Below are 72,089 nucleotides of genomic sequence, written 5' to 3'. Positions count from 1 at the left end.
CGGCTCAGTTGTTGAGACAGAATTGAATTGGTATTGAAGTTCTGAAGAAGAAATAGAATTGTAATTCAAATCAGGCTGCAGAGTTTAACATTAAATGAATTTTAAAAATTGTCTGGAATCAAATTGATTTAATCTTCTATCTATCTATTCATGTATGTCAGTAATGTATTGATTTCAACCAAAATAAATTCATGACAGTATGAGATGGTCCAGGCCCAGATGTCTTATTTTCATTGCTGGTTATTTTATTCCTTCCTTCACTCTGTTCTTGTCCCAAGGACTCCAGAGGAACAATGGAGGGCTGCAGACAGACCAGTTCTAACCTTGACAACCACTCACATTTAACCACAAGAGGCCCTCGTATGTGGGAGATTGGATTCAAACCACATAATACGTTTGGATAAAATACAAACTTTCCATTAAAAAGTCTCAAAAACGTTCTTCAGTCACATAAATAAATGAGAAGCTGTTGTCACAGATCCAAAGGAGAATGTTCTGTCACACTGCTTTGATGCCCAAGGACAAATATGACCGTCTTTCTGTCATCCCCGCTTGTCTTACATCCTGTTTAAACCACTGTGTGTCAATGGTATCCTTTCAACATATGCATCACCTAAAATCTATTTAACAACAGATACTCTGCTCTGAAGACACACAAACACAGACACACATACACAAGAGGGACGCAGGTCGATGGCATATTCACAACTAGCAACACATGCAAAACTTACTGTAACATACCTAAATGTTACTTTTACTTCAAAAGGAAGTGTGAGGTTGTATCCAAAATTGACATAAACACTGTAGTCTAAAGCCAAAGGTCATGTCGGAGGTCTATTAGTACTTCCTGTTAAGACTAAAGTCCAGAGGTTACCAGACCTTTGGAGGCATGGCTCTCCACCAGCCTGTTGGAAGAGATCAAGCAGACTCTGGAGAGCGGTTTTCTCTTTTAAGTCCTTCAAAGAAAGACTTGATTCTGTTCATTTTCTCCATATTTGTTATTTTTGCCACTTTGGGTGGAGATGAGCCCGACTACAACTACTGTACCTCTCAATCTCCCTCACAACCCACAGCACCTTCTCCCCCATTGGTGTGTCCCAAGAGCCAGTCTCTGTGTCCAGGGATCACGTTGTTAAACCCCCACTATTGACTGCCCCCCAATCTACACCCATCCTCGTTGGTTTTCTTGGCAGGTGGTGAGTCTATTGGTGGTTGGGCCCACATCATTCTTTTACGCTGAGCCCAGCCAGACCCAGTGGCCAAATGAGCCCCAACCCTGGGCCTGGCCCCAGGGCAGGTCCTCAGTTAAGCAATACTGGGTGATGTCACAATCCTCAATATCCTCTTAATTATAGGGACTTTTGAACTGCTCTTAGTCTGACCCATCACCCAGGACCTGTTTGCTTTAAGTAACCCCAAAAGGGGCATAAAGCCCCTGACAACATATCCTCTGAGATCAGCACTCAAAGTCCCACACCAAGGTAAGAGGGCAGGGCAGGGAGGGAACTTGTAAATCCCTCCAGACGTATAAAGAACCCGCTGGGCATCCCAAATGAGTCCAATGAAACACTAATCTTCATAATCTGCAGAAATGTAATTGGTTTGGATGTCCTGGACTAGTTGATCAATAAGAAAGCTCAACCACGCTGAGACTATTTAGTTCAGAAAACTGACCCTATGTATGGAGCACAGCATCTGTCCAACACTGACAAACAGCTGGACCAAAACACAACTGCTCCAACTTGCCTTCTGTGGAATAGTACTTTAGTATAGGTTACATACTGATACTACATGGGTAGACAGAGTACTTCAGTTCCTCAAGTCACTCACTAATGATCTATTGTGGAGAAACTGGTGATGATCAGCTTTGTACAGTCAACTGTGTGCATTTTATTTTGTTAAGAAAAAAGAAGGTGGTCGAAGTGAGAGCATCTGTTGTACATCTGTGTTGGAACACACAAACATGAAGTTGAACCTTTCAAAAGTTTCCCGTGTCACGCCTCAGAGCACTTTTTTAGTCTTTCATAATGTTGAACTGACCATGAATGGCCTCCCGTGGCCTCTGTGGTGTTGAGTGCTGTGAATAGCGAGTCAAAGCCTCAGGCCCCTCCACCATTACAGCTTTTAACAGCTTTTAAAAAACATCAACTCAATAACACTGCTAGCGGTGTTGTGAAAGGCAGAAAGTAATATAAATTTTGAATAGAATTTTTTTCAGGTCCTTGTTTGTGTGTTTGTACACTTGGACCGTTTGAGAGGCTTGTCTGCCTCTTTTTATCCTAATGTGAGCACAGCGAAAGGCGAGACATTCACCACAACCCTGAATGCTTTCATTTAAGCATCCATAGTATTGATGGAGACAAACAGTACTGCTGTGTTCCTCCAAAAAATTAAGAAGGTTTGGGTTGTTTTGAATAAAGAAAACTGAAATCCACGACAGAATGACTCATTTCTGTTCAAACACCGTTTTTATGCTGAAGTCTTCACTGCAGTAACACCTGGTAAGAGCAAAGTATTGGCAGGGATCTGGACAGTATAAACAAGACCAACAAAAGGTTGGTGTCTTTGCATATCTTAATGTTTACCTGCTACTGAGAAGTAGCATCATAAACCAAATTTGCAGAAAACAAATGAATTGATCGATTTCTGTGCGTAGTTTGTATGTTCTCCTTGTGTCTGCGTGGGTTCTCTCCAGGTTCTCCAGCTTACCTCCTCCTCTGAAAACATGCAATCCAGGTGCATTGATAAATTCTGAATTGACTGTAGGTGTCAGTGTGTGTGTGTGTGTGTGTGTGTGTGTGTGTGTGTGTGTGTGTGTGTGTGTGTGTGTGTGTGTGTGTGTGTGTGTGTGTTTGTTCTACGATACCCCGCCTCTTGCCCAGAGCCAGCTGGTCTGCGAAGGGGACAAGCGATGGGACAATGACATGTAGCGTACGCAGATGACTGATGTCTATTCGTTCCAGAACTTTGGGGAGAGCAGGCAGGACGGAAGTTGGACAGGTCGCTCTGATCACCAGATTTCAGACCTGAGCAATGGGTTGATGATAGCTGACAGATACAATTAGCTTTGTCCCATTTTCAACACTGATCTCAGTAAAAAGAGTCAGTGTGATTATCTGCTGTGACGATACGATCACAAGTACTCACACTGTATGATCCGCATGACACTTATTCAGGTGTAAATATGTGAGTGCAAAAAAGGGTGTGTTTGTTGCTCAGGAATAACAACAATACAGACAGATACATACATTTACCCACACACACACACACACACACACACACACACACACACACACACACACACACACACACACACACACATGTACCCACACACATAGTCAAACACAGAGGTTTGGACCACACATATGAAAAACATCCTGATAAGGCAGTTTTCCTTCCATTTTCACACCACTCTCTCTCCAACTTGTGATTTCAGTTGGTCAGCAGTCACTTTATTCCACACCTCCATGCTATTCTGGAAGAGTGTGTACAGGAATGAAAAAACATGAACATGAATCAATAAACCCTGACCTCTTTGTGTGCCCTCCTGGCTCCAGTCATTTGCTGGCTCACCTCACTATTCTGCACTGATTTGCTCTTAGCCGAACAGCCAATCGGAACGATTTCTTTGTCCTACAGGCTCAGCGAGGGAACCAACAAGCTCAGTTAAAAAGTAGGTGACGAGGGCCAACTGGTGCCAAGGTTACAGGGCAGACGGTGGGAGTCAGAGCCACAGCGATACCCCAAGATATATATATATATATATATATATATATATATATATATATATATATATATATATATGTGTGTGTGTGTATATATATATATATATAATAAAAGGTACAGCTCCTTGCTCAAGGGCACCTTGGCAGTGCTCGGGAGGTGAACTGACACCTCCCACTATCAGCTCACACTCCTAAGGTGACTGGGTGGGAGCGGGTATCCAACCGCAATCGAACCCCCCCCCATATAAATAATCTGATTCTGAATAGATCCCCTGCATTACATTCTATAAACAAACTCATCCAGTTTAAACTGAAATCCACAAACTGAAGCCTGAACCATCCATTCTCAGACGAACGCAGCCGTGACCCATAGAGGGTTTGTACCAACCTACATCCTGAAATGTCACGCTTCCAGATACATTTGCTGATGTTTAGTTCTTATTGCTTTTCTTACACACACACACACACACACACACACACACACACACACACACACACACACACACACACACACACACACACACATACTGAGCGTACACACATACTGTACACACACTCGATAACATGAACAAAATGATGGACCTGCACAGCAGCGCAGTAGCTTGGCACTTTGACCTGAAGACACGCCAGAGAAAAGTTCTTTCTGTCTTCACACACAGAGATGCACACAGACTGGCCCCCCAGCTACTCGTCTCTGCTCCGCTGCCCCCCGTTTGGACATGATGGATTCACAGGCTGATTCTCACAGACCGGGAGCTGTGCTCAGTCTTGTCCTTATTCGCTCAGCTGTAATGTGTGTGTTCATATGTACTGATGAGACGCTGAAAATATTCAGCTCAGTGATTTCCTGTTATGTGAGAGCCTGGGGGCCTGGGGGGGACATCTAGGGACCAATCTCATGTTTGACAAATGGGTTTTTGACCCCCTTTCTTTCCTGACTGCGGTGGAAACACAGAGGATGACTGGCTGTTCACACACCATTTCTCCCTCTCTAAAAATAAACCCAGATATACACTCAGGAATAAATATGCAGCGGTTGGATCTGAATATTCATGAGCTTTCATTTTCTGCGCGCACACAGCGAGACGGACCGATGCTTTCGCTTGAAGATCACTGTCTGGAAAATCATCATTAAAAAAAACTCATTCTCAGCTGCTTTGGATTTATCGTCGATCCCTGTTACTACAGCTGCAGATGGTATATATCATTACATTCATTTGTTAGAATACATCTCATGTCCAACCGAAATGATGCTGCTGCTCGGCAGTGGATTTTAATCAGTACTACACTATGAAATGAACTTGAAACTCGACCTGACCCCGTTGGTATCTTCCAACACTTTTCTTCTTTCATGCTGTATAATCCAAATGTATTGATTATCTGCAGGTTGAACATCTAGACAACTTTTAAAAGCAGGCAATATTTGGGGTGTCCTGCACCCCATTACAGGAAATAAAGGGGGTATTAGAGTCTGGCACCTGACTTGAATAAACCTAAAAAATCAGATGGGCATAATGGGGTTCTGTTAAGGTCAATGTAAGCTCATACCACTAATACCACTAATACAACAGACTCATTCCAGACAGGTTTGGAGGTAGACCACAGGTCAAGTTGATCCACCAAGTCAAACAGCAGCAGTGAAGGAGAGCAGCAACGCCGGAAGAACAAAGCAGTGTTGAGTTTCATGAACACGAAACATTCAAACATAGTCATCAGAATCAGGTAATACAGCTGCCTTGAACAAAAGAGTGGAAGAAATGGAAAAGAAAAGTGGTCCATAGAAGTCACAAAATAATTAAAGAATGTAAAATGTAAAAACAATGTAAAATACATCCCATAGGTCAAGGCTGAGTTCACTGAGTTCATTTCTTTTACCATTTTTTTGGTCATTATCAAAACTGTTTTATAAAAATATCTCAATGAATCCTGTACAGGAACCTATGTAGGTCATGGTCAGCTGACAGGGAGGTAAACAGTAACTATAGACATGTTGACACATCCACCAGCCCAGTCTGCATGTTTATGTAGATGTTAACATGTGAATCTGTACATACATACATGCATTTTTATTATTTATGAATTAATGAACTAATTCATTTTTAAGTGCCAGTTTCTTCCACCATGGCCTCATCCTTCTTTCCTATCAGTATTTGTTGCTTTTGTTGCTTTTGTTCCACTCAAAGAAAGCAGACCAGTGTGGTCAGGATGAATTTCTTTTGTTAAACACTTTGATGAGTACATCTGGACATTAAATAACAAGAGAACCATTCCACCATGGTGCAAACAGTGCTTAAAATAGATTAAATGTCTGTCAGTGAACAGTCCTGTGGCGTCAGATGCCATTTAAGCAGCTTTGTAATCTCATCACATTATATTACACAGAAGCCTATGGTTCTGGAAGCTAAAGCTATTCCTTCATATATTGTCCATGAAAAAAGTTTCTGGAACCTGGGTAAATTATGGAAAAATAAAAACTTCATGAGAGTTGTGCCTGCTTACGCGTGTATTCATTGTTATTTACTGCTCTGCATGTTAACGTCAACCAGTTGGAGGACCAGGAATTGGATTCCTAAAGTCCTGGGTTAGAGTCCCCTAATCAACAGGTTCTTGGGATTCTTACAGGTTGAAGCGTGTGCAGCAGTAAGGGACGCTGTAAAGAGACAGATGTGTTAAGAACTACTGATGTAATTAAACTGTTGAAAGAGCACAAGGATGTGCTCCACCAGTCACTCCACTGGTTTTGTGAAGACAGATTGATGACACGGTCCTCACCATGGAAACACAGGAACCGAGGATGAACCCAGGACAGCATTACTCTTTGTTTCGATAAAAGTTGTTAGAGCAACAGAATATTAATGTTTTCCTATGTTTTAAATGCATCAATTGAAAAATGTGTTTATTAAACCTGCAGAACAGAAATATTTGAGTTTATTATCAAACCCCAAGCGGTCCATAGAACCAGTCGACTCTAATCAAACACTGCAAAGCATGCTAAAACGTACCCCAAGAAAAAGAGAGAATAGAAAATTAAACAAGACAAGAAGCCAAAGAAAATGGTATTAGTAATGAAGATGGAACTGTAAACCATGCTATTTCCTAAATGTCAACTGTAAGCACAGGGGAGGACGGGGGGGTTTGGAAGTGGATGAGAAAGAAAAGGAAAAAGACAGTGTGTGCCAGAAGAAGATCCACATGTCGGCTACTATTGAAGAAAAAGAGAACACAGGACAGAAAAACTAGAAGGGATCAGCTGGTGGTCCAACCACCAAATCCACAACTTTACAGGACAAAGAATATCCCGATACAACAAAAGCTATCTTAGAGGCACCAAATCGTGTAACAAAAGACAGATGATGTCATTTCTAGCGATAACAGGGTCATGTGAAAGTTGGGAATGTTAGGGTTTTACTCTGAATGTAACCCTCTTCAGTTCTTGAAGCTCAGTTGAGAGGTGTATCATCAATGGTGAGACAAGTTGTAGTCCAAGCAAGGTTGGCTGAAGAAGTTCAGCAGTTTACAAAGTTGTTGAGGATACTGCGCTGGGCTGTCCAACAGGCACAGCGACAAACCTCTACAACAGTAGAGAAATTCCTGCAGACACATCTGTAATACCCCATCAACCCCAAAAACTGCATGAGCGCCTTCTTAGTTGGCGGTGGGGCATGCTCATCAATGGCCTGTACCTTAGCGCGTACAGGCCAAACACTGCCTTCTCCTACCACTCGACCCAAATATGTGATTGTGGCTTTTGCAAATTCGCATTTAGCAAAATTGATGGTTAAATTTGCATAAGCCAAACGGTCAAAGAGCTGCTGAATCCGGTCAAGGTGGCTAACTAGAACAGGATGGCCTAGCAATACCATTATCCACCGTATACTTAACCTCAGCATCAAGTTGTTTTTGGTTTTCTGGGGGAACACGATAAAACCGTTGTTTAATGGGTTTACAATCTTCAACATCTATATCATGTTTAATCATATGGATGCGAGTAGGTGTGTCACCAAACAGGCATGAATATCGCTTCATCAAGTTCGCTAATTGACTCCGCCTAGACCCTTGCAAATGACTCAATAAGCCATTAATATTCAGCAACGATTTGCAAATTTTTAAGACGACCATGAAGTACAGCTTCACTCTGTCCTGGCACATCCTCCTCACCTTGCCATACCCCCACATAAGATGGTACAGACCCCACAGAGAAAGCAGGGTGAACATCAGTCAACCGCTGTCCCTGAATGGTTGACTGCTGCACCCAAGCATAGAATAGCTTCAACATATTCACATTACAGAGCTGAGTAGAAGATCTACGACTGGGAGCTGCTATAACATACTGTTTTGGGCCGAATATAAGACGGTGTTTTTGAATTGAAACAAGACCGAAAAAGTCGGGGTCGTCTTACATTGGGGGTCTAGACATTATACCCATTCACAACGCTAGATGGCGCCAGATATCTTTTTAATTTTTTTTAATTTTATATACTGGTTTGATCCCCGAAGGGAAATTAAGAAAGCACACTCTAGCTACTGATTACAAACGCATGCATACATATTTGTGAGTACAGGCCCCTGTATCACACACACACACACGGGGGCCTGTAGGCATGCAGGGGAGGTAGAGTGGCAGGCAGCTGGCAGGCAATCTGGAGAAAAGTGGGTGGAAGATCTTCCAGGTTAACCAGCAGCTGAGGAGAAGTTATGGTGCAAACTTCAAGATGATGGTGATAAATGAGGTAGAGTCTTCAAACACCAGAGTGTAATGTACGGAGAAGGAGATATCAAAAAGATCGCCTGAAAAATGCTCACAGTCAGAGAAACGCTTTCCGTGGTCCTCAGAGCGGCCGCTTCGACAGGAGGGTTTGTGCATACGTGGACGAGAAACGAGAGGACGGGATGCCCATCAGATATTCAGATGTGATAGACAGTTTTTGCATGATTTGGATGAGGCAAAATAACTTTTTGCTTTTTCTCTCCAGTATATTGTTATAATCATTTGTTTCAGATGTACTGTAATGATTTTTTTATAGAAATTAAATTTGGTGTTCAAAAATTCTTTTTTCAAACTTGAGTCTTGAAAAAGAGGGGTCGTCTTATAATCAGGGTCGTCTTATATTCGGGCCAATACGATAATCATGTTTCAACACCTTCTTCACCACAGAAAAATTGCCAGAGAATTTAGCCTGAAAAGGAGACGTAACAATAGGCAGCAAAGCAAGCACTTGATCCCCGGGAAGAAAATCACTATTTTCAACCTTGCGATCAAATAGCCTCTTCGTCTTGCCTTGGGAAGCCTCCGAATTGTTCTTGGCTACCTCCTGAGCTTTATAAAGCCGGTACAGAAAACCATTCACGTAGTCAATGAGGTTCTGCGGCGGTTGTGACTGGGTCCAATCATCGCGCAGTAACGCTAACGAACCCCGCACAGTATGGCCAAACACAAGGCCACTGGAACGGAAGCCTGTGCTCTCCTGTATGACCTCTCTAGCAGCCAACAACAACCACAGCAAACCCTCTTCCCAGTCTCTACCTATTTCAGTACAGTAGGCACACAACATGGACTGAAGCATCTCATGAAAACGTTCCAGAGCGCCTCGGCTTTGCACAAGGTATGCAGATGCCCGATTGTGCTTTACCTGCAGCTGCTCCAACACTTGTACAAACAAGTGTTATGAAAAGTTTGATTCCTGGTCTGATTGAACAGCTCTTGGAAAACCAAAGATTGAAATAAATTGTGATGATGCGCGGCCCACAGACTTAGCTGTAATCGTGCGCAAAGGATACGCAGCCGGATATCTCGTACTCTGGCACATTACAGTTAGCAGGTACTGTAACATGAGCCTGACCTGGATGGAGGCAATGGGCCGACACAATCTGTAATCAGATGTCAAAAGGTTGACTTATAGCAGGTACGGGGGACAATGGAGCAGGCTTTAGGCTTTGATTTGGTTTAATGGTGATCTGGTATGTATGGCATTTAAGCCGTGGCCAAAAGAAATACCTCAAAATATGTCATATGTCTTCTTGATGCAACCACCTGACATACAGGCTCACCAACAAACTGCTCTCCCAGAGGCATCTACATCCTCAGTAATACCTCATTCAGCTTAAAATAACAATACACGTGATTTCTCACTTCAGCCAGTGGGCAAGCCATCTTCAACAGACCCAACAACGAACAATCAGCTTGCTGCACCTCCACCAGCTCAATGCGAGAAATAGACCAAGGTACATCAGGAACTATTACCTCATGTGGCAAATGAGAATCCTTGGTGCAATCTGCCTCTTCTAAGCGTGCTTTCTTACATTTTGCATGTTACAGCACACACACAAAACACTTCAGCACATGCTCATTCATGCCTATCAGCTTCACTGCTTACTAGGGGCAGCGACAAAGCAATGGTGGGAGGTGCAACATCAGCCCACACCGAGCCCCTGCCACACCATTACCCAAAATCATGGTAATACCATCGACAGTAAATATATAAATCATAAACAGCTGATATAATAATGCTTTGATTCTGTATTTTTTTATTCATTTTTATTTATTTTTTAATTAACTCTCCTTTAACCAGGAAAAAAGTTTCATTGAATTACATTAAGCTGGCACAGACAGACCGCTAAAAGCCATAAGTTTAAACACAGTTGCATTTTTCTGTCAAGGTGCTTCATAGTAGGTGTGCTTAGGGGTAACTTTTCTGATTACTTGGTAGGAAAGCAAATTTGAAATGTACAGGGGTAGTAAACACCTGTTACTACTTCGAGTAGGGACAAGGTACAATTACCGAATGCCACACACTGAGTTTGACCACTCAGGTAGAAAACCACTTTAGTCCAGTGCTACTAAAAGCCTATGCTTTGCAATCTTTGCAGAGGAAAATGGCCTACAGAGTCAAATGCTTTAGATAAGTAAATAGATATTGCAACACAAGACTTGTTATCTAAAGCATTTATGATATCATTTGTTACTGAAATTACAGCCCTTTCAGAAACCTTACTGCGTAGGATTTAAATGAAACCATGTCTCAGCAGAAGGGATGCTGTACCAATTCCCAAAGATGTTTCACTTCAGATGTCTTCTTCTTCTTTTCCTTTCGGCTTTTCCCTTCAGGGGTCGCCACAGCCAATCAATTTCCTCCATCTAGCCCTGTCCTTTGAATCCTCTTCTCTCACACCACTACCTTCATGTCTTCCCTCATTACATCCACAAACCTCCTCTTTGGTCTTCCTCTAGGCCTCCTGCCTGGCAGTTCAAAACTCAGCATCCTTCTACCAATATATTCACTATCTCTCCTCTGGACATGTCCAAACCATCTCAGTCTGGCCTCTCTGACTTTATCTCCAGAACCTCTAACATGTGCTGTCCCTCTGATGTACTCATTCCTGATCCTATCCTTCCTGGTCACTCCCAGAGAGAACCTCAGCATCTTCATCTCTGCTACCTCCAGCTCTGTCTCCTGTCTTTTCCTCAGGGACACTGTCTTTAGACCAAACAACATCGCTGGTCTCACCACAGTTTTGTACACCTTTCCTTTCATTTTAGCTGAAACTCTTCTATCACACATCACACCTGACACTTTCCTCCACCCGTTCCATCCTGCCTGGACACGCTTCTTCACCTCTTTTCCACACTCTCCATTGCTCTGGACTGTTGAGCCTAAGTACTTAAAATCCTCCACCTTCTTGATCTCTTCTCCCTCTAACCTCACTCTTCCACTTGGGTCCCTCTCATTCACACACATGTACTCTGTCTTACTGCGGCTAACCTTCATTCCTTTCCTTTCCAGGACAAACCTCCACCTCTCTAGCTTCTCCTCCACCTGTTCCCTGCTCTCACTAAAGATCACAATGTCATCTGCAAACATCATAGTCCATGGAGATTCCTGTCTAACCTCGTCTGTCAGCCTGTCCATCACCATAGCAACAAGAAGGGGCTCAGAGCTGATCCCTGATGCAGTCCCACCTCCACCTTGAACTCCTCTGTCACACCTACACACACCTCACCACTGTCTTACAGTCTTCATACATGTCCTGCACCGTTCTAACATACTTCTCTGCCACTCCAGACTTCCTCATACAATACCACAGTTCCTCTCTGGGCACCCTGTCATCAGCTTTCTCCAGATCTACAAAAACACAATGCAGCTCCCTCTGGCCTTCTCTGTACTTCTCTATCAACATCCTCAAAGCAAATACTGCATCTGTAGTACTCTTTTTTGGCATGAAACCATACTGCTGCTCACAAATGTTCACTTCTGCCCTTAGTCTAGCTTCCACTACTCTCTCCCATAACTTCATCGTATGGCTCATCAGCTTTATTCCTCTGTAGTTGCCACAACTCTGCACATCTCCCTTGTTCTTAAAAATGGGCACCAGCACACTTCTCCTCCATTCCTCAGGCATCTTCTCACTATCTAAGATCCTGTTGAAAAACCCAGTCAGAAACTCTACCGCCACCTCTCCTAGACACTTCCATACCTCTACAGGTATATCATCAGGACCGACTGCCTTTCCACTCTTCATCCTCTTCAATGCCCTCCTCACTTCATCCTGACTAATCTTTGCTACATCCTGGTCCACAACAGTCACCTCTTCTAGTCTTTGTTCCCTCTCATTTTCCACGTTCATCAACTCTTCAAAGTACTCTTTCCATCTTCCCATCACACTACTGGCACCTGTCAATAGACTTCCATCCCTATCCTTAATCACCCTAACCTGCTGCACGTCCTTCCCATCTCTGTCTCTCTGTCTTGCCAACCGGTATAGATCAGTCTCTCCCTCCTTACTGTCCAACCTAGCATACAAGTCATCATAAGCTTCTTGTTTGGCCTTTGCTACCTCTACCTTCACCTTACGCTGCATCTCCCTGTACTCCTGTCTACTCTCCTCAGTCTTCTCAGTGTCCCACTTCCTCTTGGCTAACCTCTTTCTCTGTATACACTCCTGTACCTCCTCATTCCACCACCAAGTCTCCTTATCTACTTTCCTTCCAGATGACACACCAAGTACTCTCCTACCTGTCTCCCTGATCACATTAGCTGTAGTTGTCCAGTCATCTGGAAGCACCTCCTGACCACCCAGAGCCTGTCTTAACTCCTTCCTAAAAGTCATGCAACACTCTTCCTTTTTCAGCTTCCACCATTTCGTCTTCTGCTCTGCCTTTGGCCTCTTCATCTTCCTCACCACCAGAGTCATCCTACACACCACCATCCTATGCTGTTTGGCTACACTCTCACCTACCACTACTTTGCAGTCACTGATCTCTTTCAGGTTACACCGTCTACACAAGATGTAGTCTACCTGTGTGCTCCTACCGCCACTCTTATAGGTCACTCTATGTTCCTGCCTCTTCTGGAAGAAAGTATTCACTACAGCCATTTCCATCCTTTTTGCAAAGTCAACTACCATCTGTCCTTCTGCGTTCCTCCCCTGGATACCAAACCTGCCCATCACCTCCTCATCACCTCTGTTTCCTGCACCAACATGTCCATTGAAGTCTGCTCCAATGACAACTCTCTCACTTCTAGGCATGCTCTGCATCACTTCATCAAGGTCCGACCAGAATTTCTCCTTCTCCTCCAGCGCACATCCTACCTGTGGAGCATACCCACTAACAACATTGAACATCACACCTTCGATTTCTAGCTTCAGACTCATCACTCTATCTGACACTCTTTTTACCTCCAGGACATTCCTAACAAACTCCTCCTTCAAGATAACTCCTCCTCCATTTCTCTTCCCATCTACACCATGATAGAACAACTTGAACCCTGCTCCTAAACTTCTAGCCTTGCTACCTTTCCACCTGGTCTCCTGGACACACAGTATGTCTACCTTCCTCCTCTGCATCATGTCAACCAACTCTCTACCTTTTCCTGTCATAGTTCCAACATTCAACGTCCCTACTCTCAGTCCTATACTCTTGGTGTTCCTCTTCTCTTTCTTCGTGCGAACGCACTTTCCTCCTCTCCTTCTTCGACCAACAGTAATCCAATTTCCACCGGCGCCCTGTAGGTCAACAGCGCCGATGGCGGTCGTTGTTAACCCGGGCCTCGACCGATCCGGTATGGAAGTCATAGGTTTGATTCGCATCTTTGATTTGGCAAAAGTTTTACGCCGGATGCCCTTCCTGACGCAACCCTCTGTATTTATCCGGGCTTGGGACCGGCACAATAAGACACTGGCTTGTGTCCTCTTGCGGCTACATTCACTTCAGATGTCTAGTAAGAGCTAAATATACCCTAACCAGGGAAATGGAAGACAAAGGAAATATCTATCTTAACATATTTGCACGGATTTCAAAATGTTGGTGGCAAACAGCTCAGTCTACAAGAACTTGACCTGGAGACCAGAGGGGGACCAGCTCAAGTCCAACATGGAGTGTTGACTGGTAGCTAAGAGTCACTGCCCCTTCTGAGCACTACTAAGGTGCCCTTGAGCAAGACCCCAAAAGCTGCTTCCAGGGTGCGGCTGCCCTTCACTCCACCATCTCTCCACTATTGCATGTCTACAGGCCCTTTGTGTGTGTGGGGAAAACACAATGAGGTTAAGAAAGCCATTTTAAAGGCATATGAATTGATTCCAGAGGCCTATAGGTTGTGTTGAGGTCTGACTGAGTTGTGTTGAGTGTGCCCATGATAAAGACGTGTACAGTGGTGTTCCTCAAAAGATGTCAATAATGACTTCAAGAAGCTGCTGGATTTGATGTTGGTGAAAGAATTTAAGCAGCGTTAGAGATGACATTAAGTCATAACTCGATGAGAGAGATCGACGTCCACCTGCAAGAAGCTGTAAAATTACATTAGGATTCACTCACAAGTTTGGGTTTTGTTATAAATTATACTCCCATGAACCGACTTGTGGTAAACCAAATGTAGCACAGGTAACAGATGTTAGAGAACACAAATAACTATAAAATAAGTGTTGAAGGGTCCTGAACGTTATTATTATAAGAAAGCAGCTCATTGTCTGTCCAAGTGTTTGTTTCTCGAAAGAAAGAAGGAAAAGGACGCCTCACTGAAATGTCTCCAAGAACAACTTTTTGACATTGGCTCAATGAGCTATCCAGTGAGATTATGTCCAGTCTTCCTGTAAAAGGCATTTCCCGAGCACTGAAGATGAGTCTAATTAAGATTTGGAGGTTTTTCTGTTATGTGGAGGGACTCCGGTCACGGCCAAACAGGCTACTGAAGCAAAAATGGTACGCCGCTCATATTCCTGCTAATGAAGAATAGATATTTGTCAATCAAGTTGTTTTATCCAAAGGGTAGGGAAACAAGATCCTAACCATGACCTACACTTAATCTCTGGGAGGTTAGGGTTATGTTGGTGTTAACTAAATGAGTTCTACTCCATGAGTAGAACGTATCACTATGAAAATGAGAAGGACTGGGATTCGTCATTTATTATTGTTTGAGTTCTAGAGTCTCTAGGTTTCAACGTGTTTGGGCTGGTTTTTGGGAACAGGTGAGAGGTAGGGGAGACAAATAGTCAAATGAAAGGTGTAAATCACAAACCCCTGTGTATATGTATATGTACTGCATATACATATGTTCTCACAAGTGTTCTCGAGGTATGAGCAGAATAACAATCATTGAGTGTGTGAGGAGATCAGCCATCAGTGTGAGAGGTTTATGAATTTATGAGGAAGGAAAACATCAAGGATGAGAGGCAGAGGAGAGGAAACATAACATTGCTGGTTTCTAATGCGCTTCAACAACTGCTGGAATGAAAGGACGTGAGGAATTCATCATGGCTAAATTATTCGGGTGTATCATAGTTGTGAAGGTCCTCAAAATAGTTCTGAAGTCGTTGTTTTCCAGGAGGAACTTAGTTGCTTTGCAGCACTGGAGGTAAGAGAAGTGGTGGTAGTTCCCTTTCAGCCGCTGAAAGATAAACTCAACTGATTAATTCTATCCTCCTCACCAGAGTAGACAAGTTATTTTCAATATTTATATTATTCTAAAGATGGAAGAATTATTAATTTATGCCCCTATTCACCCTCACAAGGTGAAACACAATTAAATGACAGCTGAGTGGCTCAAGGAGGGCAGAGAGGAGAACGAATGGTCATACAGGAACGAGATGTGCTTCAGTGAATGAATGACCCTAAAGTTACCCCATGTCTGATGATGATTTTTTTCTGTACACATGGTAATACTGCTGCACCTCATTACTGCAGGTTAGAGACTTACAAACATTTCATGAAAGAGAGCTTCAGAGGAGGCACAAGACTTTTACAGGTTAACAGGTGACAGGTAATTTGGTGTGTTTGTTGGCAGCCTAATTGACTTTGAAAATAGCCTAGATGAGGATGTTTCATTTCATTTGCCACAAATCCTCTTGTAAAAGACAGAATTTAAATGAATACTGTGCTGAAATAACAGCCTTTAGCATGGCAGGAGAAAAAAAAGCAAAAGCCAGTTCGTAATAAAGGTCAAAACTAGAAAACAGAGAAATTGCCTGGTTCCATTCCTGGTTTATGCAATACATATTTATTTACTCATATGCTTTACAAGTAAAACTGCAGAAATAATAAAAAAGTGAATCCATTAAATGGTTAGTTATATTCTTGGTCTTGTGGTTACAGGGGTTTGCTCCAGTCATCAAATGGCAGCAGCTTCACATGTTCCTTTTGAGATCGACTCCACATTTAGATTTTATAGATTTGATTTTATTTGGCTCTATATGTCTCAATCATACATCATGTCTTTGCTCTGCACTATTTATTATTCCAATAACTTAAGAAAGCATTGACAGTGCTAACTAATGAGCTGCCGTGCCAGTCTAAAGCAAAGGTCACTTCTTCAAGTCTATTATGGAACAATACGGATTCATTTGGTACGACCATCTGCAGCGTCTCCTCATCTATAGCAGCTGGACAGAGGGGGCGGTGCTGGTGCTTACAGACAAACACAAACATGGAACAGATGGCTCCCACACTCCCCAGTTCTAATTAATTTCTAGATTTCACTGTAACTCTTCTTAACCTGCTCTTGCTGGCCCAATCATCAAGATGCACAAAAATCCATATGGCTCAGAAACGCAGACAGGTGGCAGTATGTCGCTGGAACGATGCCCAAGAAACATACTAGCACAGCAATAGACGCTCACATGCACTAGTTGCACCCATCCCATACACACACACACACACACACACACACACACACACACACACACACACGCACGCACACACACATTCCAATATAAAACAGTATGGTAACATTTAACTTTGTGACATTTCTGTTTTCATGGTTCTGTTTTGGCTCAAGCTGAAACTCTGCCAGAAAGATTTGCTGGATTTCAGAAAAAAAAAAAGAAAAACTGCTTCTGAATAGAAAATATTTCCAGCAGACTCGTGTGTTTATTTCTTTAAGTTTTATTGTTCCGAGGCATATGGCGTGCCTACACAGTCGGTAAGTAAAATCAGAAACAGCTCAATCAAAACTTGTGCTGTAGGATTTGTTCAAAAATAAATGAATGTAGTACTACACACCACTTTTATGCACAGACATTTGTTTTATCTGGAGAGACAGAGAGAAACTACTGCTAAGATTAAAATATATTTAACACATTGTCTTGCTTGGTCTAAACAAATCCTGGGTTAATAGAATCCTGGGTTTAATGGAATCCTGGGTTTAATGTCCCTTTATCTGTTCCAAATCCTTATTCCCAAAAAATTGAACTTCCAATTAGGAAATTTTTACTGTGATTTAAGAAACTTATATGAGCAAAAGGAAGACTTTGATGAGTGCCAGAGCTTGTCATGACACTATGCAAATGAGCAAAATTTTAAAAAACAAAACAAATTAATCCAGAAACTAAAAATAAAAAACAACTTTCAAGAAAGGAACGTACGGAGAAACACAGATGATTTCAAAACAAAGACTGAAGAAATTCGAGGCACGGACACAAAATGATAACAGACGATGAAAGAGGGAAAGGACGTGAACTGAGGAGGTAAATCACTGGGAGGTGGAACTGGTGGAGGCAAAAAGGGCAGTCAGGTAAGGGTTAAAAAAAAAAGAGTGTTTGAACAAAATCACAAACAACATTGTTTTTCTGTTTTTTAATTGACTAAAGTGTCGTCCTTAACAACAGGTGTGAAAGGCCGCCTCACTCGGCAGCCTCCTCACGTGTCGATGGTTACGTGCTCATGTTTATTCATTGTCCTGGTTGGAAACTCTTTGGAGAGTAAAATCCGTCTCACTGCCGCAGTAGAAACCAGTAGACACGCGTAGGAGCATTAAAGCAGGAGATTACCTCAAGAACAGACACAAGGAGGGCAAACAAACTTCACAGAAAGGAATCCAACCTGGAACCTTCTTGCTATGAGGTAATATCTCCACCCACTGCCGCCTAATACCGATGAGTTCAGACGTGAGACACGCATGACGTCACAGATAATCAGCAATAAAAGTCAGGTAGGAGAAATAAAGACTATTATCCCCTGAGGAAAACACCAGACCCCAGCCTCTAGTGGATGTTGCTCTGCGGTTGACGGTGTGAAGGTTCCTGGTGGGGGTGTCTCCACGTTGTCTCCAGTTTCTGCCACCACAGTGAGAATGTGTGTGAATGTGTGAATGTTGGTTTTGTGTTGCTAAGTCGCTCGGAGCAGTTGGTCCGTTAGATGCCAACTGCTTCACATCTGTCAAGTTAATTTATAATGGATGCTCTGAATCACTGTCACATCTGTTTGATAACTGAACACCACTGAAGAATTTCAGAGCTTCCACAATGTCTGAAGCTAAGAAGAGTTGGAGAACTTGGGGGCGTCAAGGCCAGGAAGGTTATCCACCTGCAGTTGAGTGTAGGGGAGGTGATGGACTGGAGATCTGCTGGGGTGGTACCGGGGTGTCATGGGGATGATGGCGTGTCTTTTACCATGTTAATGTTATGGTGGACGTGCCTCCCCACCATGTGGGCGTCTAGCTTGGACTTCAATGGGATCTGGGACCGGATGTGTTACGTTTTGATGTGTTTGTCGACACAGTTGTGTTTTTATAAGTCTCTTGTCTTTATGTCCTACCTGTACATCCCTACCTGCTACATTCATTCAGTGTGACTGCTGTGCGTTCTGTGGTAACGGTAATCTTGTGTAATGTATGATTACATCAGAGCGGTGATGTATTGTAACTGTCAGTGTCTGTCTGTCCGTCCGTCCGTCCACCAAATGTCTTCACAACCGTTGCAGATAGAAAAATGAAACAAAAAGGACATGACTCAGGCAGCAAACCTTGACCTTGAGAAAAACTAGGTCAAATTTCAACTTTTGTACTCATGGATTTTTGGTGGGCAGACACGTGACACCGTACGCGCATTCTATTGGCTGACGGCATCAGGAAGTGCGCTACGTTCTGCGAGTGTCAGACTTCCATGAGACACAAAAGTGCTTTAAACAGTCTATCAGAGTGTTTTAAAGGTAACACAGATAGGAGGTGGTTTAATATCAGTGTGGGGGGTTCAGAAACATTTAAATTACCCTAAATAATAAGATAAATAGCTCATTGCTCGATTGCGGAATTCACGTGTGGTTCCTGGAACACATTAACCACGAGGAATGACGACACACAGTATTACCTCTTTAGGTACACCTCTCTGAATCCTGACGAGATATAATCACTAAAAAAAAAGCAATTTTCGTGTAGGTCGGGGTAAAATGTTGAATTCAGGGGTGTCACGGGATGTTGTAGTCTCTGACTGCCTTGTTGTATTTGTATTTGGGCAGAGGCTGAATAATTTCCCCTCAGATTATTAAATAAATAAATTTGATTACTAATAATAATAATAATAATAATAATAATAATAATAATAATAATAATAATAATAATGGAAAATGATATGTCAAAAGACACTGGTTCAGGGACCATATTCAGTGTCTCAACCCAGTTAAAATATCTCATAGTGTAAACATTCCAGGTATCCAGCTCCCTACCAACACAGTCCAGTCTCTAGTGGGATCCTGAGGTGTTTCATGATGTAATCCTCCTGGCAATCTGTGGTTCTTCAGGTTCTCTCCCCAGTTGAATGTGACCAGTAAACCCTTCCTTTCAATTAAAAGCAGCATTGGCTCTACAGGATCCATCTGTTCTCTACACCCTATTTCTAAGGCTCAGCCACCTTAGGAAAATCATTACCGCCACTTATACTCACTACATCACTCTAGGTCACTGCTCACGACCACTGTGAGGGTTAATGTTGATACACTGGTAAACACAACAAAAAATCTGTCCATTTTCATGCTAAATATTCCCATTAATTCATGGCAAAAGCCCCAAGACACTCAACCTCCTTTGTCTGAGGAAGTAAGTTTCCTGTGTCTGTAGAGTACAGGTATCCATGGCCTAATAACCAAGATACACATTAATACATTGTGTTAGATCTGAATTTAACTCCACTTGACACTGATTACATTCATTCACATTGTAGTTAACTGAATCTCATCTCTAAATGCATCGAAAAGAGTCACAAGTGCAAGAAAATGCCACCAATATAAAAACGAGACCTTTTGCAAACAGAGAAGATAAACAGAAATTCATTATCATCTATCTAAATGTCAATGAAATATCACTGGTAAATGTCATCACCTAGCGTCATTGTGCTTATTTTATTTTGTGTACTTTTTAACACCTATTCCAATTGTCACTATTTTAATTTTAACACATGGGTAGTTGGTTATAAAGGTCTATATGATGTGCTTTAGCAGCCAACAGTGTTCACTTCCAATGGACAGTCTCCATTTGGTGAGGTGGACTGGACTGAGGTTGGGATCGGCCAGAAGTTAAAAAACCAAGTCCTGCACTATCTATCACACCATCTACCACACTATCTATCACACTATCTATCACACTACCTTTGCACAGTGAACAGAACAGTGACAGGTCTTTGACCTGTACCTGACACCGGTGTGAGCGGTCCTGTGGTCCTCATTTACGACATGAATGCTGCTGAGCCACAGAAAAACGTTCGCGGTGGACAATCCATCATCAATTCATTCATTTCTCACACAGTTTGCTGGGGTATCAGCATGGTGACAGATTTTCAGGCTGGGGGCAAGAAGGGAGAAAAGACTTTTACTGGAACATCTTCCCATCATCAGGTATTGCTGTTTCGACCCGTATTTGCCCTGCTCCGTAACAATAGACGGGTCATGATGACCAGGGTGGGGTGATGGTACTGTAGGTAGTCGTTTCACAGCAGAAGGTTCAGGGTTTGATCCATTTTGCAGAGTGGTTGTGGTTTTCTCCATGTCTGTGTGGCTTCTCCAGCTTCTTCCCAACTCCAAAAGCATCCAGTTTAGGTCAACTGGTCGGTCCAAACTGTCTGTAGGTGTCAGTGTGTTCATAAATGGTTGTTGGGTCATGGGGCCAGCTCATGTGGCCCCACGATGAGCTGGCAACACATCTGGGGTGTAGCCTCCTACCCATAGCCCACTGAGATGGACTCGAGCAACACGGTGATCTGCAAGGTGGATAAGAGTCTGCAGGCAGGACTATGGTCCCCTCATCTACAAGGAAATGGATGGATGATAGTTCCAGTGATGTGGACGGTCTCAATCAGAGACATCAGATATACGTCTAATATACACAAAGTAGTGTAAACATTTCAGACTTTTGCCTTTATTGTGAACCCAGGTTTTATATATATATATTTGAAATATATTTATTAGCTCAGTGCACATTCCTATTTATTATGTACATTTCTGTTTATTGCGTATTTTAGTTAGTGTAGGTTTTTCGTGCATTGAGTCTGTTTTTCGCTTTTTGCACTCTGCATGTCCTTTTTGTGCACCAGTCCTGTCTTTTGTACCAATACTGCTTTATGTGCCTTCAATTACCCCTTGGGGACAAATAAAGTATTTTGAATTGAATAAGTGTTGTTTTCAACTACTAGCAAATATATTGTAGTTGTACCAGTTTCCAGTAATTCAACATGTGTGCATCATTTTCGTTTCAATCGCTCTCTGGTTTAACCTCCAGTTTCTGTTTCTTCATGGAACTGTAACATATTAGCATCAAAACAAAAATAAATTTTTCATTTCATTTCATTTTGAGAAATGAAATTTTTTTATCCTCAAAACATGGATGAGCAGATTTACAGTTTGCATTTCTATTATTGATGAGTTAACAGAGACCAGTGACTAAATGAGTGGTGCTGAATGTTAGTGGTTTGAAATGAAGTTGTCAGCTTAGTAGAATCATTTTATATAAATTATAAATTATTATTTATATATTGTATTTTGAATTCTGGGTTGAACTCATTTAACTCATAAGTTCAGCTCCAGCTGGACTTTTAGTGATTTTAATTCACAAGTTCCCACATGTACATCAGACCATTGGGTGGTTTGGGAAGAAAACCTGGCATTTATCACACACAGACACACCAACAGGCCTCCCGTCCCTCTGTCGGTGTACCCAGCATGTTTGATACCTGTGTGATTGATCACACAATAAAGAACGATCAACCAAAGATTTGGACGTTCTTCATTCAACTGATCACAGGGCACCAGATGAGGGATCGTGCGTGTGTGTGTGTGTGTGTGTGTGTGTGTGTGTGTGTGTGTGTGTGTGTGTGTGTGTGTGTGTGTGTGTGTGTGTGTGTGTGTGTGGGTGGGTGGGTGTGTGTGTGTGTGTGTGTGTGTGTGTGGGTGGTTGGAACCACAAAAAGTGGTGATGAACAAACGGTTGTTTAGGTTGGGTTTCCTTTGTCGGGTTGTGTAAATAACAATTCCAGCACAAACTGTGTGAACACGTTCCTTTAGATGTAGAAACAACACGGGAGCCGTGTGCCTGGTGTTCCGACTCCCGATGAACAAAACAGAAGGCAGTAAAACACAGATGATAAAAGCACAGGAAGGAAAAGGTGAGCCCTTGAGTGGTCACCATATCGTGGTGGAGGGGTTTGTGTGTCCCAATGACCCTAGGAGCTAAGTTGTCTGGGGCTTTCTGCCCCTGGTAGGGTCACCCATGGCACACAGGTCCTAGGTGAGGGACCAGACAAAGGACTGCTCAAAGACCCTAAATGATGATTACAAACAATGGACCACGTTTTCCCTTGCCCGGACGTGGGTCACCGGGGCCCCCCTCTGGAGCCAGGCCTGGAGGTGGGGCTCGAAGGCGAATGCATGGTGGCCTTGCCTGCACCTATGGGGCCCGGTCTGGCCCAGCCCGAAAGGACAACATGGGTCCCTCTTCCCATGGGCTCACTACCTGTGGGAGGGGCAATAGGGGTCAGGTGCACTGTGAGCTGGGCGGTGGCCGAAGGCGGGGACCTTGGCGATCCGATCCCCGGCTACAGAAGCTGGCTCTTGGGACGTGGAATGTCACCTCTCTGGCAGGGAAGGAGCCTGAGCTGATGTGTGAGGTGGAGAAGTTCTGACTAGATATAGTCGGGCTCACCTCCACACACAGCTTGGGCTCTGGTACCAGTCCTCTCCAGAGGGGTTGGACTCTCTTCCACTCTGGAGTTGCCCATGGTGAGAGACGCCGAGCAGGTGTGGGTATACTTATAGCCCTCCGGCTTGGCGCCTGTACATTGGGGTTCACCCCGGTGGACGAGAGGGTAGCCTCCCTCCGCCTTCGGGTGGGGGGACGGGTCCTGACTGTTGTTTGTGCGTATGCACCAAACAGCAGTTCAGAGTACCCACCCTTTTTGGAGTCTTTGGAGGAGGTGCTGGAGAGCGCTCCCACTGGGGACTCCATCGTTCTGCTGGGGGACTTCAATGCTCAGGTGGGCAATGCTGTGCATCACGTGAAGTTCTTACTGTAGATCCGGGGGGCCCCAAACTACGGTCCGTGGGCTAACAGAGGCCCGTGGTTCATTTTTAATTGGCCAGCAGAAAATTATACATATACAGTGATCCCTCGTTCCTCGTGGTTAATGCGTTCCAGGAACCACCAGCAAAATCAAAATTCCTTGATAGAGCGACAAACTACAGTAATTATCTTATTATTTAGGTTAATTTAAATGTTTCTGACACCCCCCCCCCATACTGATATTAAACAACCTTCTATCTGTATTACCTTTAAAACACTCTGATGGACTGTTTAAAACACTTTTGTGTCTCACTGAAGTCCATCCATCCATCATCTTGTTGAAGACACGTCTTGTAGATCGGAGTCGTCTCACCAGCTGCTTGTCTGAGTTATTTTCACCGTTAGTGAAACCACTAATTTCATTTGTAGACTGATCAATAAAGGAGCTTCTTCCTCCAAATCGATCCATAAAACTGTATCAAGAGATGACCAAAAAAAATTTGAATCAAAGAAACAAGATGAAAGTGAGTGCAGGAAGTTTTTTCTGTTAACTGAGAACCAAAAAGCCGACGCCATCTCTGTGATGTCCCCCACGTCTGAGCCCCCAAACTGATTCCAGACCTGCCATCCTTCTGCACCCACCAGGTGCAACTCCACTCCCATTATATGTGAGTTACACATATTGTAATCATTCACATCCTGACGGGCCCAAATTCTGATTAATTTTAGTCAAAATTGATTTTCTAACAACTGTTAGTTGATATGTTACCAGTAGGGGGCACTGTAGCGCAGTGGGTAGCTCTGTCGCCGCACAGCAACGTGGTTCCGGGTTCGAGTCCGGCTCCGTGAGGGATGAATGAATGTGCCATTAACCCTTTTTGCAACAAAACAAATTAAAATATGTTCATGTGAAGTTGTATGCAGCTGTTTTCTGCGTATTCAAAAATAAATGAGTTATCAGGCATCATTTCCCTACATGTGACTGATTTTGTTTATGCTAATTCTCATTGATAGTGCCCCAGCCTTTGGTATATTCATTCATTCATTCATTCATTCATTCATTCATTCATTCATTCATTCATTCATTCATTCATTCATTCATTCATCCAGCTTCTAACATCCACTGTAAATTCTTTGGACCCCTGTTGTAGATCTTGTGGGAGCTCAAAGAGAAAACCAAGAGGACAGAAAAGGAGTGACTGAGACAGTAAATAGTGTTAGTGGCTCTATCTCCACCCTGTCACTGGTCATTCATATTTAATGCACAATTCCAAGCTAAGGGTTATTTTCAGCAGTGAGAGAATATTTCTTCTGTTTCTAAGGCTGGAGATGTGAGGTAAGAAAGCACTGAAGGCAGTCTTGATTTTTGACAAACATGCAAACATAAAGACGACCTTCCAAGCCTTTCAGCCTCTTAAGCCACACCGTTCATCACCCGCTTACCCACTTCTTCCACTGTCGCGGGGTGCAAGAGTGGAAAGAGTGAGGTTACAGGGAGAAGAGATCAAGAAGGTGGAGGATTTGAAGTACTTAGGGTCAACAGTCCAGAGCAATGGAGAGTGTGGAAAAGAGGTGAAGAAGCGTGTCCAGGCAGGATGGAACGGGTGGAGGAAAGTGTCAGGTGTGATGTGTGATAGAAGAGTTTCAGCTAAAATGAAAGGAAAGGTGTACAAAACTGTGGTGAGACCAGCGATGTTGTTTGGTCTAGAGACAGTGTCCCTGAGGAAAAGACAGGAGACAGAGCTGGAGGTAGCAGAGATGAAGATGCTGAGGTTCTCTCTGGGAGTGACCAGGATGGATAGGATCAGGAATGAGTACATCAGAGGGACAGCACATGTTAGAGGTTCTGGAGATAAAGTCAGAGAGGCCAGACTGAGATGGTTTGGACATGTCCAGAGGAGAGATAGTGAATATATTGGTAGAAGGATGCTGAGTTCTGAACTGCCAGGCAGGAGGCCTAGAGGAAGACCAAAGAGGAGGTTTATGGATGTAGTGAAAGAGGACATGAAGGTAGTTGGTGTGAGAGAAGAGGATGAGAAGACAGGGTTAGATGGAGGACATTGATTGGCTGAGGAGACCCCTGAAGGGAGAAGCCCAAAGGAGAAGAAGAAGTAGTATTAGAATTTGTAAATACAGTAATCCTTCGTTACTCGTGGTTAATGTTTTCCAGGAACCACACGTTTGAGGAATCCATGATCGAGATCGCCATGTAAACGTTAATGAACCCTCCCCATACTGATATCAAACCATCTTCTATCTGCATTACCTTTACCCACACTCTGATAGATTGTTTAAGAGTAAAGGAAAAGATAGATAGAATGTGCATACAGTATTACGGGACTACCCACTCACAATCCGCGATGAGGTGAAGTGACGCGTGTTGATGTGCGAATGCACAAGGGATTACTGTACTAGTAATAATAACAATAGTACAATCGTGGAGCCAGTGTTTGAAAGTTTCCATCAAAGGTAAATCACACTTGATGGTTCGTGGCTGACTGTGGATTAGGTGATCATCTGATAACAGAAAAGAAAGAATAGTAAAGAGGAGCTCTCTTTTCTATGGAGCATAAAGGGAAGGACAGCGCTCCCCCCCAGAGGGTCGTTCTTTGTTCCAGGCCATTAGCAGCAGATCAGAGCCGAGGTCCTAATTAGAGGTGACCGGTCGCTGCTGACGGTAAATACACCTGAACCCCGGAGAATGGGGGATGGTTGGAAAGTCAAATTGTAAAAAGTCATATCAAAATTTGAATAAAGCTGCAGATTACAGTGAAAGCTCCTCAACAAGCACAAAAGTGGTGCATTCTAATGAAGCCCCAAAGAGATGGAGGATGAGTCTTGTGAATACCTTCAGAGAAAAATGGATTTGTCAGGGGGAGTACAAGGTTAGCCTTGTTAAAGCCGCTCATTCATTTGACACTTGGAAAAGCCACTTTCAGAGATCACATTTTGATGGAAATGTGGGCTCTGGTAATGAGTTTGTCATTTTTTAAAAGAATGAGAGTGTAAATGAAATACGACAACTGCATTATACATATTCACCAAGGCGAGTCTCACTGAAAGCCAAGAGGAAAGCCTCTTCATGGAAAGCAAATTCCTGATTTCTTTCATATCAAAGTATTATCACATTTGTAACTGATGATGCTAAACTAAAGCGTTTTGTGCCAGAAAAAATATGTTGATCTCAATGTTAGTCAGAAGAAGAAACATGAAGAAGGATGATGGAACTTTTTTTCTCAGTCTTATATAACAGCCAACAAGACACTATGGAAGGTTTACATCAGCGAGAGCATAAAAAGTCAGAGTGTCTAAAACTTAACAGGTTAAAAGTGTGCTTTGACCAAAAATGACATTTCCCACAATGCAGTAGTGCAGCCCAATTTAACTCTGACAAAAACATTTTGAACAAAGTTAATGTCTTAACTTGTGTTTGATGTTATTCATTGATAGTTTGATCCTTGATTGATGGAGTTCTGTGGGTTTAATAACCTGACAAATGAAAAGGATTTATGTTAGAACAGAGAAACAAACAAACATGTTTTTTCTGTCTAACTGTAATGTTTGGAACTAGAATCAGTCATAAATTCAGTTATTTAACAATAAGGAGTAGTTACATTTAGTTACATTACATTGGTTGCCCTTTTTTTAAAATCATAACTGTATGTTACGATATGGAACATTACCGTCTCTCTCATCATTTGCGTATCTACAGTGATCCCTCGTTCCTCACGGTTAATGTGTTCCAGGAACTACCCGCAAAAAACGTAATTCTGCGATACAACGACAAACTATTTATTTTATTATTTATGGTAATTTAAACTTTTATGAATACTCCCCATACCAATATTAACCCACCTTCTATCTGTATTAGAAACAAACTATATCTATCTGTATTATACAACACTATAAACACTTCAGCTCCTGTGCCTATTTATGCCCTTTATTTGTATATTTCATGGTTGGTTGTTTTTTGGGTTTTTTTAGGTGTTGGTATTTCTTTCTGTGTGCTATTGTGTGGTCACTGTGCTGTCTGTAGTGCGACAGAGAAGTCAATTTCACCGATGGAACTTTTCCGTGAGTCTCGAAACGCAGCATACGGTATCACGTGACTACCAAATAAAAATCCGTGATGTAGTGAAGCCGTGCATTTTGAAGCGTGAAAACGCGAGGGATTACTGTATAGTCCTTCTGTTTTCATGTATATATGTGTATACACTGTGTACGTTTGACACATCGTGTCAATTGGTGATGACACGCCCCCCTTAGCCATCACTGGCTGCAGGTGATCACATGACACTACATCGATTAGCCTACCTGTGCTACAGGGGATTTTGCACACTCAGTAGTGGATCTATGCCTGTCATGATGGTACGTCATCTGATTGCGTTCTTAATATTTTAATCCATCGTAACTATGTTGAACAAAAGAAGAAAGTGGTCAGACGAACATGTGTAACCTGAATTTACCTGTACTGTATAACAGAACGTGATGGGAGTCAGCGTTCTGCAGGATCTGAATGTCAAGGTGAACAACTCTAGTCTGGTGCTGGTAAAAATAAAGGAACACTTCCTGAAGCTGATGGAAACAACAGAAACAGACTTTGGTGTAAAATTACATCAGAGTAACACCTGTCAAGGTGAAGCCACGCATATCTGAACTGGTCTCTATGACAACAGCAGAAGTCACACTGATTTACAGGTAGGTCATTTCATGTCAGTTCATGCACTGTCTTTGTTTTGTTCTTTGTAAAAGGTGACATTAATGCACAATTCATTAAATACACCAGTAAAACATACACTTATGTCTGAAATTTAAATGTATTTATTTATTTATTTTACCAAAGAAGGGTTCAGTGAGTGAGCATATGAAACCAACAGGGTTTAGTACCTCCAACAAGGTGAAGAACCACTGGTCTAGTATTTCATTTTCAGTACATCGAGCGGGATGTTGGTCGGTGGGACCGGTCCAGAAAAACTGGAATCCCACCGGTTCATCCGATCTCATTCTAAACCCTGTGGCTGACTCAGATTTACATTTACTCAAGATGACGCTCATCAAGTCTGTGACTCACATCCTGCTGCACCCCCACATTACCCCAGTGCTCAGTGTCCATTATGGTGTCTGTGGGGACGTCGCTCTGCTGAAGCCATGAACATCTGATGGGGACATTAGAGAAAGCCCACGTCATTACATGACCATTTAGACATAATCACCCACTTAAGAAGACCCCACAGGACAGAACTGCATCGCACGGGCCATTTACACACTCAATGAGAGTCTGAGGATGTTACATGTGTGTGTGTAGCCTCATGTTTGTGCATATGCTCAGTCCAAATAGTCCATCTGACACATGCCTTATGGTGATGTTCAGAAATACCCATCAACATGACCCGTGTGTCCCATTATTTACGGCGTCACAACCCTTCCTGTCAGTCTCTGGTTTTCATTGGGAACGAGAGAACGAGGCTCTCTCTCCCTCATTTCTGATTCGTCCTCTCCTCCCTCTCAGGACCTCCAGCCTCTCCATATGCATGATTATTTACCAGCGAGTGCAGGAGGGGTGTGCTACCCGGAGATGATACAGTCTTCATAATTCATGGTAATTTAGTCCAGGAAAAGACACACACAAAAGAAACAGACACTTTGTAAAAATTTGCCTTTCATTATATTTCATTTCTTCATGGAGGCAGGAAATATCTCACAGAGTAGGAGATTTAAACACACTGTGTGACCAGTGATGGCCAGTTTGGAAGAGGTTGTATTTCACAGCCTGAGTCCTGCAAATTGTACAGTTTTCCTTGAGTTGACTAGTTTTAATGTTTCATGCATAAAATGCATTATATATATATACTCTCATGGTCACACCTATGTACAATTTTACATTGATCAAGACACATAGTTTCATGTTTTTAATGCAAATTAGGTGAATCAAATTACAGTAATCCTTCGCGCATCAACACGAGCGGCTTCACCTCATCACGGATTTTTAGTAGGTAGTCATGTGATACCGTACTCGCATCCTATTGGCTGACGGCATCCTGAAGTGCGCTACGTTCCGTGAGTCTCTGACTTCCGTGAGACACAAAAGTGTTTCAAACAGTCCATCAGAGTGCTTTAAAGAAGGTGGTTTAATATCAGTGTGGGGGGGGGGGGTTCAGAAGCATTTACATAATAAAATAAATAGTTTGTCACTATCGGGGGACTTCGTTTTTGCAGGTGGTTCCTGGAACACATTAACCGTGAGTAACGAGGGATCACTGTATTTATGATGTAATGTTGACCAAACTGTTTATTCTCATTTTATTAAAAAAAAAACAAAAAAACAATTCTTTAATCATGTTATACACTGTAGCGTAGAAAAGAGACCAAATGCAGAAAAATCCTAATGTCCATAAGAACACGTCAATCAAACCAGACGGACGACCTGCTGACACGTGTGGTCGTGTGCGCGCTTATAAATAAAGTTGTCAGTCAGCAGGGTTACAAAGACCTTTGGAATATTGTGGCAGAGGGCCGTGGGGTTCAGTGTGTGTGTGTGTGTGTGTGTGTGTGTGTGTGTGTGTGTGTGTGTGTGTGTGTGTGTGTGTGTGTGTGTGTGTGTGTGTGATGCCCCTGTAATCTCTCAGTGGATATTCCTTTCTGGTCTTGTTGGCTGTGTGTTGACCTGTTTTATTACCGCCTGACTCCCAGGAAGAAAAACTCTTTTCTCCCCTCTTCCTCTTCCTCACGTCTTCCCATCATCACCCTCCTCCTGTCTGTCATTTTGCTGTCCTTCCTCAGGTGTTCTCTCTTCAGTTAGCGAGGACCGAGGAAAGAACGTTAAAGAAATGAGGTGACGGACAAACAGCCGCTGCAGGGGTCCATTCCAACATGAAACCTGCTCTGCTATTTTGGACACCAGGCCAGCAGAAAGCAATAAACACTTTGTGAAATTGATGTGGAAGCGGGAAACTTATGAAATGCCACCAGAGTAAAAATAAAAAGCTTTGTATAGAGTATTTGTTGACTTTTCAGTGATGAAAATAGAATTCTTTAATATTCTTTGTTGCTATAGGTTTTTTTATTCAGACTTCATCCCAGTATCTGTCCCGTCTGATGTGTAGAAGCTGTTTTATTTGACTTGTTTTTATTTTTTGAGGTTTTCCTGTTGGTCTGAGACAGATTCCTCTGCCTGATGAGGCACACAGTCGTGCAGGAAAACTAGAGATGTGACCGATTGAAGGAGAATGTTCCTGCTTCTGTAATTACAGTCCAAGAACAGACGGGTGTCCGTCAGAGAGGGAGGTGTTGAGGGTTGGTACCTGCCACTGACAAGCTCCTTTCCATCCCTCCATCTTTCCTTGGAGAATTGGCTATTTCATAAAATGACTGCTCTGTCATAACATGATGATTGATTACAGATATAAGATATTAAATTGTTTTTCACTCTCAAACAGTTGAAGAATCTTTGGTCTTTCTTGTCAGTCATATTGGAATAATATAGATTATTTGTTTGTTTTTTTTAAAGGGAAAGGCAAAACTTAGAATAAAGCAAACTTAAAATCCTCCTGAGAGCATCGCCGTGATGAAAGTCACATGTTTAGTTTGTGTTCCTTTACGCCAGTGTGTGTGTGTGTGTGTGTGTGTGTGTGTGTGTGTGGGTGTGTGTGTGTGTGTGTGTGTGTGTGTGTGTGTGTGCGTGCACATCCCAGCATGTTTCAGGCTTCATTCTTTATTACTTCCATAACACGAGCAGAAGGAGGTCATGTGATCATTTGGTTTGTTTGCTCATCTGTCCGTCTGTCTGTTTGTTTGTCTGCCAGATATCTCAAAAAATAAGTCAAAGGATTTGATGAAGTTTTGTGTGGAACTGAGGAAAGATTTATTAAATTTTGAGATGTGGGATGTGCGTTTTCAACATTTTGCATCGATTGACAATCATAAGATTAATGAGACAGGGAGGCGCTGGGAGTTCATGCTGTTCCAGTTGGTGAAACTGGATGGAGATTGGAGAGATCTGAATGTATATCTGTAGGTTCTGTACGGTCGCAGGGGCAGAGCTGAGAAAATGTCTTTTCATTCAAAAGGACCGAATAAATGCATCAGTCCGTTCACAAAGATCCATCTGTTGTCGCTGGTGCTGAAGGCTGTGAGAACACCTCGTACACAAATACTGATGGCACTGGAGGAAGGGGATTTTTGTTAAAATGTTCACGTTTTTATTTCCTCGTTTTCTGTGTTTGCACACGTTTGCTCCTCCTTGTGATCAGTGAACTCTCCAAACACAAACCCAGTTCTACACAGACCACAGCGGCGCTGGAGGCTGCACACGTCTCCATATCCGCCTGGAAACAAACGGTCCGTAACTCTCAGCAATCCACACAGTGTTTACCACCTCATACTGTATCGCACAGTACCTTATAAACGTAACGGAATATAAAGCATCTCAGAAAAGTCTAACAGGAGAGGAGGAGGGAGGAGGAGGGAGGAGGAGGGAGGAGGAGGGAGGTGGAGGGAGGAGGAGGGCGGTCTGTTTTCAGATATCTGCTATCTGATTGGCTTCTTCAAGGACAGAACGCCGAGTTCAGCACTTCTTCTTGTTGACTGTGTGAAGCAGCAGCTTGTGTGTGTGTAGACCTGCTTCTCCAGAGACGTTTCAGTCCATCCTCTGGACTGTAGGACAGGCTCCTGAAGACGTCCCGTCTCTCCTCCAGGAGGCGTCTTCAGTTCTGAAGGTGTCTGGTCTGGTCCTGGTTCATTAACCCTGTGGGGTCTGGTCCCGGTTCATTAACCCTGTGGGGTCTGGTCCTGGTTCATTAACCCTGTGGGGTCTGGTCCTGGTTCATTAACCCTGTGGGGTCTGGTCCCGGTTCATTAACCCTGTGGGGTCTGGTCCCGGTTCATTAACCCTGTGGGGTCTGGTCCCGGTTCATTAACCCTGTGGGGTCTGGTCCCGGTTCATTAACCCTGTGGGGTCTGGTCCCGGTTCATTAACCCTGTGGGGTCTGGTCCCGGTTCATTAACCCTGTGGGGTCTGGTCCCGGTTCATTAACCCTGTGGGGTCTGGTCCCGGTTCATTAACCCTGTGGGGTCTGGTCCCGGTTCATTAACCCTGTGGGGTCTGGTCCCGGTTCATTAACCCTGTGGGGTCTGGTCTCGGTTCATTGGGGCGGCAGTGGCTCAGTGGTAAAGCGGGCGGTAGAGCGGGTTGTCCTATGATTTAAGATCGGCGGTTCGATTCCCGCTCCCGCCCCCCCAAAAATACCCGGAGGTGAGCTGACAGTGGGAGGTGTCAGCTCATCTCTGGAGCACTGCCGAGGCACCCTTGAGCAAGGTGCCGTCCCCTTTACAAATTGCTCATTTGAGGCGCACCAAGAAGGAGCTGCCTGCCACTCTACCTCCCCTGCATGCCTACAGGCCCCCTTGTGTGTGTGTGTGATACGGGGGCCTGTACTCACAAATATGTATGCATGCGTTTGTAATCAGTAGCTAGAGTGTGCATTCTTAATTTCCCTTCGGGGATCAAACCAGTATATAAAATTTAAAAAAAAATTTTTTTAAATTAACCCTGTGGGGTCTGGTCCCGGTTCATTAACCCTGTGGGGTCTGGTCCCAGTTCATTAACCCTGTGGGGTCTGGTCCCGGTTCATTAACCCTGTGGGGTCTGGTCCCAGTTCATTAACCCTGTGGGGTCTGGTCCCAGTTTATTAACCCTGTGGGGTCTGGTCCCAGTTCATTAACCCTGTGGGGTCTGGTTCATTAACCCTGTGGGGTCTGGTCCCAGTTCATTAACCCTGTGGGGTCTGGTCCCGGTTCATTAACCCTGTGGGGTCTGGTCCCGGTTCATTAACCCTGTGGGGTCTGGTCCCGGTTCATTAACCCTGTGGGGTCTGGTCCCAGTTCATTAACCCTGTGGGGTCTGGTCCCGGTTTATTAACCCTGTGGGGTCTGGTCCCGGTTCATTAACCCTGTGGGGTCTGGTCCCAGTTCATTAACCCTGTGGGGTCTGGTCCCGGTTCATTAACCCTGTGGGGTCTGGTCCCAGTTCATTAACCCTGTGGGGTCTGGTCCCAGTTTATTAACCCTGTGGGGTCTGGTCCCAGTTCATTAACCCTGTGGGGTCTGGTTCATTAACCCTGTGGGGTCTGGTCCCAGTTCATTAACCCTGTGGGGTCTGGTCCCGGTTCATTAACCCTGTGGGGTCTGGTCCCGGTTCATTAACCCTGTGGGGTCTGGTCCCGGTTCATTAACCCTGTGGGGTCTGGTCCCAGTTCATTAACCCTGTGGGGTCTGGTCCCAGTTTATTAACCCTGTGGGGTCTGGTCCCAGTTCATTAACCCTGTGGGGTCTGGTTCATTAACCCTGTGGGGTCTGGTCCCAGTTCATTAACCCTGTGGGGTCTGGTCCCGGTTCATTAACCCTGTGGGGTCTGGTCCCGGTTCATTAACCCTGTGGGGTCTGGTCCCGGTTCATTAACCCTGTGGGGTCTGGTCCCAGTTCATTAACCCTGTGGGGTCTGGTCCCGGTTTATTAACCCTGTGGGGTCTGGTCCCGGTTCATTAACCCTGTGGGGTCTGGTCCCAGTTCATTAACCCTGTGGGGTCTGGTCCCGGTTCATTAACCCTGTGGGGTCTGGTCCCAGTTCATTAACCCTGTGGGGTCTGGTCCCAGTTTATTAACCCTGTGGGGTCTGGTCCCAGTTCATTAACCCTGTGGGGTCTGGTTCATTAACCCTGTGGGGTCTGGTCCCAGTTCATTAACCCTGTGGGGTCTGGTCCCGGTTCATTAACCCTGTGGGGTCTGGTCCCGGTTCATTAACCCTGTGGGGTCTGGTCCCGGTTCATTAACCCTGTGGGGTCTGGTCCCAGTTCATTAACCCTGTGGGGTCTGGTCCCGGTTTATTAACCCTGTGGGGTCTGGTCCCGGTTCATTAACCCTGTGGGGTCTGGTCCCAGTTCATTAACCCTGTGGGGTCTGGTCCCGGTTCATTAACCCTGTGGGGTCTGGTCCCAGTTCATTAACCCTGTGGGGTCTGGTCCCAGTTTATTAACCCTGTGGGGTCTGGTCCCAGTTCATTAACCCTGTGGGGTCTGGTTCATTAACCCTGTGGGGTCTGGTCCCGGTTCATTTACCCTGTGGGGTCTGGTCCCGGTTCATTAACCCTGTGGGGTCTGGTCCCGGTTCATTAACCCTGTGGGGTCTGGTCCCGGTTCATTAACCCTGTGGGGTCTGGTCCCAGTTCATTAACCCTGTGGGGTCTGGTCCCGGTTTATTAACCCTGTGGGGTCTGGTCCCGGTTCATTAACCCTGTGGGGTCTGGTCCCAGTTCATTAACCCTGTGGGGTCTGGTCCCAGTTCATTAACCCTGTGGGGTCTGGTCAGTGCTATTCAACAACTGTATACTAATGTATACAAATGATCCTCATTAATGTACAAAGGTGAAACTCGCATTTCAACGACCCCCTTTGACACCCCCTGACACCCCAATCAACCATCGTTGAGGAGACAGTTTCAACTATGGAATAAACTGGGACCAGACCCCACGGGGTTAATAAACTTGGACCAGACCTTAGAGGGTTAATGAACTGGGACCAGACCCCACAGGGTTAATGAACTGGGACCAGACCCCACAGGGTTAATGAACTGGGACCAGACCAGACACCTTCAGAACTGAAGAAGCCTCTTGGATGAGAGACGGAACGTCTTCAGGAGCCTGTCTTTAGGTTGAAGGCACACCAGCAGAGACACCATCAGAAGGTTATTTGTTCACAGTGTTAGCCAGCCAGACGGGGCCGGGGGCTGATGGGGGTTTGTCTTCTTAATTTGAGATCCTTAGAATAAAGTTATGAGGAGTTGTGCGTCACTTTTCCTTGGTGGTAATCAGACTGATTCTAATACAGTACAGTGAGAGCTGAAACACCCCGTCTGTTGCTTAAGGAGATTTTTCATTCCAACATTAATTAGCTGAAACATGAAAGTCTGTCGATAATCAGATCAATGGGTCGCGTGACAATTAGTGGACCAGTGAAGTGACAAAGACACACACCGGTCTGCAGCCTGCACACTATTCACTAGTGCACAGAGAACATGTTCCACTGGGATGGCAGGAGTGTAAACAGCTGAATGTCATTATAGCTACATAATCCATACACTGTATTCCACACGCCAATATTAGTTTGTTATTATATTTCCATATTATATATGGAAATACCAAGACAAACATGGCTACAATGTTATTCTATGCAGTATCACAAGTTACATATCATAGATATGATCATGTACATGGATTCTACACACTTTAATACACAAATGAACCTGGATGCTGTTTTATTTTTTTGCCATAAACAACTTGTCTATACCTGGACCGTTATATTGTCACCCTGGTTATTATACCGATACTGAATCAGAAACAAATTATGTGTCTTGTGTTTGTCAGAAAAAATAATGGTTATGAAGAGTCCTTCAGGAGTTGTTCGACGCCTCAAAGGGTATTAATCTGCTTATTTCATGGTCACTTACTAAAGAGAGGGGAAAAAAGATTACTTTTTTTTTTGGTCATTTGCAATCAGAAATTAAAGCTTTCCACAAGAACACCACAGCTCTGTTTCCCTGGAAACAACTAAGTTTGACTGATACCTGGAACAATCATTACCATCTCATTTCACTCCTGAGGAACCGTGGGTTACCTTGTAACCATTGTTCTCTGAGTGAAGAGACTCTCTCCCCACTCAATTACAAATTCCATAGGCGCAGTCTTTTGTCCTCAGCACACACGTGAAATGGTTAATTTTATAGAAAATGTGAAACGAGACTTTATATTTAACAGCGTTACAGTTGTTTAAGTCGTCGTTGTTGCCTCTAAAGTTAGAAAAATGTCTGTGCAGAGTTCATATATTCTTCTTGTATCTCTGGATTCTCTCCAGGTTCTCCAACTGTTACATATTTTGTTGATTTAAAAGCCAACACACACACACACACACACACACACACACACACAATCTTTCACTACTTTCATACAAATAGCATTCAAAGGTGCAGAAGTGTCCCGGTGACCCCCACTCATCCGTACCACACCTCGTCTCCAAGCCAAAGCCTTCAACAGGCCGACGCGCCGCCTCTGCTCAAGCATAATAACAGGATGCAGAACAAACAGCTTTCCAGCAATTACTACATTTGATATATAATTTCATCCTCCTATTGGTTTACAAGCTGCAGAAAAACAGTCATAATTCTGCGTTTGAATGGGGGCTGCTAACCACTGGCCACATGTGTTGTGAAGCCGACACTCCCCGAGCGCAGGAGGTAATGAGAGGTAACACCTGTCATAGATAATAGGCATGTGGATGGCTGTGCACACGGATTCACGCGTGTTGAAGGTTGACAGCTCAACATAATTTGGACAGTATAATTAGCAGAGCTGGACAGCTGCAGAATAACCTGAGTATTTATGCTTTAATAGGGACTTTAGGGTATTATGTTTGTTTGTGTGTGTGTGTGTGTGTGTGTGTGTGTGTGTGTGTGTGTGTGTGTGTGTGTGTGTGTGTGTGTGTGTGTGTGTGTGTGTGTGTGTGTGTGTGTGTGTGTGTGTGTGTGTGTGTGTGTGTGTGTGCAGGCAGTGTTTGTCCTGGCTCGATTTTAAATTCAAGGATGCACAGACAACCTGTGTCAAAGCCTTTAGTCCATTAAATGACCAGGAGTTTAGGATCTACAGTACATCCAGACTGGGTTCTTTGCATGTTGTTCTTTGCATGTTCTCCCAGTGTCTGAGTGGGTTCTCTCCAGGTTCTCCGGCTTCCTCCCACCTCCAAAAACATGCACTTAGGCCCAAGCGTGTGTGTGTGTGTGTGTTTCTGTCACTGGTGTCGCACCCGGAGTTTCCCCCACCTCACACAAAAGACAGGAGACAGAGCTGGAGGTAGCAGAGATGAAGATGCTGAGGTTCTCTCTGGGAGTGACCAGGATGGATAGGATCAGGAATGAGTCCATCAGAGGGACAGCACATGTTAGAGGTTCTGGAGATAAAGTCAGAGAGGCCAGACTGAGATGGTTTGGACATGTCCAGAGGAGAGATAGTGAATATATTGGTAGAAGGATGCTGAGTTCTGAACTGCCAGGCAGGAGGCCTAGAGGAAGACCAAAGAGGAGGTTTATGGATGTAGTGAAAGAGGACATGAAGGTAGTTGGTGTGAGAGAAGAGGATTCAAAGGACAGGGCTAGATGGAGGACCCTGATTGGCTGTGGAGACCCCTGAAGGGAAAAGCCCCAAGGAGAAGAAGGACCCAGAATATATCCTAACCTTAAGCCTAAGCCTATGATTCGGGTTAGAGTCAGCTGTCTGTGTAGGTTCTCAGTTCTCCAGGTCATGGTCACCCAAAGCTGTTCAAATCAACCCACTGGACTTTAAGAAAGTTCCTTGAAGAAACTTTTTCTAAACTCGTAGCCTGCAGGCAGGCGGTAGGTTCAGCCCGGATATGTCAACAGTTTATTGCTGGGTCAAACAAAGACTAATGCTCACAGTAATACCATCGGTCAATTTAGAGTGACCCATTCACTTTTGTTGCATGTTTTTAGTAGTTGGAGGAATCCGGTGAACCTGGAGAGAACCCATGCAGACATAGGCAGAACATACAAACTCCACACAGAAAGGCCCCAGGTGGAATCAAAGCAATGACCTCCTTGATGTGAGGCAAGAGCGCTACCTGCTGCCTTTGAAACGCGTTGATAAATTATCATTTTAATGTGTCTGGTGAAGGTTATTTCTTCTATCTCACTTGTGCTGGCCTTTGCAGTGTATTTGTAAAGTTTGTGAAGTAAGCTGTTGTATTATTGTACAAAAAGGAAAAAACAAATTCCTCCTTTTTGCCGTTTCTCTCCCCTACCAAAACTATTAAAGTGTCTCTGACATGTTGCCTAATCCTGAGCTGCATTGCCAGTTCTGACCTCTGAAGGGATTGACAGACATTGTTTGTTAGTGTGGGTTGCACCAGTTACTTATTCGGACTCCCCCGTTAATGTTAATTTTTAATTATTTTGTAGTTTCACCTTGTGGTTAGTCTGGGTAGTTACTTTCATAAAACTGACATCATCTTAAGGAAATCTTAGCTAAATGCTAAGAAAACTTAAAATTGTTGACTAGGAGTAACTATTTCAGTAACTATTCCTTTCCTCATGCTGATGGTTATATGCCCCTTGTTGTTGCCCAGTTGCAGGACCAATGACACGGAGGTAGTTGGTACTGTTTACATCACCTCTCCTTCCCTGTCAGCTGCAGATATCCGATGTTTTATCCAGAAACTGTTACAGGGGGACACAAAACTTCACTTTTATTTAATTGTGACCTTCAGACAGTTTGGACTCTGGGGAAAAGGGATGAAGGTGACGGTGTCTCTGAAAGCAGCTGCTTTTGAAAGGCAGCTTTTGCAGGTTTCAAGAGGCAGCCCTGCCAATAGTGTGCACTGAAAAAATGCTCTTCAGACGCACCCAAGCAATTGTTACCGCCATACCTTCTGTCATGTATAATTGCATCTTATACTCCTTTTTTTCATGAATAAGAAGCTAGAGTGATGTCAAATGCAACTGACCAGGAAAGCCACAGTGGAATGAACTGACCCAGGCTTTGCTTCCCGAGGGGATGCAGGATTACATCTGCGTTAAGCCCATGGGATGTTTTTTGGAAGAAAAATTAAGACGGTCAAAATTTAGGAAGCAGAGTTTAAGCTTTTATGACTTTAAGCAGTGTTAATTACAATTTTGAAACTGGAACCTTGAGTTCTACTGTCCCGAGAGCCAGAATCTGGTGAGCTCCGCAGCAGTGCTCTGCTTTCTATGAAAGCTGAGTGACCAACTGATGTCTTTTTAGTGCGAACTAAAAAGACAACACCAAAGCATGACAGAACACCAAAGTTCAAATCCAAACTTAATTCAACAGACAAGTTTTCAAAACAAAGTAATCCAAACAGGCAAACAAATCCAATGGGGAGCAGGCAAACAAACGGTCAGCCCCCAAAAAATCAATCAAAGAAGACGAATACTGACAAGTAAGGTCAATGCTAACAATCTGGCAGGGAACAAACTGCTGAACAGAGTATAAATGATGTGGAGGTTGATGGAGGGATGAGTGCGGGTGGCTACAGCAGGGCAGGTAACAGGAATGAGGTGAATAGTGTGGAAAAACAGGAGATGTTATGGATAAAACTCTAAGGATGTATTTTAATAAACTTCTTGGCAGGACTCATGACAGGCAGGTCAGTTACAAAGGATTGGTTGCTGGCAATATTATATTCAAAAAATGTTGTGTTGTCATTCATTAATTCATCTTCAAAACCACTTCTTCCACCATCACAGGTTGCGGGCTGCTGAAGCTTATCCCAGACAACTGGGGGCGTGAGGTATGGTTCAATCCAGGCACTGGAGAAACCGGAGAGAACCCACGCAGACAAGGAGAGAACAAACAAACTCCACACAGAGTGAGACCCGACCCCGGAGCCGCCTCGCTGTGCGAACACAATGCTACCCACTGCGCCCGTGTTGTCTTCATCCATTCATCATCATCCGCTTATCCATGGTTGGGTCGCGGAGGCAGCAGCTTCAACAGGGAGCCCCAAACTTCCCCTTCCCTGTCACAAGAGGCGGGATATGGACCCAAGTGCAGGACACCACAATTCAATCTTCCATACATGATTTATTCAAAACTGAAAGAATTCTCCAGACAGGCAAGAAACATAACAGACTTCTAGGAACCAAACAAGAGAAACGAACCAGCACCTGGCTCTCATTGAGCGAGGCTTAAGAAGTCTCATGATTACCCCAATGAAGATCATGTGTGAACGATCAGAACAGGGTGTGGATGAGTCTCAGGTGTGGAGCCGTGGTTCCACCCACCAGCCTGGCCTCTCCCTGCCACACACCAGAACTGCCACACCAAACCGTGACAGTACCCCCCCCCCCCCCCCCTCAAGGAACGGCCCCCGACGTCCCAAAAACGGTCCCAAGGAGGGTCAGGGTCGTGCCCCCGAACCAAAGGGAGTCCAGGCCCAGGGTTAGGAACAGGTTCTGGAATTTGGTGGGATCCAAGTGCAGGAGCAGACTCGAGGTGGGGTGCAGGAACAGGAGCAGACTCGAGGCGGGGTGCAGGAACAGGAGCAGACTCGAGGTGGGGTGCAGGAACAGGAGCAGACTCGGACTGGGGTGCAGGAACAGGAGCAGGCTCAGGAACAGAACCAGGCTCTGGTGCCGGAACAAACTGGCACGGGGACGGGAGCAAGCTGGCGTCCGGGCGTGGGGACCGGAACAGGCTGAGTTTGGGACGCGGGGAACGGAGCGGGCACTGGAACAGGCTCGAGGTCAAGCAGAAAAGGTGGAGCTGGAATTCCAGCATATGCTGCCAGCCATGCCCAGGTGTCTCTTCCCTGCTGTCTCCACTCGGCAGCCTGTTCCGGATTCCAGGACTTGCTGCTGGTCCGGGCAGCAAGATAGTCGGTGTCCGCTGGGTCCAGTTGTGGCTGGTTTGTTCTGTCACGAGAGGCGTGATATGGACCCAAATGCAGGACACCACAATTGAATCTTCCATACATGATTTATTCAAAACTGAAAGAATTCTCCAGACAGGCAAGAAACATAACAGACTTCTAGGAACCAAACAAGAGAAACGAACCAGCACCTGGCTCTCATTGAGCGAGGCTTAAAAAGTCTCATGATTACCCCAATGAAGTTCATGTGTGAACGATCAGAATGGGGTGTGGATGAGTCTCAGGTGTGGAGCCGTGGCTCCACCCACCAGCCTGGCCTCTCCCTGCCACACACCAGAACTGCTACACCAAACCGTGACATTCCCAGGCCACATCCACCAGCCCAGCTCTGACTGGGGGATCCCAAGGCGTTCTCAATCCAGTGTTGAGACATAATCTCTCAACCTGGTCCTGGATCTGCCCCTGGGTCTCTTCCCAGCTCCCAGGAACACCTCCCTAGGGAGGTAACCCGGAGGCATCCGCACCAGATGCCCAAATCACCTCAGCTGATTCCTTTCAACGAGAAGGAGTAGCAACTCCACACTTGTATTCGCGATCTTCTTCTTTCATTACCCATCGTTCATGACCATAGGTGAGGGTAGGAACGAAGATTGAACGGTAGATGGAGAGCCTTGCCTCTCGGCTTAGCTCCCTCTTTGTGGCAATAGCGCAGCAAAGCAACTGCAATACCGCTCCTGCTGCCCCAATTCTCCGTCCAATCTCACGCTCCAGTGTTCCCTCAATCGTGAACAGGACCCCAAGATACTTAAACTCCTTCACTTGTGGAAGGACCTCATTCCCCACTTGGAGAAGGCAGTCCACCGGTTTCCTGCTGAGGACCATGGCCTCAGATTTGGAGGTGCTAATCCTCATCCCCGCCGCTTCACACTCGGCTGCAAACCGGACCAGTGAGCGCTGCAGGTCACAGGCCGGTGACGCAAACAGGACCACATCATCTGCAAAAAGCAGCGATGCAATCCTCAGGCCACCAAACTGTAAAGCCTCCTCACCACGACTACGCCTCCATATCCTGTCCATGAAAATCACAAACAGAAGTGGTGATAAAGCGCAGCCCTGGCGAAGGCCGACAGCTACTCGGAACAAGTTCGACTTACTGCTGACAACCTGAACGCAGCTCTCACTTTGGGCGTACAGGGATTGGATGGCCCTGAGGAGAGGCCCCCCCATCCCATACTCCCGCAGTGCCTCCCACAGTATATCCCTGGGTCTATGAAACACATGTAGACTAGATGGGCATACTCCCAAGCCCCCTCTAGGATCCCTGCAAGAGTAAAAAGCTGGTCTGTTGTTCCACGACCAGGACAGAACCCACATTGTTCCTCCTCAATCTGAGGCTCCACAATCGGCCGGACCCTCCTTTCCAGCACCTTGGAGTAAACTTTCCCAGGGAGGCTGAGGAGTCTGATGCCCCTGTAGTTGGCACACACCCTCTGGTCCCCCTTTTTAAAAACAGGAACCACCACCCCAGTCTGCCACTCTTTCACCACTGTCCCAGACTTCCACGCAGTGTTAAAGAGGCGTGTCATCCACGACAGCCCCTCAACATCCAGAGCCTTCAGCATTTCCGGGTGAATCTCATCAACACCCGGGGCTTTGGGAAGTTGTTTAACCACCTCGATGACTTTGCCCTGAGAGATTGACTCTGATCCCCCATCATCCTCCAGCTCTGCCTCTGCAACAGAGGACGGGTCAGTTGGGGTAGCTGGATTTAGGAGATCCTCATAGTGTTCCTTCCACCATCCGACAATCTCCTCAGGTGAGGTCAACAGTGTCCCATCTTTGCTGTATACAGCTTGGATGGTCCCCCGTTTAACCTTCTGAGGTGTTGGACAGTCCTCCAGAACAACTTTGGTGCTGTCTGAAAGTCTTTCTCCTTGGCCTCTCCGAACTCCTCCCACACCCTCGTTCAAAGGTCTGATGACACGATCACAAGATCAATGACCTCCAACCCAGGGTGCTCTGGTACCAGGTACACTTATGAGCATCCTTGTGTTCGAACATGGTGTTAGTTATGAACAATCCGTAACTAGCACAGAAGTCCAACAACATAACACCGCTCGGGTTCAGATCAGGGAGGCCATTCCTCCCAATCACGCCCCTCCAAGTGTCTCCATAATTGCTGACGTTTACATTCTAGTTCCCCAAGAGAACAATGGAGTCCCATCATGCAGTGTTTGTTGGGTATCCTTGCCGGTTTCTATCGTCTATCGTCGAAAATAGAAATCAAGGCTGTCGTAGGTTGGTGTGGGTCAGGGCCTTCGAGTAAAGATCTTGATGACACCTGCTGAAATACTAACTGGTCTGATATCAGTTGAGAAAAAGCCAATCACATTTATTTGTTCATCAAAAGTGCCTGAAGAATATTTACAAAGGTTCTAACCTACAGTACTTTATCCTATGAGTCCTTATTGAGTATCCAATACAAGCTTAGAAATTCTTGGTGCATCTTATATTCCCATAATGCACTGGTAAAAGTACCACTGCCATTTCGTTAAAGTAATCCATCCATTTTTTATCCAGCAGACCGTCGACCGACAAGCCAGAGGAGCAGCTCTCCATGAGACGACTTTAATCATCTTGTCTACAAGGACGTGGATGGACAGATGTTCCTTAATGACTTTAATAGACATGCTGTAACAAAACGAACTATATTTCATAATCGCAACCATAAACACTTTAGCAAAACCTTCACTGGGGTAACTGATGATGCACTCTGCCGTTGACGAGAGACAAAGCACACGTTCAGCTGGCCCACTGAGATCTTCAGCCAATCCCGCTCTGCTGATCAGTCGCTGTCACCGCACGCATCACAGATGAGCCTCCACAGCAGCAGGCTATTTGAAATCAATGGGGTCATAACTGTGGCGTAAATAGATAGAAAATTGGCCTGCCCGCTGGAGGCTATAGGAGCATGTGGCCTACATCAATAGCCACTACCCCAAGTGGAAGAAGCAGCGCTCTCCAAGCTCAGGCTCCAAATTGAATTCCATAGACAAATAGATGAGAAAATGAAAACATTGATAAACTTCAATGAGCTGTATGAAAGCTTCACATACGATTTTTTTCCACAATCATCAGAATGCATGAGACATATTTTGATGCAAGGACATTGGATTCTGTGTACTGTACACTGTGTTCTATTTGATAATATACGAGCTGACAAATTGGTAGCTGGAAGATGATGGAGCGTTGTTGTGGTGAATGGCAGCCGTAATGCTGTGTGCCCAGGGAGCTGCTGGACAATGTGGAAACGGCAACTAGAAAGGCTAGAATGATCCCCATTGCTTATGTACAATCACCTCTTTACATGCAATTTGAAAATGTTGAATGGGTGTTGAATTATTTATATTTGGAAGAGTAGACAAAATGTTCTGATATTTTTCTTTGTTCTCTCCAAATGTTTTATTCATCACTTTTATCCCACTACTACAGTCACGGCTGCTTTGATAAAGTGAGTCGAGCTTGCCATGATGTTTGAAATAGAGGTGAATAGGTTGTTTCACTGGGGTATAAAGCATGTGTGTCTGTTTGTTTTAAGCCCTATTTAGATGTGTTTATTTAGAAAAATGACAGACCACTTGAAACCTGAACAAATATTGATGAAAAGTGAGTGAAGGTGATGTCTCTGTTTCCCCAGCTGGACTTCACTTTGTTAAAATGCAGGACCACCACTGATATGTCAAAGATGTTGAATAAGAGTTTTACAACAAAAAAAAAGAAAAAAGGAAAACATTTTACTGAAAGTGATAAAATACATACTACTACTGGTCTGCACTTAAATGAGTGAAACGTGTTTCATCATAGTCAGGGTTCACACTAAAAACCTCTGTTTTTAGATCTGGGGTGACATCAGACCAAATCACAACGTAACTTGTGTCAAGACACAAGAAGAGAAACTCAACCGTCCTTCATGAGCAGCGACGTGGGGACAGCGATGTGGAAGAACTGCATCTAATGAGCAGAATCCTGAAGCACAGCTTAGACTCAGAGCGGGTGGTCGTCTGCATAGAGGTGTTAGAGGTGAGAGAGGTGGAGGGGAGAGAGAGTGGAGTCTCAGAACGCAGCGCATTTCTGTGAGACACAACAGTGCTTTAAACAGACCATAAGAGTGTGGGGAAAAGTAAATTACCATAAATAATAAAATAGTTTGTCGCTATATTGCGAAATTTTGTGTTTGCGGGTGGTTCCTGTAACGCATTAACCGGGAGTAACGAGGGATCAGTGAAATGCAAAAATTACAGGTTGGAGTATTTGTAAGAATTTGTGCAATCAAAACACTGGTGAGATATGGTAATAATGATGAGCTTAATCATAGTGGTAATAATAAAATAATAATAATAAAGACCGAGATGGTGATGTCATTGGGTCTCAACATGAAATGGATGAAGTCAAGTTAGTGGAATTAACTAATGAGACTTGAATGCGTTGAAAGGAGGAGGAGAGAGGAGCACAGTGCATCATGGGAGATCCCCCAGGAGTCTCACCTATAGCAGGGGTGTCAAACTCATTTTCACCATGGGCTACATAATGGCTGTAATCAAAGGACCAGATGTCACCTATACATGTAACTAAATGTAACTCAATATAATGTAACATAAATATAACCACTCATTGATGTTAAATATATAATTTATTACTTATTCAAGTTACAAACATTATTTGCAGAGAAAAACATGTTTGTTTGTTTCTCTGTTCTAACATAAATCCTTTTAATCTGTCAGGTTATTAAACCCACAGAACTCCATCAATCAAGGATCAAACTATCAATCAATAAAGAACAATAACATCAGACACAAGTTAGGACGTTAACTCTGTTCAAAAACGTTTTTGTCAACGTTAAAATGGGCTGAATTACTGCATTGTGGGAAATGTAGTTTTTGGTCAAATCACACTTTTGACCTGTTTATTTTTAGATAGTCTGACCTTTTATGCTCTCGTGGGCCACATTAAACGATGTGGAGGGCCACATTTGGCCCCAGGGCCTTGTGTTTGACACATGTGGCCTATAGCATCATATCTAAAGGCTACTTAAGACGGTCTCTATTCTCAGCTTTCTTGTGTTGAGCTCCTTCAAACTGCCTCCGGCACTGAGACCTCACCGCTCCACAGGAGGACGAGTTTGCTGGTGTCTGACCAGTGAAAGGGGTGAGGTTTAAAAATATTATAGAAAATATAGCTCCTTCCAAACAAAAATCAGGTTTTAATATTAAATTAAACGTGTTGTTAGATAATGTCTGTTCTGGGGGGGGCAGTACAGACTTTCTCCTCTCCCTCCTCTGTTGTTTGTGAAGCGAGCCTCCCACCGCCCGTCTCTATCTCCGTGTCCTCCACATCCCTAACTGTCTGGAAGCTAATTGCAGTAATTAATTTGTGTGACCTACAGTTGCTTCCAGCTCCTGTTATAGCCCAGTCTGGGCATTACTGGAGTGTGAAATCAATTTACTGCTAATCACTGGAGGTGGGTGTCTGTGGGCTGGGTGTGGGGAACTGGTGGACACATGAGATAAAGCAGCTCTTAATTCTGTTCAAACAGCAGAAAGAGGACAGAGGAAGAATAAACAGAAGAAAAATAAAGTATTGTGATCAATGGCTTCAATCTGCAGCTCCACAGCCGAGAGGAAGGTCCGGCGCTCTGAAACACAGCAAATAGGATTCATATAGTGTGTGTGACGTGTGTGGCGTCAAATATTTGTAACAGAGAAGGTATTTTACATTACAAATCATATCAATAATAATTTTGAAGAAATTATGCTGTGCATGTCGTCTTTAACTGTTAATTCCAGCGTTCGCCAGAGAAGAGAAGGAAGTAAACTCCTTCATCTAGAGGTAAATCTGACAGGGATGGAACTCTTGAAGCTCTAGTCTGCGTTGTTCCCCCTGACTGTTCACGTGTGTGAGCATAAACACACAGTGAGAATTCCTCGGACCACTGTGAGCAGCATCAGTGCACACTGACACCACACCTGTCAAAATACACTTATGGGCAGAGTTACATCACTTATGAGAAGAAGCATTTGACAGCAGCGCTTTCCATTGATTTGTCCACTCATGAGCTGCGAAGTCTGTTGTCTGTTAGGGTGGGGGTCCTGCTCTGGTCTGGGTGGGGGTCCTGTTTAGGAAGAATTCAAACCAAATTCTCTTCATTCATTCACATTTTGCACAATGAGAAGTGTGCTGTAGCACAAAGCATGTGATAGAGTGTGAACGCTCGTGACTCCTTGTCTGTAAAATATATAATTAAACTGATTAGCATTTCCACTAATCATAATCTAGTTACAGCATTTAATGAATAATATCCATAAATAGAAATTCAAAATAAAGGACTACAATAAGCACAGATCTGATCAGGGATGTCATCACGGAACTGACTAATTTAGAGTAATGTCTGTGATATTTCTGCCACCAGCTGAGAGGATCTTCGTCACCTCGCCGTTGAACATCTGTCAAAAACAGGGATGTAACTTCTGAATCTCTGATCTTACAAAGCAGTGTCCTTCCATTACAGTCAGGTTGTGTCTTTGTAGAGAAAGGCAGAGTTGCATAATATAGTGAGAAGCTGGATGATGCCGCGGAACACGGTTCTATGATCAATCCTTTTCCTCCCACTATTCAATATATAAGACATTGCTTGGCTGCGCAAGTTAATACATGTGAACCGCATCATTAGCTTGACAGTCATTGTTTTACCTGTAGTTACCACTTGTTATCACCTGAGAGTTACTGTCTGGGGTTCTGGTGAGTCATAATTTGATTTTTAGCACATTTTCTTTACACTTTTCTTTCTCATGTAAGTTGCGTCATAACAATTCCTTATTTATCTACAGTTGGTGTACGGCTGCTTTGGAGGATTGCAGGTGAGAACTGGGGCTGGGCTACAAGATACCTGTTGAATACAGGTAGTCCTAAACTTACGAGCATTCGACTTATGAACATACATAGATATGATCAAATGTGTGCGGCCATGTCTGGCTGTTATCCTGCAGTTCCCCTTCCTGCCACAACCCCACCTGAGCAGCACTGCTCTGTTTACCCAACTCCAACACTCGTCTTCCCCTCTTGTTGTTGTTTGTTGTTGTCCCTGTTAGCATCTCAGAGCGTCAGGCTTCGTACTTTGGATACTTTACTGTTTATCATGGATGATAAAGCAAAGACTAGTGAAGATAGTGGTACTCTGACTCTGACCCACAATAACTCCTCCCCCTCTTCTTCTCTTCCCCTTTTAAAAGTCCAATATTTGTGATGGACAGATGTTAAGGTTGAGTGAAATAATATAAACATGATATTTTTTAAACTGATGACTCAAAATTACCTGTATTTTATTTTATTGTGTTGTTTTTATGTTTGTATGTATGTTTTTCTAGTCAGTCTTAGGGAATAGTACTTTCGTATTTACGAGTACTAACATTCACCTAAATGGCCCCAAATGGTGATTATAGATTGAAATTTAATAAAATGCTCTCAGAACTAATTGTGTCCGTATGTCGAGGACTCCCTGTAATGAAGAACTTCCACATCATAACTTGCTGGCACAAACGAGTCACATTAAAATGGTTTGCGGTGGATAGTCCACACTTCACACATGATAGCAGTCTAATGAATATTGTCGTCCTCTTTAAAAGGGACGTATGGCTTTACAGTAACATCTCGCTTATTCACACTTCAAGATGCACGGCTTCACTACATCCAGGACTTTTAGTAGGTAGTCACATGATACTGTACGTGCATGCTATTGGCTGACAGCATCTTCCATGAGTCTCGGAACACAGCACACTTCCATGTATTAAAGTAATACTTTTCTTAGGTATTTTTCCTAAAAACACAGCAGCTGTTAAAAAAATAAACAGGAACATACAGTATATCTTTGTAGAAGAGATAGATTGAAAGGCAAAGTTTAATAATCGTAAAGAGAATGATTTAGAGTTCATGACCTACTTCTGTTTACACAGTGACCATAAATATCATTGGTACTGCTGTCTGCTGTTATGTTATACTACCGGTATATTTACTTTTGTTTGAAAAGTGAATTCGACTTACACAATGCAAACAAAACTACCAAACTATTTGGTGTGAAGTGGAGCATTTCTCTTTGTAACATAAGTTATGCACCAAATTTATTTTGATCAAATTTCCAGTAAGTATGAAATGGGTCTGCAGCATATAATCAGCCTCCTGGTACACTGTGACTTGGAGGCTTTTCCACCAATCTAAATCCAAGAGAGGTTCAAACTGGGAAGGTCAGAGATAATGACTATGAAACGCTCCAAATCATGCTCTTGCAGAGTTTCAGAAATATGGACAGTGCCCTCAGCACAGCAGCTATTTAGCTTTAAAACACAAGAGAGCTCCTTTCAATCAGGAGCACACAGGGTGGATTGGGCATATTAAGACCTTAAACACTCTGAAATATTACCACAATACTCACACACCAAGAAAATCAACTGTTCAAGGCTTCAGCTCACAAGGCTTTTCAGATGGGAAGAATGATGTTCGCTAAAAGTCTTGTATTGGAAATATTTGACCATAAATAACCTTCACCAGTGATTGCAGCCTCAATACCAGTGAGTTCTGTGCACAAAACCACAAAATTTATTTTTAACTCTATAATTTTTCCGCTTTCACCTCAGAGATAAGCAAACAAAATGTTTAGACTTAAACCAGCGGGAGCAGAAAGGACAGAGTGATAGTGAAGAGGCAGGATAGACAGGACAGACACCAGTGACCTTTTCTTCTGTGCGTCTCACTGTCTGCTGTTGCTGGTAGAAAGGTCAGAAAAAGAGGGAGAAATTATGAATCTTCACGTAATCTTCCTGCTCATGTCTAACAAGCATGTAAATGAACAGAAATACAATAACGCACAGAGTGCGTGCTGATATTTAGGTGGTTTTTTCCTGCAGGACATTTTGATAGCAGGACATCGACGTCTCAGATCGGTTCCATCCGTCCATTCCATTATCTGGAAGACGTGGCGACCAGAATCATCTGGTCTTCAGCTGCTTATCCACCTTGCAGGTCATGGGGGTCGCTGGAGTCTATCCCAGCTGACCACTGGTAAGAGCTGGGTACACCTCAGACGCATCGCCAGTACACCGCGGGACCACATGAAAGACAAACAACCACTCACGTACACGCTCCCATCACATTCTGCAAGAGAATGTGATGGGAGTCAGCGTCCAACCTGCATCAATTTCAATGCAAAGTTGAGGACTTCTAGCACCTTCTGGCACCTTATGAACTGTGGTCCACACTTGTCTTGAAACGGCCAGTTACCCAAGACAGGTCCAAAGGAACTGAACCACTGATCAGTTCAGACGTTTAAAACCCCAGGAGCAGCCAGATCGTTACAGTCTCATTACAAACAAGGAGAATTTATCAATCCTTCAGTCAAAACTCGGACAAGCAGAGAGCCTACACGGTCATCGACAGCCATGACATGATGTTCAGCTGCTGAAACAGATACCATACATTTCAAAACCACCCGTGACTTGTAAAGTTGCATTGCAGGAGACAACCACCAGTCTGAGTCGAGTGAGGATGGGCCTTCATAGACGGAGGTCACATCCTCACAATATTGATATAGACATCATTTTAAACAAATTATGTCAGGGAATCAGTTTAACTGACATGAACGAAAGACAATCATATCAAAATGTTTCTCTCGGGGTCCCGGTGGTCTCTGCTTCCTCCAACAGATCACACATGGTGAAGTTCTGCTTCTGGTCGGGGGCCTTTGTGAGGTTACAGCAGATAATCACTGCTACAGCGGTCTAGTGTGAACATAGACGCGCTATTGATTAGCAGGGATTATGACTTTTAATTGTTTCCCATATCAGCCCCACTCCTCCTCATGATTGCATCATCCTACGACAATCGCCCGTCCCACACACCCACACACTCATCCACCACACGTTTCTCATGAGATCATCTGCCTGCAGTTTCTGGACTATACATGGTGTCCTCATCACACTGGCTGCCTGTGAGTTCCTCCGATGAAAACTTCAGCTATCTCTTCTGTCAAACAACCCAGTGCTTCATACAGTATATTCTTCATGTTCCACCTGCTTTATATAGTCAGCAAAGCTCATTTCTAGTCTGTGTTGATCTTATGGGTTCTGCCAGTCATTGCTGTCCTAGTCATTATGCTGTCTCTGGCCTGGGCCAGTGTCTCAACAGTAACCACAGCACCACCTCCAGCATCCTCAGCTCTGGGCCCCTCAGGGCCGCCTGAGGGATGCTGGATGCCACTTTAACCACAGGCATCGACAGACCTCTTCTAAGTCACACCATCAATAGTTTTCTGTGCTCTTTCGATAGCCTCTTACACTGTAAAGAACACACACACACACACACACACACACACACACACACACACACACACACACACACACAAATACAGTGAGCCCTAAGGCCATCCTATTGGTATGCAGACAGTGAATTCCATTTTAAGCAGAGCTTTGACTCGCTATCCTTGAAACCTGAGCCTGCAGCATTGTGGTCAAGCTGAGTGTGTGTGTGTGCGCGAGTGTGTGTGTGTGTGTGTGTGTGTGTGTGTGTGTGTGCGTGTGTGTGTGTGTGTGTGTGTGTGTGTGTGTGCGTGTGCCTGTGTGTGTTAGTTATCTCCATGAAAACATTAGTATGAGTGTACACTAGTTTCCTAGGTGACGGCCGGGTTACCATATCAAGCACAAACACATGTATCCAGATGCAAACTCGATATTGTTACACCGACTGCTGATCAATGATGGTAGAGTCTCCAGAGATGACCAGCTGATCAGATGTCCATGTGGATGATCAGACGATGATCAGACGATGATCAGACGATGATCAGACAATGATCAGATGATGATCAGACGATGATCAGACGATGATCAGACGATGATCAGACGATGATCAGATGATGATCAGACGATGATCAGATGATGATCAGACGATGATCAGACGATGATCAGACGATGATCAGATGATGATCAGACGATGATCAGATGATGATCAGACGATGATCAGACGATGATCAGACGATGATCAGACGATGATCAGACGATGATCAGACGATGATCAGACGATGATCAGACGATGATCAGACGATGATCAGACGATGATCAGATGATGATCAAACTTATAACAAAATGACGTTGTTCATTACAGTCAGTCGAGTGTTGGACTCAGGTGACAAATGGTCGTGTCTACTGTGTGTGATGGTTTGCTGCCTCCACTATAGTGATGTTATCACTATGAAGTGTCACCGTGGTTCCACCACACCTCCAAACCTCTCCAGGCTTTCTATTAAAGGACACATCCACTGTGTTCCCAGTGAGGAGCAGTCCATCTGGGCTCTACTTACTGACAGGGAGGAGTCGTCTCAGAGGAACTCTGAGGACGACGTGTGCTGTTCCCCGGACGCGCTGAGAGCCAATCAGAACCTTCACCAGGTAATTAACAGCAGAGCCTTTCTGACCAGCGCAGGTACATCTCTGTGTGTGTGCAGCTAACCTGCAGCCCCCAGCGGCCGGTTTAAAGTTCACTCAGTGTGGATTTGCTGTGCACACACACACACACACACACACACACACACACACACACACACACACACACACACGTCTTCAATCACCTTTCTGGTTAATAAAGTACGCTCTTGTTCTTCGCAGTTAATGCGTTCCAGGAACCACACGCGATTAACGAATTCCGCGATAGACAAACTATTTATCTCATTATTTATGGTAATTTAAACATTTATGAAACCTCCCCATACTGATATTAAGCCACCTGAAAACACCACACCTGGTAGAACCCTTCACTGCTTTTCTGTCTGTTCCATTTCCTGTTGAACTCTGCTCCTTCTTCACACTTTCTCAGTTTTTCCTTTTTCACAATTGCGCTACAACAAATGCGTTACTCCAACACTCTATGCACATCCCATTTCATCAATGAGAAGCCACCCACAAAACAGAAAATAAACCGGTAGCTATCTGTAAAAGAATGAAAGAACAAAACAGGTGATATCCTCTTTCTTAGCGCGTTCCATCCCAGAATACTCAGGACAAGCGTGGCGATTAAAGCGTAACGAAGGCATCAGTCAGCCTTTTGTAAGTACAGGGGAAGGTTTAATACCTCACTACACATCCATTACACCAGCGATCGGTCCACTCTGTTGACTTTTGTTATGTATATGAGAGCCTTTATCTACAGCAACTAAATGTATAGGATGGAGAGGGTGGGGCGCCGGAGCGGGGGTGTTTTAATAACGCTGTGTGTTTGACACGAGGGAGGAGGAAACTCTTCTCCCCCATCGCTCCATTATCTCACACTTTCTCCACTTGATATTAAAACCACAGGGAGGATTATGTTGAACAACAACAGGGGGGGGGGGTAAGAAGCAATTTGGGCCCAAAGAGGAGTCAGAAAAAAAGGGTGAGACACAGGTTTAAGGACTGCCTTATTCATGGATATTTGATTTGTTATTTTGATTTTATTTCTATGATGATGGGAATTATCCTTAAAAGGAATGGTTGAACAGGCTTTACTTTACGATGCCCCTTTATCAAATAATAATATAATAGCAATCATCAAAATTGGTCCACAATCGATGTTTTGTATATCATACGAGGTGTACGTAAAATTGTGAGCAACAAACTTAAGCATATGGGACTCATTTGTGCAAGAAGACACTCAACACGGAACGTAAGACACCTTTGACACACCAGGGGTTCCTTAAAGTGTCTAAATCATTGATCGCTCTGAAATAGTTCAAATCCATTCTTAAACATCTTCTGCACTGCAGTCAGACGAACCTTCAGCCGTTTTCTTTCCTGCTCAGATAAATGTTTCTTGGCCCAGAAGAAAATTTAGAATCTGCCAGTCCTTTTTCTGATTCTTCCTACGTTTCAAACCTGTTTGTCAGAAACACGACGGATGAGAGATTCTCTCTAAAAACAGGAAAAAGATTAAGAAGAAGAAGATTTATTATTGCTATTTTGCAAATTGTACAACATTTCCAGGCCTGAGTGGAGGGTTGGTCCTGAGTGCACCGCCGCAATGGCCCAACATTACCTAATGTTCCTCAGATAAATGATTTTGTTCGGGGGGGGTGGGGGGGTGGAGCACCTGGAGGAAACTAATGCAGACATGGAGAGAACTGGCAGGTCTACAGAGATAGACCGTACTGGGAATGCTGGGAATCAAGAAGGCTACGCTAATGTAGAAAAAACATAACCACAAAGTCTGACTGGCTCGGATACCTTTTGGTTTGTAGGTGAACATGCTCATTCAGAACAGCAACAGATCGTATTGTTGGGGCCAAAGACGGACCAGAACCTGCCCCTGATGCTCTCCTCATCACGTCTGGGGTTGAGGTGACTTGACGTTTGATATGAGGACTGATAGAGGTTCTCAGGTGAATAAAATGTGATTAAAAGTGATTCTGAGCATCTTAGCCTTCAGTAGTAGGAGATTGTTTGAATGTTAAAGGCACCTCATCTAGTCCAGGTCCAGGTCCAGCCCCCACCCATCAGACTGACGTGTGACTGGTGCTTCTATTGCACACATTACATGTACGTGTGTTTATATACTGAGTGTTAGAGCTTCACTGGGGATTAATAAAAGTTCATTAAATTAGCACTGAGTGGCATGTTTCCTGTGATGGAGTCTGATAAGGACAAAGTCATTAAGGATTAGTCCCTCAGTGAAATCAGGGTTTTTTTTCCATTTAGCGTAATGTTTAACGACTTTTAACATCGGCGCCACAAAGCTGATCTGTTTGTATCACAATCTCATCTGGACTGAATGTTTGCTGGAGTCACGTGGGGACAGATAGGCCTTTGAGTGAAAAGGGAATGAAGTCTTGCTTTCTTGCTGTTCAAAACAGCCTCTCAACACCTTCACTAAAGCTGATGAGCTATTTTTGGTTCCCTAACCCTCAATCAAAACAAGTTGGAGCGTTCTTGAAAGTAGACAAACAGCCCAACTAATAAAGTGACAGGAAAAGCAGAGCGGCTGACAGTGAAGCATCAGGTTTGATTATCAGGCTCTGAGCCCCGGCGCCCTTTACCTCTTCCTGCCGTTCATCTGTGGTGTTTTCTTAATGAAAAGCTGACAGCCGGGCCCGTTTTGGATCCGTCTGAGGGAGAGGACTCCTGGCTGGCCGACGCTGACGCTGATCAATAGCCTGCAGAGCAGACCAGCAGAGCCCTGGACTCTGGGGGCTTAATGGGAGGGAATGAGATAGACACAGGAGGAGCAGAGGTGTGCTTTTAAATGTCGGCTCAGTAATCTGAAGCAGAGAAAAACCTCAGCAGGACGGGAGGTGTGAGCATGCAGGTAGGGAGCAGGACTGGGGAGAAAATGAGCTTTAAACGCGACTAAACGCTGACTAAAGGTTGCAGGTTGTAGCTCAGGCTGAAGGTTTGACCTCAGAGACGGGCTGTTTCGGCTTGAAATAGACTTCCTATCGATTTTTGACTTCTGAATGTAAGTCCTCTCCCCCACGGAAGATTAAATACATGTTTAATGGTTGAAGAGCAGCTGTGAATTCTGACGGTACAGCTGCTACAGACTCGACCTGCTGAGCACCAACAACGAGCGGCTGCAGGCAGCTCTGTCCTGGGGTGTCTGTCATTAGTTAATCATCGGTGGTGTTCAGGTCTGAGCAGTTTGAGTCGACCGCAGTAGAGAATAATGATAGGATATAGTCAACCTGGTGTTGTTGGCTTTGTTGGCTTTGTGTGTGTGTGTGTGTGTGTGTGTGTGTGTGTGTGTGTGTGTGTGTGTGTGTGTGTGTGTGTGTGTGTGTGTGTGTGTGTGTGTGTGTGTGTGTGTGTGTGTGTGTGTGTGTGTGTTTTAACATATTTCTAAGAAGAATTGCCGCACTGTTGTTTCCATATGATTTGGCATAAACAAGTTTACTCTAATTTATGATTTTTGTCATAATCTGTATGTAATCTTTCAGATTTGTTCATTTCAAATAATTATGTAATAATTATTACTTAAAACTTTCAAAACTTTTTTTCATTGTTATTTGTTCAGCATTTATTCCACCCGTGTCGTGTGTTTTTTGTATAAATCATATTTTATAAGAAAAATAAAAACTAATTCATATTTTAATGGTCAATGTGATTTAACAGAGGTTAATGTATAATAAATAAACTCTAAGACATCTCAAGCTGCTGGAATCACAGTTCTCCAGTTTGAAAATATCAGTGAACGGAAATTAAAGACTAAAATGAAGTCGGTTGTCATTTTCCTTTGGTTTTGTGGCATTTTACACATTTGTGTGACAAATAGATGGAGCATCATTTTCCTTGTGTGGTCACAGGTCATGCCAAACTCCTTTAACACGTTGTTTGTGACTCTAATAATAGTATTTACTCTTTTATTTCTCCGTGCTGCGTCTGACGTGAAGAGCTGTGATTATTCTACCTCTTTTTTTTGATACTTGTCATCTTTTGCCCTTTATTGTTTAGGGGTGGATGGAGTGAACATTTGTTGCCTCCAGGTGATCCATTCTACCTGTCTGGGGTGGCAACTGAACTCACCTCTGCTCTGTATTGAGAGAAGGGCAGGGAGGTTTACTAAAAAGACTAAAGACTGTCCACTGCTTTATCCAACACTACAGCTTTAAAATCTCAGATCTTTAAAAAGACATCCATCATTTAATATCATACCTTCCTGACTTCTGAATACTGATGTATTTTACGTATCCTAACGCCTGTCTCCCATCTACCCATCTCATTCAGAACGCACCTATCAGATCTTAACAAACCTTATTTCAGGACTATTTCTCCCATCCTTGCTCCGCCACAGATGAACCCTGCTTCCATTCACCTGACCTCAACCATTCTCACCTTGTTCCAATAAGAAACAGGATGATCTCCTTTAGAGCGCCGCAGCGCTGGAACTCTTCCTGAATAACTCAGACTGGTGAACTTTAAATCACTCCTCTAACTTACTTTTCCAGGAACATTTTTTATTGCAGTAAAACAGTTATGTGTGTAATTTAAAATCCAATCTTGCCTTACCTTTATAACAGAATGAGTTCTCCTAGGTCAAAACTCTATTTCAGACCGGCTCTTTATTGTCTGATTCATTTATTTGTGGGGTTTTTTAATCTTGAACAGTCACATATTGTTTTTATATTGTAGTTATTATTTTAAACTTTTGCACCTTTTTGTTTTTAAGGGACCTTGTAACTATGATACAAAATAATGTTTATTATTAACTTTATTATAATTGCATATTCTGTTTCTATCCAAGCAATGAATGTCAGCACAGTACCCAAAGTGAGTCTTTTTTTATTTATTAGTGATGGTGAGTTCAATGATCTAAATTGGAGCTGTCTTCCCGAGCCGTGTGTATTCATTTGATTATTTATAGGAGGGGAGACATTAATAGTTCAACAAATGAAAACAGATAACGATGCATGAGGTCGCTGGGGTGTCAGAAAGTTTGGGAAAGTTCCAGATGTTGTCAGATTAAGCCTCCTACTCAATGTGAAGCAGTGAGGGACTCATTATCTGACCAGCAGCTCACACTTATAGTCGTACACCGAAGCATGAAATGAAAGCATTTACTCTGGTTATAAGGTTATAACAACAACTTAAATAATTGAACAATGTAATTGAATTTGAATTTGATCAACAAAGTAAAGATTTTTCTCCAATAGACCAAGAATATCCATAAATCAAATCGGTCCCAATGAAAAATGAAGCATCCTTTCCGGTGACCTGCTTTCCAGTGGGGGCTCTGCCTCAGTGAGAGACATCAAGTAAAAAACCCCGAGTCCAGGAAGAAGCCCCGGGTTGTTCCTGCCTTCCATTAACGGGGTATTAGGCACTTGACGCCCACAAACCTGACTGGACAGAGCTCTTCTCCAGCTGCCAGGAAAATGGCTGCAGACAAGATTCAATCTTTTCTCCTGCAACTGTGTGGCTCAGTAAGGCTTGAAGTCTAAATGGAGGATTAGCAGAAGTCTATCATTCCTTTCCCAGCAGCACCTGGAGGTGTGGAATGGAAAAGCTTTATATATTTAATGTAGTAGAGAGGAGAAATGTGTCACATTTCATTCTACTATATTAGTTCTGGTGTAGTTCTGTCCACGTGTCGTGTAATGAGTGGTGTTTTCTACATGTTTGATTACTGATCACTTTGTTGATCATGTGATAGCAGAGACTGAATGATACACAGGAGCAGAGTCTCCCCTAAAGCTAACGCTGTACATTTGCTCTAATGACCTTTTGGAGCCTCTTCTCTGAGAACAGCTTCATGAAATAGAAAAGATTTTGATTTTATTTGATTTTATTGTTCCCCCTAGAGAAACTTGTCTTCATTAAGTGTACATTACAGAGGACACATCACTCATAACATACAATTACAGTTTTTCTTCAGTCGCTAACAAGCGTTTGTCCAAACAGCAGTCACATTTTCTACACTCTGAACACAGACTCACACCTACAAAACACAACTGACCAAAGGGTTAACTTTCTTCTCAAAAACACATTTTGTTAAATAAACTAACTCTTCATTTCAAAATAGAACACTTCTTTTTCTGCACACACACTTTACCAAAACACTGGATATTCAACTCAAAATGAAATTACTGTGTCAAACAATAATGCTTGTTTCACTTCATAAAGTACATGCAGTACACCAGGTTTCAGAATACTGGGTAACGCTGACATCTGAAAAATTACACAGACTTTTATGTTTCAGTTTTACAGGTATCTGCCTGCAAAATGTACACAAAATGTCTTGGTTTGAACTTCATGTCCACGTGTAATGTTCACATCCAAAAGCGTTCCAGTAAAGAGCAAATCAGTTTCTGTCCTTTACAGTTTATTACAGTAAAAATACTGTTTACTACATGATAGAACAGAAAAAGATGACAGTGAACAAAATATTCATGAAAACACACAAGAGTGTTCTGAACAAAAAAACAACAACAGCAAAAAGCCCAGAAAAAAAAGGGGGGGGGGGGTTTAGGTAAAAAAAATACAGAATGACTGTCTTCTCTGATCTTTACAATCTCTGACATCATCCGAGGCGACGCACCTGGGGTAGAACCGATTGGTGTGCTGGACCCCCCCCCCCGGCACTGATCAGCTGTGTGTCAATGAGGGGGCAGTGACTCAGTGGTAGAGCGGGTCGTCCAATGTACCAAGATCGGCGGTTCACCATGGATATATACGTACTGTATATCATCAGGTATCTTTGACAGCATGTACAACTAGACACGGTTAGAACAATTCAGTTGAAACACTAAACCAAATTGTCGAGCACAACTCTTACATCCAAGCTATTTGAACGTGTCCACTTCATTAGGGGATTGTGCATTGCGCAATTTGTGCATTGTAAATAATGCACAAACACGACACCTACCTATGTCGTCGTTCTAACTCCTTCAATCAGGTTGGATTTAGTTTACAGCTACATAACAGCACAGAGTTCTGACTGGCTTGTATTCTGGTCCTGATGAGCTTTTTTTTTTTAAACTGTAAAGGGTTTGGAACATGTAAGTTTGCACATAAGAATATTTATAAAATGAATTTACAATTTGGTGCTTCAAACACTACATGGTTTTAGCAACAGAAACTGTCACTCCTATGGCAAAACTGGCAGAACCCAAAAGCACAGCAGAAGATCGGTTCGAAGCAGGATTGAATTTTGTATTTAATTAAGAGCAGAGTTCAGAATATCAGGTAATCAGTCCAAACAGACAAAGGAGCAGAAAACAGGCAGAGTTTGGGAATAAGGCAGAATCCCTAGACATAAACATGACAGGAACATCTTCTGTTGTGTAGCTATAATCTATGAGTAGTTTTAATCTGTTATGTTGAAAACATAAAACATCCTGAAGAGGAGAACACTGCATGGTCTGATGTTTGAAGGTGACTGAGAACTAACATTAAATGGAATGGAAAACCTGGTTGGCATTTTAGGTCTATCATCTTTTTGATTTATTTCCGAAAGTGTCTTGAGTGACTGATCTCCAGGTGAAGCTATAATGGACTTGATGAAACTTTCAACACATCCAAACCTGGATGAAATCCCATCATTTTTCAGAAACAGTCTTTCTTCATCCTGTATATGACTTTCCTTGCATTGACACATTGTCTGTAAGACTGTGGGCATCCGAGATCTCTAGAGTGTCTAGAAACCAGGTGTTCTTATGTTCACTTCAATACAAATTGCTCATTATAAGGCCAGAAATTACAGCTTCGGTGCGACACAAACCAAGCCCTGTTGTGAAGTGTACCAGTGAACGAGTAGCATTGCAAAGTCAGGATAGCTTCAAATAGGTGTCTCTGCTCGAGAGTCAGTCACCCTACTAACGCATCCTGGCTATGACGTCCCCTTTAGGTGTGTTTCCTGATTTGATTTCCTGTTTCATTATTCGGGGGTCAGTGGCTGTTACTGGGTTGTTGTTGCTGTCCTATATGTATTTCATTTACCCTTTACTTGTCTACAAATGTTTCTCCTAAATTTGTACCTCTTCCTCAAGGAAGTCAGCCTCATTTATCTTTCATACCATAATTGCCTTACTCTTGTACCAGGTTGACTTCATGTTATGGAATACAAAAGAAATCCAGCTTTTAAATTGTGATTTTAACTATCATTAATTCACTGGACCTGAAGTCTTGAGGATAGCTTTGTTCACTTTGCTGCTTTAGTGTTTGGATGACTTGTCATAACAGATGGGACCATGAATTCTGTTCTGTACCATACAATGTGTGTGTGATTGTCTGTTTACATGTGGCTCTGCTGTACACTGGCGTCGCACCCGGAGTGTCCCCTGCCTCACGACCCCAATCAGCTGAAATAGGCTCCAGCTCCCCATGACCCACGACAGCAGATAAAACAGGTATCGATGATGAATGAATGAATGATATTAGTGGTAGATCAACACTGTTGTTCAGAACCATTAGGGGCAACGTGGGTCCTAAGTTAGGTGGGGATTGTGTTTGAACACAAACACACACACAGGCAGACAGACACACAAACACACAAAGAACTCTGAAAAACATCAAGTTATATGCAGTCGAATGTCTTTATATGTGAATCAAAATAATATTATTAATAAGATTATTAATGAGTTCATTAAGTGTACTCCAATGAGTTGTGCTGAAGTTCATCCCAGATTTTGTGGTGAACCTTCAGCCCCCTCCTCACCTCCAGGTGAACCCACGTGTTCCCAGCAGTTACCTCCGAATCAACAGCCCCAGTCTGACCTGTAATGAGAACAATAAGACTGACCAGACACATCATTAAGTCCCGGCTCAGCGCCGCTGCTGCTCCTCTGCCCGCGGTTTGAACATCTATAATCAGCTCCATCGACATGGCAGCAGCTGCTGCATTAATAAACATCCATAGTCGGTTTATTCTGGTGTTGGCGGCATATTTACATCCTTCTTACCTCGGCCAGGGAGATAATGTTTGCATTGTGGTGTGTCTGTCTTTCTTGACAGCAGGATTACACAAAGTGACTGCATGAGGAGAGTTGGGCACAAGATGTTTTCGTGTTTTCGTTTTCACGTTTTCTCAGACTATAAGTAGTGGAATCAACAAGTCCTACATCTGTAATCACTAGGATAAAATCAGGCTGTGAGTCTGAAACATGGTAAATGGATGTAAATTCTGTGTTGACTTTAATCTGAAATCTGATTTCATGAATGTCATTAACAAAACGCTGAATTCAACTCACTATTTTCTCAAGCTTTATTTACATTGATGAGAGAAGGGCGTGACATGACCTTAACGTTATTTATTCAATCGTTAGTGAATTAGAAGAATCGGCTGTTACTAAAAATCTTATTTTTAGTTAGTCATCAACTACCTGTTAACTACGTAGATCAGTGACAGCAGGAAGTTGAATCCAGGCGATGATGATTGTGAACATCGGCGTGAGACAGACGCCGTGTGAGCGTGAGGTTCAGTCTCACCCCACAGATCCCACAGAGCTCAGGGTCCTGATGAAACCAGATTCTCACTGATGTTCGACTTACAATAAAATCATGGGATCCTTCCCCTTAAGCTTCCCTCCCACACGATGTAAACGGTGCAGAATCACCATAGTAACAAGATGTGTTTGAAGTTCCACCAACAAAAAGTAGAAAGTGACCCTTTGCAAGCCCTGGATTGGACCATAATTACATCCCGTGAAGCGATGACGTGTTGTAACTGTCAGTGTTTGTCCGTCCGTCCGTCCGTCCGTCCGTCCGTTCGTCCACCAAATATCTTCACAACCGTTTCAGACAGAAAGATGGAACTAAAAGCACATGACTCAGGCAGCAAAGGGGATGAAAATGAGATGATGACCTTGAGAAAACTAAGTCAAGGTCAAATTTTGTATACATAGCGGATTTTTGGAAGGCAGTCATGTGATACCATGCGCACATTCTATTGGCTGACGGCATCTGGAAGCGCGCTCCGTTCTGTGAGTGTCGGACTTCCATGAAACAGTCTATCAGAGTGTTTTAAAGGTGATACAGATAGAGGGTGGTTTAATATCAGTATGGGGGGGTTCAGAAACATTTAATTTACTGTAAATAATGAGATAAATAGTTTGTTGCTCTATTGCGGAACTCGTTAATCGTGTGTGGTTCCTGGAACGCATTAACCACGAGGAATGGGGGCGTACTGTAAACCTTTTTACACGTCTCTGAAACCTGATGAGATATAATCACAAAACAAAAAGCAACATTTTCAGGAAGCCAGAGGCACAAACATGTGTAGGTCAGGGTCAAATGTTGAATTAGGGGTGTCGCAGGATGTTACAGTCTCTGACTGCCCTGTTTTATTTTGTAATTGTTGCAATAGCCAGAGCCTATTTTTGACAATCTTCCCTTATTCATCCATTTATTACATTTTTGGTGAAACTGCTACAGACATTTTACATTTCTCATTGTTATATTTGAAAACAGCAACAACATTCAATTGCAAATTCACTTATATACTGCAAATTCACTTATATACTAATATATTTTATATTACTGGGATCCATCTCGTGGACAGAAGCAGAAATCTTGAAAAGCATCCCCACATTGACCACATGTCTTGGGTTGACAGAAGCAGAAATCAGAAATCAGCTGGTGTTAGGAGCCATTGTCGCTCGCTGGAGCAAGATTATTGGTCAGAGACAAGCGACCCTGACCAGAAACAACATTCAGGGTTTGGTCGGTCTTATTGCTATAGCAATTAAAGTTAAGACCTTTGTCTGTTTAGAGAAAGAGAAAGAGACAGGATTGATTGGTGAGCCCTCAAGCCACAAGTCAGAGCTTAGGCCATCTCCAAAACAAACACAATATTTCTACACACTCCCTCATCTTATTCAAACAGAGCAGGCACACAATTTCACTCTGACATCACAGGAATGTGTGTAGATTGGAGGGTTTAATAAGAGATGTAGCACGAAACAATATGTTTGTTGGTCTCTGATTTCCAGAACAGCCTCATGATGCAATCATACTCCAGTCAACCAAACTGTGCTCGCGAAAATCACTGCCAATAATCTTTGCTGCACTTCCAATTCACATATTATTCTACATCTTTCTGACCCCCCAAGTTTAAGATATGCACATATTTATAATCCTGTAAAGATAACATGTAAAGCTTCTGCATCCATCTATTGTCGCGGGGACCTAGAGCCTTTCTCAGCTGCCTTAGGGCGTGAGGTAGGGGAAACTCTGGGCGTGACGCCAGTGCACCGTAGAACCACACAGACACAGACAAACACACACACACTCACACCTACGGTCAATTAACCTGAAGCGCATGTTTCTGGAGGTGGGAGGAAGCTGGAGAACCCGGAGAGAACCCACGCAGATATGGGGAGAACATACAAACTCCACACAGAGTGAAACCGCCTGTTTGTGCGGCAACAGCACTACCCACTGCACCACCGTACCGAAAAAAGAATATCATTACAAATATTTATTTCAAACCAAAGCTAACATTAAACCCTTTTTGTGAACTTGCTTCAGGTCATGCGTTTCATTTGCATGTTGTTTTCTGACGTAAACCATCAAGACGCAGCAGAGGTCAGTGATCCTGAACAGTTGTATCGCGTTACCCAGTCAGTGAACATTGAGTCAGTCTCATCACACAGATTTTCATCTGCCGTGATGTTTGTGGAACAATCAAGTCCACAACTCCAGCCTACATGTTGCTGTTTTGTTGTTATTGAGGGATCCCTGGTGGTCCAGGTTATACATATGTTGTGTGTTTACTATCAGTTTTTATCTTGTGTGCTTTCATCTCATTCTCCATAGTATATTTTGGGTGAAATATTTCCATCTAATACCCAAACAGTCTTCATTTATGTTGTGAAAATGGAGAAGCAACAGGAATGTGTCCTTGAAAGTGCTCTGTGGGGGGGGGGTGACAATACGAGGAATCAGGCCCATTGTTACAGGATTCCCTCAATGATTGGAGCAAGACCTTGGTTTGCATTCTTTGAATAGTCTTGCTTGAATTAGTGCTGTTGACGTAGGAGCGTCTATCCATCCTAACACGGCAATTAACCTTTTGTTGGCATTTGACACAAATGTAAGAAAGTGAAACACGTCTCACAAACATCCTGATTCCAGTTGGGTCTTCTCATTCCATTGACACACCAAGCTTCAGACATGGTGGTATACAGTTAATCTGTTAGACCGACACGATCTTTCTCCATCCATAAACTGGTCCGCTGTATCATTTGAAAAATGTTTAATTCTAACTCTGAATGAATACATGGATTCATGCATTCATTCATGCAGTGATCTGTTATGCCACAATAAAGCCACATTTCTACTGTGGATACCAACTGGGACTGGGATTAGGTACCTCCCTGGATGACAGGATCGTTTGTCCTGGGGTAGGCAGAGGATGCACAGATCTGACGCAGCGTCATCGTCAAGGTGACAAGCGCCTCTCATCAGCTTTTAAAGACAGGAGCATTCTCAATATAGCAACCACAATTTAAAAAAAGAGAGAGACAAACACTAATGCTGTTATGCTGTTGTGCGACTGTGATGGCCATTGATTTAGGCTGTGCAGGCATTGACCAGTTAGCAGTGTGTAACACTTCACATGGCTTTTTTAGCACCTGCTTGGCTAGCTTGGAACCATAATGGATGTACATGTATTGCTAAAAAGGTGTGATGTTAGAGTTAGAAAAAGATGATGCATGCCCATCATCTTTCCTGGTCCATCTTTTGAACCTGAATATAGGTAATACATAAGTGCAATTAAATTTATTATATTGCCTTTTTGTATTGTATATGCATTTGCAGATGTAAGCCAGTTGTGTACAAATGTAATTATTAGATTTCAAACTTGAATCACAAGATCTATTTTATAGCTTTTTTCAAATATGGTACTTGTTTTGTCTATTTGTGGAAACTTTCATCTGCTGGAAAGATCATGTTCATGATTAAAACATCATGTTCATGATCAAAACATCATGTTCATGATCAAAACATCATGTTCATGATCAAAAGTTCCAAATAATATCAGAACAAATGAACATCTCTAGGTGTTTTGGTACATACTGTATTTGCTGTTGTCATTGGAAATTTATACATTAAATAACAATGTAATTTTTCTGTGATAATATTTGTTGCCATTATCCATCCATCCATCCATCCATTCTCTTCCGCTTATCCGGGGTCGGGTCGCGGGGGCAGTAGCTTAAGCAGGGAAGCCCAGACTTCCCTCTCCCTAGCCACTTCATCCAGCTCCTCCGGGAGAATCCCAAGGCGTTCCCAGGCCAGCCGGGAGACATAGTCTCTCCAGCGTGTCCTGGGTCGTCCCCGGGGCCTCCTCCCGGTAGGACGTGCCCGGAAAACCTCACCAGGGAGGCGTCCAGGAGGCATCCTGACCAGATGCCCGAGCCACCTCATCTGGCTCCTCTCGATGCGGAGGAGCAGCGGCTCGACTCTGAGTCCCTCCCGGATGGCCGAACTCCTCACCCTATCTCTAAGGGAGAGTCCGGACACCCTACGGAGGAAACTCATTTCGGCCGCTTGTATCCGGGATCTCGTTCTTTCGGTCACGACCCATAGCTCGTGACCATAGGTGAGGGTAGGAACGTAGATCGACCGGTAAATCGAGAGCTTTGCCTTTCGGCTCAGCTCCTTCTTCACCACGACAGACCGATACAGAGTCCGCATCACTGCAGACGCTGCACAGATCCGCCTGTCGATCTCCCGCTCCATTGTACCCTCACTCGTGAACGAGACCCCAAGATACTTGAACTCCTCCACTTGGGGCAGGATCTCATCCCCAACCTGGAGAGGGCACTCCACCCTTTTCCGACTGAGGACCATGGTCTCAGATTTGGAGGTGCTGATTCTCATCCCAACCGCTTCACACTCGGCTGCGAACCGTTCCAGTGAGAGTTGGAGATCACGGCTTGATGAAGCCAACAGCACCACGTCGTCTGCAAAAAGCAGAGACGCGATACTGAGGCCACCAAACCGAACACCCTCAACGCCTTGGCTGCGCCTAGAAATTCTGTCCATAAAAGTTATGAACAGAATCGGTGACAAAGGGCAGCCTTGGCGGAGTCCAACCCTCACTGGAAACGAATCCGACTTACTGCCGGCAACGCGGACCAAACTCTGACATTGGTCGTACAGGGACCGAACAGCCCTTATCAAGGGGTCCGGTACCCCATACTCCCGAAGCACCCCCCACAGAACCCCCCGAGGAACACGGTCGAACGCCTTCTCCAAGTCCACAAAACACATGTAGACTGGTTGGGCGAACTCCCATGCCCCCTCAAGGACCCTGCGGAGGGTGTAGAGCTGGTCCACTGTTCCACGGCCAGGACGAAAACCACACTGCTCCTCCTGAATCCGAGATTCGACTTCCCGACGGACCCTCCTCTCCAGAACCCCTGAATAGACCTTACCAGGGAGGCTGAGGAGTGTGATGCCCCTGTAGTTGGAGCACACCCTCCTGTCCCCCTTCTTAAAAAGGGGGACCACCACCCCAGTCTGCCAATCCAGAGGCACTGTCCCCGAAGTCCACGCGATGTTGCAGAGGCGTGTCAACCAGGACAGCCCCACAACATCCAGAGCCTTTAGGAACTCCGGGCGGATCTCATCCACCCCCGGGGCCCTGCCGCCGAGGAGCTTTTTAACTACCTCGGTGACCTCAACCCCAGAGATAGGAGAGCCCGCCTCAGAGAACCCAGACTCTGCTTCCTCATGGGAAGGCGTGTCTGCGGGATTGAGGAGGTCTTCGAAGTATTCTCCCCACCGAGTCACAACGTCCCGAGTTGAGGTCAGCAGCCCCCCATCCCCACTATATACAGTGTGGATGCTGCACTGCTTCCCCCTCCCGAGACGCCTGATGGTGGACCAGAATCTCTTCGAAGCCGTCTTGAAGTCGTCCTCCAAGGCCTCACCGAACTCCTCCCACGCCCGGGTTTTTGCCTCAGCAACCACCAAAGCCGCATTCCGCTTGGCCTGCCGGTACCTATCAGCTGCTTCAGGAGTCCCACAGGCCAAAAAGGCCCGATAGGACTCCTTCTTCAGCTTGACGGCATCCCTTACCGCTGATGTCCACCAACGGGTTCTGGGGTTGCCGCCACGACAGGCACCGACCACCTTACGGCCGCAGCTGCGGTCGGCCGCCTCGACAATGGAGGCGCGGAACATGGTCCACTCAGACTCAATGTCCCCCGCCTCCCCCGGAACGTGAGTGAAGTTCTGCCGGAGGTGGGAGTTGAAACTCCTTCTGACAGGGGATTCCGCCAGGCGTTCCCAGCAGACCCTCACAATACGTTTGGGTCTGCCAGGTCGGACCGGCATCTTCCCCCACCATCGGAGCCAACACACCACCAGGTGGTGATCGGTTGACAGCTCCGCCCCTCTCTTCACCCGAGTGTCCAAGACATGCGGCCGCAAGTCCGATGACACGACCACAAAGTCGATCATCGAACTGCGGCCTAGGGTGTCCTGGTGCCAAGTGCACATATGGACACCCTTATGTCTGAACATGGTGTTCGTTATGGACAGTCCGTGACAAGCACAGAAGTCCAACAACTGAACACCGCTCGGGTTCTGATCGGGGAGGCCGTTCCTCCCAATCACACCCTTCCAGGTCTCACTGTCATTGCCCACGTGAGCATTGAAGTCCCCCAGCAGAACGATGGAGTCCCCAGTGGGAGCGCTCTCCAGCACCCCCTCCAAGGACTCCAAAAAGGGTGGATACTCTGAACTGCTGTTTGGTGCATACGCACAAACAACAGTCAGGACCCGGCCCCCCACCCGAAGGCGGAGGGAGGCTACCCTCTCGTCCACTGGGGTGAACCCCAATGTATAGGCACCAAGCCGGGGGGCTACAAGTATACCCACACCTGCTCGGCGTCTCTCACCATGGGCAACTCCAGAGTGGAAGAGAGTCCAACCCCTCTGGAGAGGACTGGTACCAGAGCCCAAGCTGTGTGTGGAGGTGAGCCCGACTATATCTAGTCGGAACTTCTCAACCTCACACACCAGCTCAGGCTCCTTCCCTGCCAGAGAGGTGACATTCCACGTCCCAAGAGCCAGCTTCTGTAGCCGGGGATCGGATCGCCAAGGTCCCTGCCTTCGGCCACCGCCCAGCTCACAATGCACCCGACCCCTATGGCCCCTCCCACAGGTGGTGAGCCCATGGGAAGTGTTGCCATTATTGAGATTCAAAATATCGTACCTGTGTTACTGCAGTCTGTGTCACACGTTTTCCGTCTTTTACCAACTGGTTAAAATTCAGTGTACACAGTGTGATGGATCTGCTCAAGGTTTCTGCCTGTTCAGTGGTAGTTAATTCTCCCTGTTGGGTCCATGTTCCTGCTTGCAGGGGATTTTTAATCAGTCTAAACCACCTGTTTTTGTTAATAGCCTTGATATAACATCATCCACAGAAACAGAGGTGATCCTGAGTCTATCAAACTTCCTCCCTCCACTCCTCGGTTGTGTTTAGACCACTAAGATTATGATCAGAATCTGGCAAAAAGCAGACCTGACTGAGTCCGACTCTGACTCTCAATGTGAACCGACCTGCTGTTCCAGTCGGAGAGGAAGTGAATGGTAAGAGTGGAACTGATGCCCCATTATCGAAGTACCACCCACAGACCAAGGATACGATCGTATGCTGTCTTCATAAAGCTAAAGCAGACTGGTTGGGCAGACTCCCACACACCCTACCATCCCCACCGGCCCTTCAGAAGTGTTTTAAGAGACGATTCTGATTCGGGGAGCTCAGTCTTGGTCCCTTGGTCCCTGAGGGGTGGCCTTGGAGACCAAACTGACCCACCTGAAGATCTAGAGCCCTCTGTTTAGAGTCTCCCTGTGTCTCTGTGGGCTCCCTATGTGTACTCTGGCTTCACCGGGTGTGGGTGGGTGTGAATGTGTGTGGTTGTGTATGTGATGACTGGTAGGTCCTGGGTGTATCCTGCCTCCCCCTCAGCTGTGGTAGAAGCCTGCCCTCTGTGACTCTGTATGGGAGAAGCTGCTACAGAGAAACGATCTGTAGTGTGAGCAACAGCCTCCTGTCGGAGGCCCTCAGGCTGTGGTTGGTTAATGGACACATATTCAGATGTACATCCAGGAGCTGGGTCATTAAGAACTTTAGAAGAAATGAGAACATCTAGAGATTCAATATTTGGTCATGAAGGGACACTTTCTACATTGAACTGAAGTCACAAAGAGCGACATGCAGGGACAATCCTCCTTTACCGTTCAGGATCAACTGTCTCTGTTTTATCCATTTTAGTGATTTCATTGTTTTCGCCAAATAACTGGCGTTTCATCCAGAGTGTACCCAGATGAATCACGTTGTGTACTCTTAGACAATTCCACCCGGTATGGGCTCCGGCTGACCTGCAGGGCAGATAAGTTACTGTAGACAAGACCATTAGGATCGTCCCATCGGCAAGAAAAGGGATGGATGCATGTGTTTGATTGTTTTTGGGGTGTCAAGAAGTGAAGAGAATTGAAAAGTGGTGCGCACACACACACACACACACACACACACACGCACACACACACATGCACATGCTTCCAGAGAAACACATATGTTCCATTGCTATTTAAAGAAGTCCAATTAAACATAATATCTCTCTCCACTTCCATCAGTTTGGTTTCTATGGACAGACTTGCTCACTGCTGACGTGGACCTGACATGAGCTCCTGCACAGAGCGACAGCAGCCTCTAGTGGCAGCAGTGAACTCTGGGCTTTAATTGGACCGGGTCAAACCCTGTGTCAAATGTTAATTTCACTCCTGTCAAACCGGCTGTTCAGGTGTCAGGAAAGAGAAACCTTCTCCACAAATAAGTCAGTGTTCAAATCGCACTGAGATGTGGAATTTAAGATCGCCAGGCTGAGACATGACTGGAATTCCAGAGCTAACAAATACATGTGCTGAGGGTTTAATGCCCACTGTGGTGGATAAGGGATTTATACACATCCTTTTGGTTTATAATTTACTGTCAGTGAAAATGTGCGTTGATATCTTACACTGCAAAAAAACGTTTCAAATAATCAAACATTCACATCCAGAACACTTCATTTGAAAGGATTACAAATATGAATTCATCAAAGTGACAAAACAAAGTGACAAAAATGAAACTATCCTGACTTTAGAAAATTGAAATATTTCTCGAAACAGTTCTACTTTCAAACATTTTAATAACATTTGGAGACTGCCGGATGAGAATAGAGATCTTGTCCTTGAGACTTTTACATGAGCAACTTTCTGAAGAACACTGCTGAGTTCCATTGTCAAGGGAACAGGTTTATAAGTTAAATTAAATCCACTAAACAGAATGCTCTGGACTGAAAGGGATGAGGTGCATGAGGACTACAACAAGATAGTTTTATATCAAGTAAATTCAGCATTTATTTTGTAATACAGGACACACCACCTCATCATGTCTGTCTGTCAGCAGCCAAACCACGTTAAGATGTTTTCCTCTCGTTCTAACAGCTTGAAGAGGACTTACAGAAAACAGGGTTTTCTTTTAAAAAACCCATGTTGTATAGCTGAACAAATCATTTCTTGATTCTCACCTTGTTTATACACCCCAACAGATTGATCTCATTGTAAGCATCTGTCATATGCTTTCCTTATTGCATTGACTTCTAAAGGACACATTCAAAGTAATTATGCACTACTTGATTTTTGGAAAAACAGAGGGTTTAATCACAGAGTTCAAATACCGCATGACCAGATTTACACAGAAGTACAGAGACATCATTCATTCATTCATTCATTCATTCATTTTCCATTACCGCTTCATCTGCTTGCGTGGGTCACAGGGAGCTGGAGTCTATCCCAGTGGACGGGGGCCGTGAGGCGGGGTACACTCCGGGTACGACAGCAGTGTACTGCAGAGCCACATGAAAGATATAAAGTAATGGAATGCTACTGCTGATCAGCCCAATAGAGACGGGGTGAAAGCTGGAGAAAACCTAGAGGAGAAGAACGGGGAATGTGTGAGCGATACGTCGTTAATCTTTCTTCTCTGAAATGTTTTGATGGTTCTTCCCAATGGCGGTCACATGCCTTTGCATTCTTTTTTCCAAATAAGGTTTTATTTACCTTAGGAATGTCTTAGATGCATATGGAACTATTCGCACTTATGTTCATTGTTTAAATAACCTGTTGTTCCATTGATGATATGTTTGCTCAAATGTTCTGAGATTCACGGAACGCGGAGCACTTCCGTGAGACACAAACGTGCTTTAAACAGTCTATCAAAGTGTGGTAAAAGGTAATGAGGTAGTAAGGTAATAAGGTAATTACCGTAAATAATAAGATAAATATTTTGTCGCTATATCGCAGAATTCTGTTTTTCACAGGTGGTTCCTGGAGGACATTAACTGCGAGTAACAAGTAATTGATTAATTATTAATTTATTAGTTGAATTATTTCAAATCCTGCAACTGTAACCTGTTCACTTCCTAGTAGTAGTGCTGTTCTGATGAAGATGAGTGTAGAACTGTTCAGACTGCCACTTGCTTCCTTTAATGTGTCTCAAGTGTCGATCACTGTGGCATTTTTCAGGTTTGCCTAAAAGAAAAAAAAATCCTTACGTGTTACGAACACCTACCTGTACATAGAAAGGACGAACTTTATCTCTGGTGGTCAAAA

The sequence above is a fragment of the Antennarius striatus genome, chromosome 20, assembly GCF_040054535.1.
Source record: "Antennarius striatus isolate MH-2024 chromosome 20, ASM4005453v1, whole genome shotgun sequence".
Taxonomy (NCBI): Eukaryota; Metazoa; Chordata; class Actinopteri; order Lophiiformes; family Antennariidae; genus Antennarius; species Antennarius striatus.
Note: the sequence above shows the minus strand (reverse complement) of the source record.